General features: G+C 32.6%; 1 protein-coding gene across 3 annotated transcripts; it reads left to right on the top strand.

Moving 5' to 3' along the window:
- Positions 1–24,282: 24,282 nt before the first annotated feature.
- Positions 24,283–48,613, top strand: LOC111718193 (uncharacterized). 3 transcript variants are annotated; one of them, XM_023493721.1, is made up of 27 exons: positions 24,283–24,392; positions 26,128–26,191; positions 26,960–26,985; positions 28,467–28,554; positions 29,028–29,089; positions 29,696–29,800; positions 30,889–30,928; positions 32,053–32,131; positions 35,949–36,006; positions 36,188–36,255; positions 36,687–36,728; positions 37,021–37,069; positions 37,422–37,461; positions 37,845–37,913; positions 38,441–38,490; positions 38,673–38,737; positions 39,293–39,334; positions 39,704–39,752; positions 40,164–40,204; positions 41,028–41,090; positions 41,409–41,469; positions 41,940–41,997; positions 45,896–45,972; positions 46,729–46,806; positions 47,407–47,451; positions 47,888–47,923; positions 48,300–48,613. In XM_023493721.1, the coding sequence occupies exons 1-27, from the start codon at positions 24,324–24,326 to the stop codon at positions 48,327–48,329; spliced, it is 1,554 nt and encodes a 517-aa protein (XP_023349489.1). In that variant the 5' UTR covers positions 24,283–24,323; the 3' UTR covers positions 48,330–48,613. The 3 variants fall into 3 exon arrangements, with proteins under 3 accessions (XP_023349489.1, XP_023349490.1, XP_023349488.1); XM_023493722.1 differs by having other exon boundaries at positions 39,293–39,338; positions 39,708–39,752; positions 41,034–41,090; XM_023493720.1 differs by having other exon boundaries at positions 39,293–39,338; positions 39,708–39,752.
- Positions 48,614–56,862: the final 8,249 nt, after the last annotated feature.

Here is a 56,862-nt window from a genome sequence, read left to right as displayed (position 1 = left end):
AAAAATAGAAAGCACAAAAATGTATGGAAACTATGAAAAATAGAAAGCACAAAAATGTATGGAAACTATGAAAAATAGAAAGCACAAAAATGTATGGAAACTATGAAAAATAGAAAGCACAAAAATGTATGGAAACTATGAAAAATAGAAAGCACAAAAATGAATGGAAACTATGGAAAATAGAAAGCACAAAAATGTATGGAAATTATGGAAAATGGCTGAAATATGGCTACAATATTGCGAAATGGCTTATAGTCTGGAAGCCAGCCTCAATTTGCGTTTTAATAAAAAGAAAATATATATATATTTTTATATGTATACAAGTATCAAGATGTATATATAAAGGCATATGGCCCAATATATACATATTTTCAAGTAGGATAACTGTAAAATTAAATATTCAAAGAAAAATTTAAAGATTTAAAGAAGAAACTACAAAAAATGCATTCAGGCATAAATGCATTTGGTATGACAGTAGATCAATCTTAATCTAAAATGACCCTCCATGTCAAGGTACTAATGCAAGGAAAGTTAATTGCGGTCGCGTATACTCTGCGTACATATTGAAACCAGTTCTTTCTGGGATGAATTTGTAATATTTAATAGATTATTTTTTTGAAAATGGATTCATGTCAGGCTGTGACATCCGTCTTGTGTTTACTTTTCCGCCAAAAGACACAAAAGATGCGTACACCTCTGAAATAACTTTCCTTGCATTAGTACCTTGCTTCATGCAGAGAAGGGAATGTTCGACTTACATCGGTACCCTTTACAACTTTGACGGAGTGCCATTAACAGCAGAAAACTTTGTGTGCTATCTAAATAATGGTATTCAAATTGCAAAAAATAACAAATAATACAAACAATAATAAAGTACAGTTACTGTAATCTTTCCAGATCGCATTTGTTGCATTAAACGTGCTGGGTCAACTTTAAACTGGGTAGTCCAGACTGGACTGTAAGACTGAATGCGTATACAGTAACTGTTATGCTGGCACTGATCATGCGACTGTTAGATTGGGTGCAGTGTCAACTCGTGAAAGTCCAAATTCTGCTATTTCCAAAGCGGTTTTCAAAAATTCAAAAGTTCATAATTTTCTTTATAACCTCTCCTGACTTATCTGGAATTTTTGTTAGGCACATTTTTGTCGATCAGATGTTTTATCAAAAATAATGAATAACAAGTTTGATCAACATATAAGATGATCTTTATTTTGACTTTCAATGAATTAAAGAAAACAGCGAATACAATTTTAAAATAAATTGTGCACATAATCATTATTGAGATTTAAAAAAAATTCTAAATAATAAAAGAATACATATTATAAATAATTGAATACATATTGCATGGTGAAAAAGTGATTTACTCATGATAGATTGTTAACCTAATAGGAATTTCTAACCACAAATAGACACATTTATCTATATACCTTTATATCTATAAATTCATCTTTCTTTCTATATATCTATCAATCTGTCTGTTTATCTGTCAGTAAGTCTATTTGTCGATTTGTATGAAAACATCTATCTTTCTATTTGTCAAACATCTATTTATCTATCTATCTAAATGCCAATCTTTCTATTTATCTATCTTTCTATCTTTAAATCGATTTGTCTGAATACATCTATCATTCTTTTTGTTAAACATCTATCTATCTATCTATCTATCTATCTATCTACCAATCTATCTATCTATCTATCTATCTGCTGGTCTAATCTAAATGTTCTCGGTAAATTTCTAGAACAATCTTTCTGACACTTTAATAGAGCAAACTCAGAGGGGGATACACACACATGGACGTACAAACACACGGACACACAAATTCACGGACATACAGTCTCGCGGACATAAATCGTTATTGACATACAGTGTCATGAAAATACAAACTTACAGATATACGGTTTTACTGACATGGAGCCTGACATACATACTGTCTTTATAACATACATTTTCCCTAACATACTAATTTAAGGACATACAGTCATCCTGACATATGACATTTTAGACGTTTAGACATGCAGTCTCACGAACGTTGGACCACCAGGACACAGACATAGAAAATCACGTACATACGTACAGACATACTTCAGAATATAGTTTCTCGGACATACAGTTTAACGGACTTGGACATATTCTCAGGGACATGAAGTCTCACGTACATACAGTCACAAAGACACACAGACACAGACTAATGGACATAGGACCTGAACTGATTCAGTCCTACGGACATACAATCTTATGAGTCTCTTTGACATACAGTCTCCAGACATACAGAACCACGTGCATACATAATCTCACGAATACAGTCTCAGGGACATACAGTTTTTTTGTGACACTTAAAAATTATAGATATTAAAATTTAAGGGCAGTTTTTAAACCCTTTAGTATTCTTGTACAAACATTAATAAATATTAACGAAGCAATTTATCAACTTAATATATTTATTTAGAAACATATTTGATAAATAGACGATTAGATAGATAGATAGAAGGTTGGATAGATAGATAGATAAAACTATTAAGCTATGTATAAATATCAATTAGGTTTGATTAATATCAACACATTTATAATCATTAAACCGACGATATATACAGTTCGCTCAATATTATAAATACTCTTTTTTGTTTTGTTTTTAAATAAAGATAAATATAAATAAACAAGATCGCATCAGAGATAAACGGATATTATTTCTCCAATTGGATTTTATACGCATAAGACACAGCAGCTGTGCAGCGTAAACAGACCCATTTCACTAAATTAGTGATTTAATAAGTGACTAGTTAATATTTGCTTTGTAACAACAAAAATACACTCATTTTTAGCTTTTTATAATAAGATTACCCACAAAGGATTAGACGATCAAAAATGTATTAAAGGGAGTGACCGGCTATGTAAGGTAGTTGAACTAAGTATGTAGGGTTGTGGAAAACTTCTTTCTTTTTAAAGATCGGTAAATCCTGAGTTTGAGCGCAAGTCGACGTTTAAAACTCCTACTTTTGGGGTGGATACGTTTTCAGAATTAGTTTCTTTTTAGTATTTTACACATTAAAAAAGTCTGAAAATGTTCTGCTAAATGATTTGGCACCGAAAGTAACAAGTTTACAGCTGCATTCTGTACAGGTGTCTCCAAAGTTTCATTATTTTTGTGGTAACTCTTTATATATAGAAAAATATATGGCTAAAAAGATAGATAGATAGATAGATAGATAGATAGATAGATAGATAGATAGATAGATAGATAGATAGATAGATAGATAGATAGATAGATAGATAGATTATCTATCTATCTATCTATCTATCTATCTATCTGTCTGTCTATCTATCTATCTATCTATCTATCTATCTATGTATCTTTCTATCTATCTATCAATCTATATATCTGTATTATATTTATCAATAAATGTCTATTAGTCTGTTTTTCAATCAAATTATATCTATGAAAAGTAAATACTCGCAGTTACAATTTCCTATTTCTTTAACATTTGATTTTATGAGGTCTGTTTGTTTCTTATTCATTGTATTTGTTTGTTAACCATGGTGTTTGTTTGTTAACCATTGTGTTTGTTTGTTAATCATTGCGTTTGTTTGTCAATTATAAATGATATTTGAATTTTAGCCATAGTGTTTGTTTGTAGCAAATACCTACTCCATAACAATTTAACAATCTATCTAGGTATATCAGTTAACATGATCAAACAGGACAGGCTCTAAATGCCACACAGAGACACAAGCGTCCAATAACATAGGACTAACTCTCAGACTCTATATTCAACCAGGACAGGCTCTAAATGCCAAACAGGGACACAAGCATCCAATAACATAGGACTAACTCTCAGACTCTATATTCAACCAGGACAGGCTCTAAATGCCACACAGAGACACAAGCGTCCAATAACATAGGACTAACTCTCAGACTCTATATTCAACCAGGACAGGCTCTAAATGCCACACAGGGACACAAGCGTCTAATAACATAATACTAACTCTCAGGCTTGTACACAATCCGTAGCGGTCTATACCAATTATCTAGGTACAACCTTCGTTCGTATAATTCAACTAGGACCCAGGCTATCTTTCAAGCTACATTCGATTCAATGCCAAATTGCACAATCTCATGAGCTGCAATCGATGTCAATCAGACACTAGCTTGAATCAATGCTAAAACAGTTAGCAAGATATCCACTTGAATGTTTCAACGAGAACACAGACTACTTCGTGTTGTTGTAATCAAAGGAGAGTCTCAATCAATCTTTATTTCGTAGTTCAAATTAGAAGTGGGTTATTTAAAGGGTTATTACAAGTTATGAGCGGTTTATATATATACGTAATAGGCAATCACAATAGGGGTATAACGTAGATATCTCTATCTACAAACATGGAATGGTTTTAATCGCATTACAGGATTTGCGTAATTTATAAATAAAAGGGGTACAATGTAAATTACAATAGGCCGCAAATTTTGCAACATGTTTGTTATTCATTGTATTTGTTTGTTTATTATTAATGGTATTCGTTTGTTAGTCATGGCGTTTATTTGTTATCCATGGTCTTTTTTGTTATCTCATTGTGTTTCTTTGTTATCAATGGTATTTGTTTGTTATCAATGGTGTTTGTTTATTATCCATGGTGTTTGTTTGCTATCCATGGTGCTAGTTATCATCCATGGTGGTTGTTTGTTATCCATGGTGCTTGTTTGTTTTCATGATTTGTGTGTGTTATCCTTGGTATTTGTTTGTTTATTATAAATGGCACTTTTTTGTTATCCTTGGTGTGTGTTTGTTACTTATGTTTTTTTTTTGTTATCCATAGAGTTTGTTAGTTATTCAAGGTGTTTGTTTGTTAGCCATGATGTTTGTTTGTCTTTTTATGACATTTGTTGGTTATTCATGGCGTGTGTTTGTTAATTATAAATGGTGATTGTTTTTTATATCTTATGTTTGCTTGTTATTCATGGTGTTTGTTAATTATCAATGGTGTTCGTTTGCTATCCATGGCATGTGTGTTTGTTTTTTATCCATGGTGGGTGTTTGTTTATAATACAAGGTGTTTGTTTGTTTATTATATATGGCGTTTGTTTGTTTGTGATCCATAGAAATTGTTTGTTGTTTCTTATCTACGATGTTTGTTTGTTATACATAGAGTTTCTTTGTTATTAATTGTATTTATTTGGTATTCAGGTTGCTTGTTTATTTGTTGTTCAAGGGTTTGTTTGTTTTCAGTGAGAGAGTTTGTTTGTTAGTTATTGGTTGTGTTTGTTAGTTTTGAGTTCCAAGTATAACTATATATTAAAATATGTCAGATTCGAATTGGAATAAGAATTTATCGCCATTCCACAATTCCCCACACTAACTAGATAGATAGATAGATAGATAGATAGATAGATAGATAGATAGATAGATAGATAGATAGATAGATAGATAGATAGACTATTTATCCTCGTATATCTGGGTATAATTGCCCCCCTGTCACCGCCGCCTGTCAGAAACACGGACTCCTGCTCTACCGGCCGCACAGTTAGATTCCGGGAGATCCAAATAATTTGAGGGATCCAACAGACCAGAGGAGTTTAAGAGGGAGGGATCCAACAGATTGGAGGGATCCAACAGATTGGAGGAATCCAACAGATTGGAGGAATCCAACAGATTGGAAAGATCCCACATATTGGAGGAATCCAACAGATTGGAGGAATCCAACAGATTGGAGGGATCCAACAGATTGGAGGAATCCAACAGAACAGAGATATCCAACAAATTGGAGGAATCCAACAGATTGGAGGGATCCAAAAGAATGGAGGGATCCAACAGATTGGAGGGGTACAACAATTCAGAGGGATCCAACAGACCGCAGGGATCCAACAGATTGGAGGGATCCAATAGATCGGAGGGATCCAAAAGATCAGAGGACTCCATTAACCGATTGAATATTTTTTGTGATGGAACTTTTTAGTAAAATTTTTTACTTATAGTCCTCATATACAAAAAAAATTGTTGTTCATGAGGAACCCCATGAGGATGGTTGGGTTTAAAGGGAGTGATTTGCTTGACATGGTAGTTGAGCTGAAAGTGCAGTATTGTAGATAAATATTTCAGGATTTATTTGTTACCAATGAGACATTTTTACTGTGTACAATTTTTAAATTAGAGTGTTAAGTTAAGTTTATAATACTAGCCTTAGAGGGCGCTTCGCGCCCATCTTCTAAATTAATTGTGAACATGTTCTCTTTGTGTACATCGTAAAACAAAACAAAAATAATTCGTGGATTTTCACAAAAAAATTTCGTGGATTTTCAAAATTTTCAAAAATTTAATGAAGATCAAATTTTGATGGAGACAAATATTTGAAATTTTGATCATTCATAAACCTTCCCTGGGGTCCCTAGATGTCCCACAAAAAATTTGGGCCCGATCGGTTTAGCCGTTTTGACGTTTATTGGATACAAACAGACAAACAAACAAACAAACAAACAGACAGACAAGCCAAATTTATATATAGATTTTATTAAGGATTTTACTTGGGCGCAATTGCAAGCCCTGTAAACTCCACACAATTCTTTGCAATTCCTTCAATTCCTAAACTGTTGCGCGCAATTCCATGCAATGGAATTCCAATTGGAAATGCTATATTTTATGAGTCGGATTTAGATAAAAAGAAAAAAACGTTTTTTACAATTAGTTATTAACCCGGACCAAACATTTTCTAAAAATCTTATCTACTAATTTGCTGTTTAGGAACATATTTTTTTTTTAAATATCAATGATAATTTTCTGTAATTTTATTTGCAGATTTCTCCAAAATGTCATCTTTACAATTGAAATAAAGAAAACCTCCAACAAGCGAACCTAGCTGAATGAATTTGCATAACCCTGTGAGATTTTAAAGTGAATTTTATATACTTTTTTTTAATGATATAAGTTCATTTTTTCTCAACCTGTTTGTATACAATGGGACTAGATTGTAGAATTGTAGTTTTGTCCGTGACTTTATGCTCTTACTTAAAAATTGTAGGATGTAAAAATGTCTCATTGGTATTAAATGAATCCTAAAGTTTATCTCCACAGTACTTCTGCACTTTTAGCTCAAGTACCATGTCTGGCAAGTAACTCCCTTTAAAACCTTTGGATTATTTTGTTCTCCTTGAGAAAACTATGCGGCCAACTCTCCGTCCCTCGTTGTATGACCTGACACTTCCCGACACCGTAATTCAGGAGCAGGGCTGCAGGATTCATGACTCCACAGCTGCCTGGCCCGTCTCTCCCGCACTTATGCTTTACCGATCCGTTATCTCTCTCGCATTTATTATGTACCAGCACGGTTTTCCTCTCGCATTTATCCTGTACCGGACCGTTTTTTTCGCACAATTATTCTGGCCTGGCCGGTACATTTTTCCATTTATACTGAATAGCTAGATGGCTACTCAGGGAAAATCGGAACGGTACTAACATAAACCGGTCCCAAGAAATGCCGATTCAGGACAGAAATAAATGGAAGAAAGTCGGATATTTTCCTCATTCTTAATTAAAAATTATCTAAAAATGTCAAAATAAGTTGCCGAATATTTTTCCCCTGTATTTAAAATGTTATTTCCTAAAACCTGAGTAAACATATGATTTGTGAGACACTTAATGCTTGTAAAATTTTCTTATATTTTTATTTTTTATTTACTTTTGATTTAAGAATGATTGGGTATAATACGTACTGCAGGACCATAGACAGTAGTATGTAGGACTCTAGCTGGGGAGGACTGTGCCACGTACCGGTTACGAACAACATGTTTGGATAAATTAGATACATTTTGTTGAAGGATACTTTGTATACTAAATTTGTATGCCCTAAAATCAATAAATATTTCTGATTGTCTGTTTAACCTAAAATAAAATAACCTATTTTTTTGCTAAAAACCTTCCAAAGCTATCTTTTAATCTCGAGTTAGGAGCTAAACATATGGAGCAACGAATGAGAAATGTCTTTTAAAAAACGCCGTTCGACAATCTAAACCCTTACTGATCTATAACTTTGTTAACGAATAGCTAATTGAATATTTAATTGAGCATCCATGTCCGATCGTTAATTTCTCAAACTTTACGATAAAAGTGTCTAAGCGCGCGCTATTTGAACAATTAGCTGATAATATATGTTGATATAGCCAACTTACTAACAATTGATCCCCCCCCCCCCCCACAAACCTCATGTCATAATATTTCCTGTTTTAAAATGTTCTTAATATTTGATCTGTTGACTGTTACAACGTTAAATATTAACTCCTCCTGTGTCAGTGAAGAGGAGTTAGTTCCAAATGTCCCCGCTAGGGGTCTCACATTACTAGTTTCTCTACTTAATCTAACTGGACTTGAAACATATTTGTTGGAAATTATTAAAAGTATAATTGTAATATCATAGCTATTTAAACATTCCTTTAGCCAATACTGATAAAGGATGATTGTAGATTCATATACATTTTAGTTTTAGAAGATAAATATATAAACAAGAAAATAATTTCCAATTTATTTACGACAGAAATCCGACACCTTCCGAAATGAGATGCGACGAATAAAGTATCAAATTTCACCAATAATTATGTAAACATCGTATTCTTCGGTGTTATAGTAGTACAATAATTACAGTAATAAGTAACTTTTCAAGAGATAGGTAATTAAATACCTATTTCAATTGTAAACATGTTCTACTTATGTAAAATTTGTAAAGCAAAACAAACAAACAAATTTGCGGATTTAAAAGAAAATTAGTATACAGTATACATTGGCCAACATTTTTTTGTGGGACCTGTATACAGTATACACTATACATGTATACTGTATATAGTATACATGTATACAGTATTCTGTATAATGTATACTGTATACGATTTTTTTTTAATCCGCAAATTTGTTTGTTTGTTCTGTTTTACAATGTACACAAAGAGAACTGGTTCACAAATGAAATAGGTATTATTTACCTATCTATTTTACAGAAACAGAAAGCAATTTTTTTTTCTTCTCTACATATTTATCTTCTAAAACTAAAATATATATGAATCTACAATCATCCTTTATCACTATTGGCTAAAGGAATGTTTAAATAGCTATGATATTACAATTATACTTTTAATACATTACTGGAGATCACAATAAACCTCAGATGATCGCCAACTGGAGATCACAATAAACATCAGATGATCACCAACAACAACATATGAACAATAACATGTAAAAATTATCACCAGTAAACAATAACGTGAGAAGATCACCTGCGTTATAAAATAACATTAAAAGATAAACAGCAAGTAAACAAAGTTTATTTAAAAACATGGATATTTAGAATTTGATGCTAGAGATGAGTTTTAAAAAAACAAGAATGTAAATCTGTTAATCTTGTTTATGAACAGCATTTGGGATTAAATGGTTTAATTCTGGAAGAATTTACAAGTAAATCTTTATGGGGTCCCGGTCCTTGTTTACAATATGGTGTCGGTGTGATACAAAAGCAATAAAATTTTCTTTTTTTTGGTTTTTTTTTACAACATTATAAAAGAAAGGGGGGACTTTGTGCAAATATTTAAATAATTGCACAACTTAAAAACTTAGTTATTGTTCTTAGATTATAAAGGTTACATTTGGTTGCTAAAATATGTTTTAACATATTATAACATGTCAATTATTTCAATCTTTTCCTTTGTTTAGCGTATACTTATCTTTTTAGCAAGATCCTAGCAATCTGCACTAAGGCCTAACTTGGCACGCCTTCGATGCGTAACTTTAAAAAATTCTAAAAATACATAAAGTTAATTAATAATTAATAAATACATAGAGTTAAATACATAATCTATAAATTAGGGTAGTAAATTTTTAGAGACTCCCAGCTTAGATAGAAAAAAGGACATAGATTAAAAAGTTTAAAGCGATCCACATCCACATTTCTTTAAATTCTTTAAATTTAAAAAATAGAACATATTTTAGTTCAAAGGCCAGTTAGACTAAGTAGAGAAACTGATAATGTGAGAACCCTAGCGGGGAAATTTGGAACTAACTCCTGTTCGCTGACACAGGAAGAGTTAATATTTAACATTGTAACGGTCAACAAATCCAATATTAAGAACATTTTAAGACAGGAAATAATATGTCATGAGGTTTAGTGGGGGGGGGGGTCTATTGTTAGTAAGTTGACTAGACTCTCTTTGTATAATTATATCATTATAAATTGGTATTTAACAAAGAGTTAGATAGATTTAATGATAGATCGACTGATATAGATATATTTATTGGAGACCTGATACTTTCGTTGGAGACACTTAGAATCTCATAGGAGACCCATAATCTCATTGGAGACCCCATATTTTCATTGAATTGAAACCCCCATATTTTCATTGAAAAGTCCATATTTTCATTGGAGACCTCGTATATTCGTTAGAGACCCCAATTATTGTGTTGGAGACCCCATATATTCTCGTTGGAGACCCCCATATTTTCATTGGAGAACCCCATATTTTCATTGGAGACCCCCATATTTTCATTGGAGACCTCGTATTTTCTTTGGAGACCCCCATTGTTTTGTTGGAGACCCCATATATTCTCGTTGGAGACCCCCATATTTTCATTGGAGACCTCGTATTTTCTTTGGAGACCCCCATTGTTTTGTTGGAGACCCCATATATTCTCGTTGGAGACCCCCATATTTTCATTGGAGACCCCCATATTTTCATTGGAGAACCCCATATTTTCATTGTTTTGCTGGAGACCCCATATATTCTCGTTGGACACCCCCATATTTTCATTGGAGAACCCCATATTTTCATTGGAAACCCCATTGTTTTGTTGGAGACCCCATATATTCTCGTTGGAGACCCCCATATTTTCATTGGAGAACCCCATATTTTCATTGGAGATCCCCATTGTTTTGTTGGAGACCCCATATATTCCTCGTTGAAGACCCCCATATTTTCATTGGAGAACCCCATATTTTCATTGGAGACCCCCATTGTTTTGCTGGAGACCCCATATATTCTCGTTGTAGATCCCATATTTTCATTGGAGTCCCCCAAATTTTTGTTGGGACATCATTGGGGACCTCTTCATGAACATCTGGGGGTCTCCAACAATAATACGGTCTCCAGCCTATGAACATATGGGCCCATGGGGGTCTCCAACGAGACCTCATGGTTATGGAATTGGAAATGAGATCTCTAATAGTACTCCAATGATGATGATTTCTTTTCATACTCCGTGAAATCAGCCAAAATAATGTAGTTTTATTAAATATTTAAAAAATATAATATTGTACTATTAATAAAATATGACCCGGTGCAATAATAAATCGAGTAATAATAATGCAATTATTTTCATATCTACATGTATAAACATTGCTTGTCTGTTTGTTTGTATCCAATAAACGTTAAAATGGCTAAACAGATTAGGGCCAAATTTTGTATGTGACTTCACATGTCCCCTAGGAAGATTTAGCCATAGATGATCAACAGTTCAAAAAATTTGCCTCCAACAAAATTCGATTTTCATTAAATGTTGAAAATCCAAAAAAAATTTCAAATAAAATCCGCATCTTGTTTGTTTTGTATTACAATGTATACAAAGAGAAAATGTTCACAATTAAATAGAAGATGGGCGATGAGCGCCCTAAAAGCCTAGCTTATATATACTTATCTTTTGATAGTTGATAATGTAGAACGTACTGCAGGTTTACAGAATATTGTGTTACACGATATTTATTACATATATACATTGTAAAACAGAAACAAAAAATCTATCTATCTATCTATCTATCTATCTATCTATCTATCTATCTATCTATCTTTATCTATCTTTATCTATCTATCTATCTATATAATATATCTATCTATCTATCTATCTATCTATCATCTATCTATCTATCATCTATCTATCTTTATCTATCTAGCTATTATCTATTATCTATTATCTATCTATTTATCTGTCTATCTATCTACCTATCTACATATCTATCTATCTATCTATTTATCAATCTACAGGGTGAGTCAAAAAAAAGTGTGATTTTCGGCGCCTGGTTTTTTCTGAATTTTTGATTTTGAGAGAAAAAAAGATTCGCGAATTTTCATTGGAGTGCCAAAAAAAATTAAAAATTTTCAAAAAATATTGAAAAAACACCATACAGGAAAGTTGCACAAAAAAAGGTACAATTTTGTACCAGGCGCCGCAAATCACACTTTTTTTTGACTCACCCTGTATCTATCTAACTATATATTTCTTTCTATCTATTTTTTTATGCATCTATCTATCTATATATCTATGCATTTATCATTCGATGTGTCCGCTAAATGAAAATTAATTGCTACAAAATGTCGCCATAAATCAAAAATAATAAATCGTATGGAAAGTTTCCCCGAAATTCAAACTCACTCACTTCTTTTAATTAGTAAATAAAAAAAATAAGTTAAGAAAGTAATGAATATAATTTAATATGTAAACCAATTGAATAGATAAATGAATGTAAACCCAATTAAATGTTTATTTTTCAAATGCAAAATGAAAGGATAATTTTATAAATGAATGAATCATGGATTAATTAATTATTCAATGAATTACTCAGTTATATATACTGACTGAATCGGTTAATGAATCGATTAATGAATGAAGAAATCCATTACAAGTATATTTTTGAATTTATTAGTTTAACAGTAAATTATGCACTTGTTGACAAAATCTATAAATCTAAAACTAGTTTCTGACAAAATATCTTTTTTCAGTAAAGTATTGGTATTTATACATTTGTATGTCTTAAATGTATAAATACCATTGTTTCAAAATCTATATTTCATTTTGTTTAATTTAGAAATTGTTTCATGTGGAAAAATATCTCTGGTTAATTGGCGTTTAAATTCTTAAACGAATATATTTCTCTTCTACAGTGAATACAGGCATAATATACAGGGGGACCCATACAACTGTGGAATAGGAAGACGACTGTTAGACTAAAGTTATGATTTTAAAAAGTCCAATGAAAATAAAACAAAGCAATTACGCAGTTACAGTGTACAGACTATATGGACCTATAACACTTAATTCGTTAATTTTTATCACTGTTAAAACCATAGATTTAGAACAATACAGATAGAAAACCAGATGTCGTCTTTTCAAGATTTAGGGTGTTTTCGTTCATAATAACCCTGAGGTAGTTGCCCAAAGGATTTACGTGTATGTCCTGTTGAATTACAAGAAAGAAAGAGGCATCATCTAAGATTGCTTAAATTTCGTCTCCCTATTCCACAGCTTTATGGGTTTTACTCTCTCCCCTTCCCCCCTTCCATGTCTTTCCTTTGCTTTCTCACATAATCTCCCTGTCTCCCGACCCAATTCGTGTCGCGTCTTTCCTCATTTATTTTCCCTATTCACTACTCAATTCACTCAATCTTGACCCCCTTCCTTCCCAGCTGTCTTTCCTCTTTCCTTTCACTTTCTCTCTTTTGCCGCCGCAAAGTTTAATGTTCTCTCATATATCTTGTGGAGCTCTGCAGCAATAAACATGTTACATGTCAAAATGACCACTAAAGGATTCGTTACAAATCCCATTATTTTTCATCCTTTAGCAGACAAGATTTATGGCTGCCTTTCAACAGCTGGACAATAAATACTCAGTGAAAGGTGAAAAATCTCCCAAATTCTTGAACCTGACATCCGGGAGGAATTCATGAAAAATTTCAAGATGAAAAATGAGGGAGAAAAACTCCAGAAAATCCCCGAAAAGTTTCCTTGTGCTGAAAGTATTATTTTCCTTATACTCTCAACAACGATAGAGCCAGAGTTTGAGAATTTATGATTGTAGCGCGGCAGTCTGAGCTGTAAATCAATTTTACGATCCCCGGCTCGGCTGCTGGTAACAATTTGGCGGTAAAATTGCCCATTACCACACAAAAGAAAATAGTCATTTTGCAGTCTAAGTTTAGTGCTTAATTTGAAATATGCTCGATACCAGTGCTTTTACAACCCCCAGCCCAGCCTACTAATTGCGCGCTGGTTTTTATATTTTTTTACTACGGATGCAGTTTGCTGGGATTTTTAGCTGTACTCTTAAACAAATTGAAATTTATATCACCATTATCTTCATCTTTATAACCAGAGGAAATTAATGGCTGCACAATAACTGAGTATTAATTTACCAGTTCCTCATGAATCATGATAATTACGTAAACTTTTCACAAAAATAAATTAATAAATACTCATTTTGAATAATCTTGTTGAGTTCTGTTTTTGTTTCAACGATCCCATTGGCGAGGGAAGACGAGCCATTTATGATGCCTACATCACAATCATTCTCTCATCCAAGTCATATCTAAATGCATTGCGTTTTACATAGGGTTTCCAACGCAAGTGGATTTACTTGCACGCAATTGCGAGCCCTGTAAAATCAACGCAATTCCGCGCAACGGAATTTCGAACGGAATCCTTACTTTTACAGAATGATGGTTGGTTGTTATTATTGAAAAAATAATTCTATCATGTTCAAATACAATATTTAATTTTAATGGTTGGTTGTTCAGCAGATTTAATAGCTTTGTATTCACTTTATGTTTTCAACAGCTCAATGAATATAGTACTGGACACAATCTTGTTTTTTATTGTAGTCGTTCTTTTCATTTTCATTTACAAAATTGCCTTGTCTAGAATTTACTATTCTTACACCAACGAAAACTTGAAACAAAAACTCGCTTTCTACATCATTGAGCAAAAAAAACGATCGTTTTTTACTGAACGAAAGATATTTCGGAACAAACTTTATAAAAACTTATAATTTTGAGAACGAACAAAATCAATTTTTATTGAATAATTAAAAAACTAACGAATTGGGTAGTTACGAACAAAATGAAAAACAGCCAACGTGCCCATCGCTATCTCTGCTACAGAGGATATTAAATCTAACCTGAACAGATTTATTCCTTTATTTACCCTTGTAATACAACAGCAGTTAAAGTGGGGGAAATAAAGAGGGTCCTGGATAGGGGGGGGTCATAAATTTTACAATATGGCCACATGAAATGAGTCACTCTTGATCAAATTAAAACAACAAATAAAAAGTTACAATATATATGTCCTGTGATGAATAAGACAGTGAGATTATTATGGGGTATATATTTTAACTGCCTTTTGACCAATGGAGGGCGGTTAAGTTACTTAACCTCCCTCTAGAAAGTTATGTAACTTTGCAAAGTTCGTGAGAAAAAATCGCGCATTTTCAGCTCAAAATACGATAAACATTTTTTTGTGGAAATTATAAATTGTACCTTACCACAGATTCCCTCGACCAATTTGCCAAAATCGGTCGAGGGTACCCTTGGTAATTTAAATTCCTTTAACTTCCCTGTAAAGGAGTTCCGAAATGATTATAAAAATGTTGTTTAAAGCATTCTTAATTTCAGGAAAGAAGACTAGTTGATATCTCTACCCCTGCTGACTGACAAAAGTGTCAAAAACCACGACTGATAGAATATGCAGTACTGTCATGTAAATGGTCTCTCATGTTATTGGAGTTTGAAGAGTACTGTTGCATTAAGATAATATAATATAAATGATCCTTGGTAAAGCGTCAAATAATTTATTTTGAATTTTACACAACTACTATAAAAAAAGAAACAACTCATCAAAATGTAGACAAAAAGCAGTATGGCTGAGGGTAAAGACAAACTAACACTGATGGCACAGGTAACAGCACAAAAAGAAGAGTGAAGAGCACAAATAACCGCACAAATTAAATACTGCCGGGCACAAGAAACTGCACAAACTAAATAGTTTTGGGCAAAGGCAAAAGGTTGTAAGGACAAACTGAATATATATGGGCACAAGAAACTGCACAAACTAAATAATGATGGGCAAAGCAACCTTACAAACTGAATAGAGATGGGCACAAGAAACTGCACAAACTGAATAGTGATGGGCAAAGCAACTTTACAAACTCTAAACTTGGGAAATATTCTGGTCTTAAATTCTAAAAAAAATGTGCATAATTTCGATTTCGGTGTTTTCATATTACGAAAGAAATTGCGAGTGTGTGACAACAATTTGTTTGTTCTCACTGTAACAAACTTACTATATGTTCTCCTGAAATAAACTGAATATATGTTCTCACTGTAACAAACTGAATATATGTTCTCCTGAAATAAACTGAATATATGTTCTCACTGTAACAAACTGAATTTATGTTCTCACTGTAACAAACTGAATATATGTTCTCACTGTAACAAACTGAATTTATGTTCTCACTGTAACAAACTGAATATGTGTTCTCACTGTAACAAACTGAATATATGTTCTCACTCTAACAAACTGGATTTATGTTCTCACTTTAACAAACTGAATTAATGTTCTCACTGTAACAAACTTAATTTTATGTTCTCACTGTAACTAACTGAATTTATGTTCTCACTGTAACAAACTGAATTTATGTTCTCACTGTAACTAACTGAATTTATCTTAACTAATATTGTTGAGTTTTATTGCCGAGTGTATAAACATACAAGGATATATTTTCAAATATAAATAATGTGTTTTTCCATGCATTGGCTTGAGTTGTCTGACTTTAATGCAGTCGTAGTAGCTAGAATCTAGGCTTGAATTACAATGTTTATTGGCTTTAAACGCCAGAGCGGGAGTTTTAAACCTAAAATACAATTTTAAATAAGTGACTTTGGAAAAATTGAATAAGGAATTCAAAATAAATGCGCTTTTACACATTCAAGTGGAGGGATTGGCACCTGGCCCCTCCGAGCCGCAGGGCTCGGTCCATAAACTGGTTTGATCCGGCCTATTCCAAAATATTTATAATATAATATTCACTATCAATCATATGACCGCAGCGCTTGAGCCCTAACTGTCATAGTCACGCCTCTCAGCCAGTGTGCATGTCCAGAAATTGACGAAAATGGGTAATTTCTAAAATTTGTTCTTAATTTTATTTTATAAAACTCCCGAAAGACTTTAGTAGACAAAAGGATATTTTAAATTGTAAACATTGAGCTCATTCATCCACGAAACAAACACAAAAAGACTGAAAAATGGCTTGCGTTTCATATATGCTTAAGAAAATATTAAATACCGAAGTCCTTTATATAATGAAAGATAATAAAGATAAAATAGATAAATGGATAATTGTGTCAAATAAGAACGAGATGAATTGGTGCTAATGAGATTTGATGGAAAAAATGAATTAGTGGAAAAATGATGAATAAAATAAAATGTATGTGAAAGATGATTAGATGAATTGATGAATAGATTGATGAATAAAAAATAGATTTATTAAAGGATGAATGAATTAATTAATAAAAAGATGAATTGAAGAACGGGTGAATGAACAGATGTATGGTTAAAAAGGATGAATGGATGAATAGATGAAGGATTTAATTAAAGGATAGTTTGGTATAAGGATGAAAAGATGAAAGGATGAATGAATGAATAGATGAATGGATGAATTAATGAGTTAATGAAAGGATGACAAACATAATAAAATGAATAGTATAAAGTTAAGTAATATATTTAATGCCTAAGTTACCCTAGGTTTATAGTACCCNTGCTTAGTCGTTTTTTTTGGAGGGGAGGACCTTAGGCCGTGTTCGGCTTTCAATTCGTTTGTTCATTGTTTGTTTATTAACGACCAATAGTTTTTTCAAAGTTTGTTCGAAAAATTCGTTCATTTAGTAAAAAGAAAACAAGATTGTTTGAACAAACGAGTTTGGAATCGTTTATTAACAATCTGATTTATCCACAAAATGCAAACGATCGTGTACAATTAAAAATTTATAAAAAAAACTCCGAATGAAAATATTTGGCTGTTTAAAAAGCTCTAATTTGAAAATTAAAAGCTAGCATGTTTTTTGAAATACCCTGTAAAGTGTCTGGGTGTGTCTAGTTTAAAGAATTGACATTAATTGCCTAGTTTGGCTTGAAACTGCCTAGTTTGGCCTGAAACTGCCTAATATTGCCTGGTTCTGTGACAGTGCTTGTCTCTACCTAAACCTCCAATTGTCGGCTTTTTATTTCAAGCATTTTAAAGCCTTTTTATTCAACTTTTAGCATTTACACTTTCACAATCATATACTTCATTTATGTTACAAACTAGGTTGGGATCCTAGCTTTGCATGGAAAACTATATTTTCCCGATATAAGTCGACCATTTCAATTTGAAATTTATTAACCAAACAAAATACATTTCCCAGGTTCTATTGAGTTCCCCCCAATCAAAATTTGAGACAAATTAGCCAAGGGGTTACTGATGAATAATCAGACATTCACACATACAAACATAGATTACTACTTTATATATATATACATATAGAATATTTGTCGTAAAACATCAGTTAACTCATGTTTATTGACTGATGAGGAGAATGGGGATCGAGAGATCTGAAACAATTTGTATTAATAAATATGAAAACTGAGAAGCTGTTCTGATTATTGCTTTATAGTATACATATATATATATATATATATTAACCAGACTGATTTCACTATACCGTACGGCGTACATGCCCGACGTTGTACGTAGGATGGCCCCTTCTAGTTGTTTATGGTACTGTACAAGCCTGATAATTGTACCCCGGCCGGGACCTTCTAGCTATTTACCATGTACCGTTCTGTGTGTACGTATATTGTACAATGTACAATGTACATGCCTGCCAATTACAGGTGTCTAGTGTAATAGTAATACAAACACATTTACTTGTACCAACCCGTCTGGTGAATGGTGATCCAATTGTATATGTTTATAGGACCCAGCAGCGCACTTTATGCCAAAAATGTCAGCTATTAATCAGACCTCATTTCTAATGTTTAAGTTCATGCCCTAGAAATAATATTGCTAAAACTTTGTGACAATTAATTTCAAATAATAAATAGTAGACCCAGTATTATTGTTATTATTATTTATTATCAAAGCCATCTGTCAAATATGAAATATGATTCTGTAATATATCATTCTTTACTGCACCACCACTAGAGTTTCTACAATTAGGTAAAATACACAAAGAAACCCTAGGCCACAAATACTTACTTCTATATCAACACGAAATCTAAGAAAAATAAGGTAAAACAAAAAGAACCGGTCAAAAGGATTTTTGAACAGATATATATTATACATTAGATAGATAAAAAGATAAATATATAGAGAGATAAATATATGGATAGATTGATATATAGATGGATAGATAGATAGATAGATAGGTAGATAGATATATATATAGATAATTAGATAGATAGATAGATAGATACATAGATAGATAGATAGATAGATAGATAGATAGATAATTAGATAGATAGATAGATAGATAGATAGATAGATAGATAGATAGATATATAGATAGATAGATAGATAGATAGATAGATAGATAGATAGATAGATAGATAGATAGATTCGGATGAGAATAAGGAGAGCTAGTGGATTGCTACTGTCAAGTTTACTGACACGGGATTTGTTCAGTCTGGAGATAGATAGATAGATAGATAGATGGACATATGAAAAAAGATAGATAGATAGATTGATATAGAGAGGGTGTAGATGAAGGAGACGAGAGCTTGGATAAATTGTTGAAATTAAGATTAAGAGGAGATAAAGGTAGTTAGTTAAGTGGTTTCTAAAACATCTATCTCCATACAATGTTTAAATTCAATGTTCTATATTTTACACAAATTTTAAATACTAGAAATTCAAGGCGCTTCGCGCCCTTCTTTCTAGCCTTAGAGGGCGCTTCGCGCCCATCTTCTAAATTAATTGTAAACATGTTCTCTTTGTGTACATCGTAAAACTAAACAAAAATAATTTGCGGATTTTTACAAAAAATTTCGCGGATTTTCAAAATTTTAAAAAATTTAATGACGATCGAATTTTGATAGAGACAAATATTTGAAATTTTGATGATTCATAAACCTTCCCTGGGCTCCCTAGATGTCCCACAAAAAATTTGGGCCCGATCGGTTCAGCCGTTTTGACGTTTATTGGATACAAACAAACAAACAAACAAACAAACAGACAAGCCAAATTTATATATAGATATACAAGAGATATAAGATTAGACCACGATTTAAATGATTCTGGAATATTAGTCATAATTAGGGATGGATCGTTTTCAATTTTTTGAAAAACGATCCATCCCTAACAACGACGAATAAAAAACGAATAACAAAACAGTCGTTTTTAAAAACAGTATTTTTTGAAAAATATCGTTTTTAAAAAATCAAAAAACGAAGAAGCCATTCGTTAATTTTTGACGATCGTTAACGTTCTTTAACTACGACCCCTCGTTAACGATCTATAAGGACGACCTTCGTTAAAGATCGCTAACGACCTTTTCAGACAAAATACATTTTTGGTCGCAAAATAATACCATGTAAAACTACATAAATTAACTTATCTTCCAAAAAAAAATCAAAATTAATTTGCATAAAGCACATATTCATTACCAAAATTTAGTTTTAACGATTTAAAACCTTTATTTACCAAACTTCAGTTGAGACTAAAAAATAAGACTCTAGTCTCGAGACATGTCAGAACTACTTCTGTTTAGAGTCGGGTCTAGATTTGAATGAATTGATACTTGCAAGAATTATATACTTGAGACTGCAGTGATGTCAATGTTTTGATTTTATTGGTGATCAAATATTTTAAACAAGATTTTTATCCAACATTAATATTTTAGAGATACCACAGAGAATGGATGGGCCTGCACTTCAATATACGACACTAAGCATTTTTTGTTCTATACCATTCCTAAGGAGGAGTTTTATAACTATATTACTATTCTTTTACAGGAGATGGAAGTATCTGAAAAAATCTACATTCTCATTATGTGGAACTGTATAGGTCACTCCTTTTCATCAAAGATACCAATATTTTATATAGATACCTATGCTTTTAAATTGTAGATTTTCCTCAAAGAGCACTATAGCCTCTTCCACAAGATTTCAAGCTTTTCAAGGAACCCCTCAATTTTCATGGGAGACCCTGCAAAAAGCTTTTCATCAAACTCCCAAAATTTTTTCATCTGACACCCCAAAAACTGTTTTTGGAAGTTTGTTGGTTATACCTCCAGGTTTACAAAGAAGAATTCCAGACTTATAGATAGATATGTTCATAGATAAATATATAGATAAATAGATATATTAGATAGATTTTATAGATAGATAGATTAATAGATAGATAGATAGATAGATAGATAGATAGATAGATAGATAGATAGATAAATAAGACCGATGATCCATCAAAGTGAAGTATGTTAATAAAAAATGGCATTGTCATCAGAATAAGATCTTGCAAGATAGATATCCAAATATATGCAATCTATCATTCCCATCATAGGGGCAACAAAAGGGGATGTGACCCCCCTCACATTCCCCCCCCCCCCCCCTCCCTTCCACCGTACAGTCTTTTAAATGGCGCAAACATAAAAAAGCGCAAATAAAGTTATCAGTAGGGGTAAAGGAGGGGAGAGGGTAAAATATGAGTTTTTATAATTGAATTTAAAACCATTGATAGGATAAGTTTATATAATTGATATTGCAATATATAATTAAAAACTGCATTTTCATGTACATAACAAATCGAGAAACGGATACAATTTCTTGTCCCTAAAAAAGAAATGTGTTTGTACTTTATCTCAATTTCTGGCGGGCATAGATGTACTTTTTGTCGTATGGTGCAGGAAATACTTGGATATCTTTAATTTGAATTTGTTTGCTTTCTCATAACAAATACAGTGATAACCTGAAAACTCTGAAATGTGAAGACGACTTTCAGACAGAAGATATGACTTTAAATGGTCCAATCAGCATGGTACGAAGCAATTGTACAGTTTAAACAGACCCATTTCAATTAATTAGTGATTTAAAGTGTCAAGTAAAAATATTTGCTTTGAAACACCATCAAATTCACTTAAGTATAGCTATAAAGCCGTCTTCCTATTCCAGAGTTTTTTGGTTATCACTTATATAGGGATATTCACAAAGAATAACACTTTGAATCAAGGTCGAGGATGACATTTAATCTTCAGATTGTCATATATAAAGTTTTCCAGGTCGTCATTAAGTGGGTTACCCTGTAAGATTAATTGAAAGAAAAAAATCTACAGTGAAATTGACAAGTGTCCCTATCGGGGCCTAGAACACCGTCAAAAGCGCCTCCAGGCAGAGGATAAACAAATATTGAAAGTGAACGCGGCAGTTCTCCCAGGCGGTCTCTGTCGTCTTCGTTGTAAAAACAAACAATCCTCCTGTGTAGACACACACACTGGCTTTGTTCAAATAAACAGTGAGGGAGGGACTGGAAGACAGATAAATAGACTCTAGGAAGGGAAATAGAATTCTTTAAACATCTTTATTAAAAAAGTCGGTGATCTCACATTCCTGGACACTTAGAGGCCCATTTATCCAACTAAACCACCCAGATGGATCGTGCAGGGTCAAAAGAAATTCAGATTTTGTCTGAAACTCAAATTATCTAATCCCAATATCTTTGCAACCTGATGGTGTAAACCTTTAATATTTCAAACTTTGATAAATGGATACCTAGGGTGTCCCAATGAACATGGGAATTCAGTAACGACTTTTATATCGTCTTCGATCCATGCGGCATTTTTTCATGAACACAATCATTGCAGTATTCCAGCTTAAACATCTTGAGATTTTCAAAATGTGGTCTACCATTTTTGTATATTCAAAATTGACGGAGATATTTCAAAATGTGTACAAATTTCAATTTATTTTATAAATCAAAATTGTCATAATATCTAATATATTCGTTAATTTTAAAATACAAGAAAGGTAGACCAGTTTATGAAAAGCTCGGAAATCAAAGACGACTTTCAAGTCGTCTCTCAATTCCCATGTTTATGAGGACACTTATTACACTTATTATAAAGGACATTTATTGCTTCTAGTTGTAAATACATGATAAATAACGATTGTATAAAAGGAGAGGAAGTTGAGTTGGTCTTCTCTGGTTCCAGGATCCGAAACTACTGATTTCCAGATTTTATAATCCTTGTTCGAGGATTTTTTCCTCCACAGATGTCCGCGAACTTTTTTTCTCTAAAATTCAAAAGTTTAGGAAAGCAAAAATGTGCATACATATAATTTCTATCAAATAGGTTAACAAATTTGAAAGATATGTAAAATACAAATATGCAGAGTTAACAGGTTAAATGATTATTTAAAATGACCTCCATTGTTTTTAACACACTTTTCCGGCCTAATCCTTATGTTCCATCCTAGCTCGTAAAACCATACCATGGTCAAAAGCTATTACTTCTCTTATTATTTATTTGTTTCATTGAAAAACAACTTTTCCTAAAAAATTAGACCAGAAGGAAAATTTCGAATTTTCATTTTACAGTTTTACGTATTGTCTGTGATTGATATTGTTTTTATTTTGGGATTTAATAGAAATAATGTATTATTGCTTTTCTGAACCTTCGATTTTGAGAGAAAAAAAAATTTTTAGAGTACAAAAAAAAAATATTCCAAAAAATGTTGAAAAAATACCATCCAGGAGAGTTGCACAAAAAAAGGTACAATTTTGCACCAGACTGTAATAAGCACACTTTTTTTCTGACTCACCCTATACCTATAAACAATAAAATGCCGGTTTTAATCACAGTTTACCAAAATAGTGAATTATATTTTACGGGATGCTAATAAACAAACCTTGTAGTTTTTTTGGAAAAGGTGTGACAAATCTTAAAATCTTTAAACTTAAACATTTTTAAACAACATTTTGGCAGAGACATTTATATTAATTAACAGTGGCCGAATTTAAAGAATTTGAGCGGCGGTTTAAATTTAAACCGCGGCTTAAATATGGTTGGTTCCACTTAAAATTGTATCAAATGTTTCAAGATTTAAGCCGGCGCTAAATTTAAACCGGGTTTTGGCGGATTTTGGCGGATTTAAACCGCGGCTCAAATTCTTCGTACGCCCCTCATGCATGATTGTCTTATCCATGGAAATGGGAAATAATGGGGGGAGGGGGGTTAATGGTGGACCATTTCCTCTAAAGTATTGTAGTCATAATTGTTTATAAAAACTCCCATTCATTACCCATACCCTCCTGCTTGAATTGTGGCGCCCCTGTGATTAATCCTGAGTTTGCGGAGTTTTGTGAACATTGCGTACACTTGTACGTCAGTATACACTTTAACTATGAAATGAACTCTTGAAACCAGTCTTTGAAAGTACAGACACATTTGAATCGAATTCAATTCGAAACAGAATATTAACTAGTAAGTGATTCGAGTATTTATATTATGTTTTTACAATTGTGCAAAGTTTCAAGTGGTTTCAGATTATACTGTTGAATATTCAAAATGGGTCGCGATGAGATGGATGATAGGAAAAGAGCGCTGATTTTCGGGAAATTTAAGTTTCTATATCAGGTAGTTCGGTCTGTCCTAGTATTACCCTAAATAATACTAAATATATACTAATTTGGTCCTGTACAAAATTGATAGGAGGGGGCGGGGTCCAAAAATCGTGCACTAGGACAGACCCTAATTTCTTTAGAGAACGATTTTCATCTTTTAAATCACGAATTTTGTTTTGATTTGATAACTGTAACATAACATGTACGATTTCCTTAACTTCTCTGAAATATGGCCAATTTCTTAGACGTTCTACCATAGGTAGAACCATAGTCACGCTTTACCAGAGTAGCGTAGATAGATATATACGACCTATAGTTATATCTATGGTTAAATGAATAAGAAAATGGCTAATAATTTGACCTTTCCCGCTGGCTTTTGCGAATTGGGGTCCGTCCTAGTATACTATTTTTGGACCCCCCCCCCCCTCCTATCAAATGGACATGACCTCTTATTTTTCAGCCAAAATATTATTATTGTTTTATTTTAGGATTAGGTTTAGGTTAAGACAATATCTGGGCCGAGCGCTGCAGCTAGGACAGGCTAGGGGGGCCGGCTCTGCGGCTAGGACAGGCTATGGGCCGAGCGCTGCGGCTAGGACAGGCTACGGGCCGGGCGCTGCGGCCACATAACCATTTATATCCATGTGTTACATATGAGATCCATGTACTAAATTAATTGAAAGGATGGAGGGGGGTTCAAAATCGTATATTAGGAAATACCGCGAATTGCCCTCGATCTTGGTTTAGTATTGGAAGAACTTCGGTCTCTCCTCCTGATCAAGTAATGGGGTTGGGTCTGTTAAGATGACCGAGCTCTGCCCCGATAAATTTACTAAATAATGTATAAAAAAGATAGAATGCGGTCTTAAATCTTTACTCGGAAATTACGGGGGGGGGAGGTTAGGTCAAGAAGCAAGCCTAGAAATTAAAGAAATGCCAGAACTTATTAGTATTGTAGTTATATTCTGTAACCCCATTTTATTTTAATTTTTAATGATACCAGCCTTCGAAATAAATCTTTACCGTATCATACAGTAGTAACCAGAAAACAGTCTAGTGCCGAAATTCTTACGTAATTTGTTGAATTAAGAGAAATTGTTAACTTTTATTTATAGAGGGTTCGGTCCGATTCACAATAGTACCGTTAAAAGCTTTGCCCATCTAGTACGAATTAGAATTCCATTTTTATTTTCTTTTAAAAACCAATTTCTATTTCGATTGTGGCTTCTCTTTGTATTTGACTGACGCATTTCTTGTTTTAGAAACAATGGAGACAATAACAGAATTGAACTGATTTTATCCATAAAAAGGATACTGTTGTGAATCGGGCATTCATATCTTCGCATTGAGGGTCTCATTAAATTACACGTTGTCCTGTAATAATTGGTTTAGTTCCACTACGTTAAAACGCATTTTTTATATAAACCTATTCTAAATCACGAATCTTATCGTGACAGTGAATGATAAAAGAACAAATGATGACGACAATCATCCCTCCGCTTTCTAGATACCACTTTATTTCAATGGATTCTGGATACCACTGTATTTTAGTGTATTCTGGATACCACTTTATTCTACTGTATTCTGGATACCACTGTCTACTATTTTCTGGATACTGCTGTATTCTACTGTTTTCTGGATACCCCTGTATTCTATTGTATTTTGGATACCACTATATTCTACTATTTTCTGGATACCACTGTATTCTACTGTTTTCTTATGTATTCTGACTACTACTGTATTTTTAGGATGAAACAGAAGAGCTGGAAAGCTTGGACAAATTTCAACTCGCCATCATTCAGAACAAACTTTTATGGTTAAGTGGTATTAAACAAATGATCTTCAGAAATGACTGTTAGAAATAATAATGAGCAATACCTTGGTTTCTTGTTCTAAAGATTTTTGAACTTTTACAAGGCACCAAACAAACCCTATGAGCTTGTGCAGGTTCTAAAATTTCAAGAATGTATTTTGTATCATGGACGCCGGACCTGTTTGGGAATTTGTCCAAAGGTTGGGGGTTGGGTATAAATGTTTTTCAATGGGTGCCATTGGGGCTTTAAACCCTGGAAACCATAGATTTCACAGATCTAGTGGGGAGGGACTGAATTCTCATTGCCAATCACCCCGTCTGTTCCCGCCTCTGTTTGCTTTTGTAATGATTTGCAAAATTTGTGTTATCTTTAAAAAATTAACTCCAGTAACTTGTTAAGAAGATTAAACAAATTATTAGATTATCAGATAAAACTGTTAAGTAGGGTCATCAAGCTAGCTAATAAATATAAACTGTTAATTAGGGTCATCAAGCTAGCTAATAAATATAAACTGTTAATTAGGGTCATCAAGCTAGCTAATAAATATAAACTGTTAATTAGGGTCATCAAGTAGCTAATAAATATAAACTGTTAATTAGGGTCATCAAGCTAGCTAATAAATATAAACGGTTAATTAGGGTCATCAAGCTAGCTAATAAATATAAAAATTATCTTTTAAAGAGATAAATATTGTAATCTTAATATATATAAATAGGTAAAACTTGTTCTTTTATATTAACTGATTAGGTTTTATTTTCTCTGTTTATAGGCCCTGTACAGTATAAAAATAAGGTAGGCTTTTTTAATGTTCAACCTCATCACTATACGGGGAAAAGAATTAAATCTTAAAGGGAGCCACCTGCTATGTAAGGTAGTTGAACTGAGTATGCAGTGTTGTGGAAAACTTCTTTCGGATTCATTCGAGACATATATTATACTTCTTAAAGAACTGTAAATCCCGAGTTTGAGCGCAAATTTGATGTTCAAAACTCCAAGTTTAGGGGTGGACACGTTTTCAGAATTAGTCTTTTTTAAATTATTAAATAACGACGACATAAAATGTAAAAAGGTCTACAATAAACTACAGATGCATGTATAGGAACATGTTAAGAAAATAAAAATTTATCTTGTCATCGAAAATAAGTAGTCTTGTTTAATAATTAGTTTCTATTTTCTCATTATTCTGGTTTCTCATTATTCACAAAGATTTTCTGCAGATTTTCTAGAAATATTATTGAAAAGATGACATTTGAAGAATACTCAGTTCAACTACCTTACACAACCGGTCACTCCCTTTAAATAGAAGTGATCTATAGATTTATAAAATTTATCTGATCAATCATGTGGAGAATCTTGTTAATTAATGAAACCACATCTTAAGTCTTTAAAATGAAACCGCGTCTTAAGTCTTTAAAAGGAAACCACGTTTTAATTCCTAAAATGAAACCACGTCTCCAGTCCTTAAAATGAAACCAAGTTATAAGTCTAAAAGAAACCACGTCTCAAGTCCTATAAACGAAAACAACATCTAAGTCCTTAAAAGGAAACCACGTCTTAGGTCCTAAAAATGAAACAACGTATCAATTCCTAAAATTGAAACCACGTCTGAAGTCCTTAAAAAAAATATTTCCAAATTAGGATTTTGATATTGATTCCTGGGATTACAAAAATATGAAACGTTCTGATCTCAAAATCACAAAATTTTAATTTTCTCTTTAACAGAAATGATATTTTTGAAAATTATAAGCGACTTGCAGATTTTTGCAGGAAAGTTTAAAGAATTTTAAGTTTTAAAAAGATATCGTTTCAATGTGAGTCACTTGAAATTACTTGTTCAGCAGTCCCTTCAGTGATGAAGATCCCCTTTGGATGAAATGTATTGGGATCCAGATCCTAAACATTTCTACAAAATTTTCTGATTTTTTTTTTTGGAAAAAGTGAAAAATTGTCTAACTTTTGTAGTCCTCTTTCAATTACTTTTATGCTGAAACTTTGTGGACCATTCAGAGATTAGGAAGTTTTTGTTAGTTAACAATTGAGATTTGTGTTTTGAGATTAAAAGGATCCGGATCCTAAGGACTAATTATCTAGAATGGAAAGATTAAGGAGATACTTGAGATCTATGGACAGGAGAAGAAACCTGGAGATGGATTCCAGTATTAACCAGTATTATCTAGGATGGGTTTCCGAATTAACCAGTAATATCTAGGATGGATTCCAGTATTAACCAGTATTATCTAGAATGGATTCTAGTATTAACCAGTATTATCTAGGATGGTAAGAGTGAGGAGATACTAGAGATCTATGGACAGGAGAAGAAACCTGGAGACGGGTTCTCAGATCCTCCAATAACTATTCCAGGTAAGGCAGACTTGTGTCCGAAAAGTTTCAGCCTAAATGTTCATTTTCAGCTTAAACGCCGTTAAATTGAACCTTCGATTTAGGCTATGGACGAAATATTTATCCCGCCAAAATCGAGTTTAACACTTGCAGTCTTTTATTAATTAACAATGATTTCTGCAAATTGTTGCAGCGTTTGCGCATTAGATTATGGTTTTTTTATGTCAACCTTGGAAAATTGTGATCCCATCATTTTTGGAAATTTATTTTTCCTTCTCAAAATATATATTAATTCCCCTGCATTTTTACTGGTAAACCCTTGAATTCTGTTATTCCTTCTTTATCATCATTTAGAGAAAAACGCAATTGAAAATAAATAATTTAAAGATAGAAGAAGATGGATAACTCCATTAGTTTAGTTCAAACAAAGGTTTAAAGGGTACCATTGTGAATCGTACAATTCACTCAATAATTTAGAATTATTAATGTTTTAGGCGTCTTGGATCTGTTCACAGTTGTTTGGAGTAATCCATATGGAGATATAACTGTGGATCAGGTTATAAACATAATATTTTGTCTCCTAGTTATCCATATGGAGATATAACCGTGGATCAGGTTAAAAACATGATATTATGGATCAGAACAATTCAGAACTGCAATATCAAAATATTATACAAGATAATTTAAAATTTGACTAAGCATCAGTTAAGCTGTGTTAATCTATTCTTGGAAAGCTTAAACTGTCTTAATCTCAGCTTAATCTAAGCTTAGAAAGATTAAACTGTGTTAATCCTAGCTTAATCTAATCTTAATCAGTAAAAAATGGGCAAAAGTAGAAACAATATTTCAAGGGGGGGGGGGGGGGTTTGAAAAATATCTTAAAATAGAAATTATTTTTTTAATCTGAAAAGGAAAAAATAATTCTTTAAAAAAATGCGTGTATGATTTTTAATAATAAAAAAAACAACTGTTTGAGTTTACTGATATCCAGTATATTCAGGACATAGAACTGTTTGAGTTTACTGATATCCAGTATATTCAGGATAAACAACTGTTTGAGTTTACTGATATCCAGTATATTCAGGATATAAAACTGTTTGAATTTACTGATATCTAGTATATTCTAGATATACAACTGTTTACTGATATCCAGTATATTCAGGATATAAAACTGTTTGAGTTTACTGATATCCAGAAGTACTCGACTTACAATGATGGGCCCAAAGCTAAAGGATTCTGTCAGTTTCACTCCAGCAGTTCTAGCAAGGTGGGGTTTTTACTTTTTCATGACGTATATATTAGGTTACCCACAAAGGATGAGACTTCAGAGACGACTGTACAGAATCGGTTTATTCTTCTTGCTTGTATGCATGGTTCTCCACAGCTGTAAATTTGTTTCTTTCTTGGGCAAATCATATAATACACATTTGAAAGATGATTTTTACGACAACCTTTGAATCGTTCTTTTTTAAAAGTTTTAAGTCTTCATTAAAGTCACATCCTTTGTGGGTAACCCTGGATGTTCTTGATAATTATTTATAATCATTTTGACCAACACTACCGACCTATGATTGCCAACAGCAGGATTGTAAGTTTCCCAAATTTTCGTATTTTCATCTCAAATGACGATCAAATTAGATGGTGCCGCGGTTTTGGAATTATTTTTTCTTTCTAAAAATGTTAACGTTTTAACTATTTATAATAGAGCGAGGACTTGTGTCATATCACAGTTTTCTGCAGTGCATAGGATCGGATCTGTTGGATCCGCAAGATTTTGGCTTTCTGGATCCGGATCCTCAAAAATATGCGGATCCACGGATCCGGATCCAAGGGGTAAAATATCAACCAAAAACTGCAAAAAAAACTTTTTATTCCAAAAACTAAAATCTGAACTTCTGAAAAAAAAGATTATAAAATTCCCTTATTTCTGAATGGTCAAGTTTTAGGAAAAAAATAAAACAAAAAAATCGAAAATTATTTTTTGTTAAAAAAAATTCAGTAAATCTTATAGAAATGACCTGGATCCGGATCCATTTTTTCCAGTGCGGATCCAGAATCCGGATCCGCATCAAATTAAGTGGATCCTAAGCACTGGTTGTCTGGTTACCATTGAATGTAATCAAATACCTTCTGAAAGGGACTTTATGCGTAATTATAAATAACCTCTCCTGCAAAAATAGCAATGTCCGATTCTCAACGGTGCCTTTAAAAATAAGAATTTTATTAAAAATACCTTCTGTATCTTGATCTTGCCAGGGTTCTTCATTTGTGAGAACAGCATTTTAACCAATTAAGAGCAAAAATATCATATGAAAGATGCAATTTAAATTTCTTTCAATTATTATTTTATTTTAGGACTTGGATGGGTTTGATTCTTCGATTTTCTGGTCTGCAGGTAGCAGATTTTAATTTATTTATCTATTAATTCAATCATTCATTCACTTATTCATTCTTTTATTCATTCATTCTTCTGGTCTTTATTTTATTTTCTGTTAAAGTCTGCGATAATCTTTTTATTTATTCTTTAATTACAATCTTTTAAGTTTTTCTTTCATAGGTTCTCCTTTCATTGATCCTAATTGTTGTCCTTTCATTCATTCTTTCATTTATATTTTCATTCTTTCATTAATTCTTATATTCATCCTTTCATTCTTTCATTCATCCTTTCATTCTTGTTCCCCGGTCCCCCTTTATTTGGTGCTTTAATGAATCCTTGCAGTGATCTTTGTTTTAGTGATCCTTATTGTGTCTATTCATCAATTATTGTCTTTATCCTTTAATTCACCCTTTTATTCATTCTTTTATTCATCCTTTTATTCATCCTTTTATTCATCCTTTTATTCATCTTTTATTCGTCCTTTTATTCAACCTTTTATTCATCCTTTTATTCATTCTTTTATTCATCCTTTTATTCATCCTTTTATTCATCCTTTTATTCATTCTTTTATTCCTTTTATTCGTCCTTTTATTCAACCTTTTATTCATCCTTTTATTCATTCTTTTATTCATCCTTTTATTCATTCTTTTATTCGCCCTTTTATTCATCCTTTTATTCATCCTTTTATTCATCCTTTTATTCATCCTTATATTCATTCTTATATTCATTCTTTTATTCATCCTTATATTCATTCTTTTATTTATCCTTCTTTTCATTCTTTTATTCATTCTTTTATTTATCCTTCTTTTCATTCTTTTATTCATTCTTTTATTCATTCTTTTATTCATTCTTTCATTAATTCTTCTATGCATTCTGTTATTTATTCTTTTATTCATCCTTTTATTCATTATTTTATTCATCTAATCAGTAAATCTTAAGTTAATGTTCATGACCTTGATCCGGATACGTTTTTTAGGGTGGATATTGCAGGTCTAGTGCTAGTTTAACTTTTCATTTTTCTTCAGACCAAGAAAAACCCTTTTTTCTCTCCCTGTAAAGAATATACATCCCTGTTATTTTCATGATGATTTTTCTTTCACTCGTTCCTTTTTGGTCTTTTTAATGTTCTCTGCATTTTCAAGGTCTCCTGTACAAGCACTTTCGTACATGTGGAGTAGAGCAGTGGGATATTGAGTTTAAGGAACTGTATACACACTACAGGTACGTGGAAATTGGAAATTAATGTACAGTAAAACAGTACAATAAATACACACCACAAGTGCATGTAAACAATATGTACAATGTACAGTAGAATAGTGGAGTATTACACACAACAGGTACATATAAATGGGACTGTAAGTGTAATATCTGGTAACCATTATTACATTGTGTGAAATGCCCGATTTACAACCTTTGACTGATCATCTACGGCATTGAACTCGGTGTGTTTTGTTTATCCCTAAAATTGTGTTAAAATTGCCAGAATGGTAGCTTACAGTTTGAACTTTAGGTAGCTGATGTGACATATATTTCCAGAAAATCCTAAATATTCTGTGTCCAACCCACGCTATTTCCCAAATTTACGTTTTTTCTCGCAATTTCTGGACAGAAAATATTAATATTTGTAAGTATAAAACTGCTTGCTAATAAATGTATTAACAGTTTTAAGCGTTTCTGTAGAGAAACCAGGCTAACTCTGTCAACCTTGATCAGTCAAAGGTTTAAATGGTACTGTTGAGAATTGAACAAACCACCTTACAAATATAGGGTCAATTGAAAATTATGTTATTGGAAGGACTAGCACCATAAACACGCTCTTTTTTGACCAAATTGGAAAGAGTAGCACCTCAAAAAATTGCAACTGTGAATACTGTTTTTCCCGAAGAACTAACTGCAACAGTTGGGTTGCAAGGAAGGTTTGAAAAATTGTTTGAAATAAGGGGCGGAAAATGTAAAAATAAATTTTCTTGCTATTATCAAATATTAAGATGTATTGCACTTTTCTACATTTATTTTTCAATGGCTTTAAAAAAATGTAGTTTCTAGATCTTCAGCTCTAGGCTCAAAAAAGTTCTGGGCTAATTTTGAATTCTTTTTTACAAGGACCAGACTTTTTAAGGCCCTGCAACCCTTATTCATGCATAAAAAACTATTCCTCAAGTCAAAACATTTTAGGTCATAGTTTTTTTAAATGAGATTGCAAGGGCTTAATAACTAAAGGGAAGTGTGTCAAGAATTTAAGTAAGTGGCACTTACCACTTCTTGTTTAAAAAAAAAGAATGTACAATAAACACTGTAAATAAACTTGTTTAAAAAATGGAAATAGTGGTAACATCATAACTTTGTAAAAACTTAGGGAGGGAGGTCAGTGATAAATTTACTAATTGGCTAGTTGATTATTTGATTAATTGCCTTGTTGACTAGTTGATAAACTCCTTAATTTGGACACAAAAGTTGCAAATATTCACATAAACAATTGTATTTCAAACCTATAAAAAATACAGATTTAGTAGAAATAAAAATTTATATATAAATGTTATTGAATGTTTCATTAGACAGCTTACTTTTTAACTGTGTCGGGGTGATAAGGAGTGATTAAGGATTAGAGGGTTTGATGTAGTAGTTTTAAACATTTGTAAATACTTCTGAAAATATAGTTCTGGTTCTTTAGGTGGAATTTACTATGGACTGCAGAGTTATTTGTGGATTTGATTTTTCATTGACTAAAACGTTTAACTATTTGGTAATTTCCTTCTGTTGGAATGCAGAGAAATTGCCAGAGTATTGCTTTCGGTTGGAAACTTCTACAAGAGAGTTTTGTAGACGACATTGCTTGGGGGGGGGGGGGGGGGTTAAAAGGTAGATTTATGGTCAACAGTGGGGGGTGCTAAGGTTCGAGGATGAAGGGATTGAATGGGAGAATAATAGGTGAATTTAAAGCATTGATTGATTGAAATGTGATTGATAAATTGACAGGAATGGGAAGGAGAGGATAGGGGTATATATTATGGTACATGTATAAATTAACACTACTATTTAGGTACAAAATATAGTAATAGCATTACATTAATTTGTCATAAATAAGTTGTAGCATCAACATCGACATAACAACTCTAAACGATTGTAAGTTTAAAACCTATACCTGACATCTATCCTTTGAGTGTTGTAGTTCTATACTTGTAAAACCAGTCAAAGGCATTTAACCACTCATCTGGAATCACTGCATTGAGTCAAAACTGAAAATGCAGAAAGAATGGGTAAAACAAAATACTCATAATTTCAACACATCAATTTGATTAAAGACATGTATAAATCTTTAAATCTAAGATCACGAAAATCATTGGAGAATCAAAAACTGTCGGAAAATTTTTGTAACTGAACTCAGCAAAAAACTCCTTTCGGACCTTAAAGACCTTAAACCAACATTGCATGAAACTGAAAAGATATGGAGAGGGTTTACAAGCCTGTAGCAAGAGTTGCAATACATCAATTCTACTCAATCTCTTAACAGACTAACCCTAAAATCTCCATGGGCCAAGCCCTGCAATGAGTGTCCAATAGGAGCGCAACACATAGTTGTTGGGCCCTGGACTGACAATGTACAAAAACTGAATGAGACACTAAACATATGTCTCTGTTTCTACTGAGAAGGTCTTGAACCCTGGCAGTTGAGATTTCATGACAGTATATGGGCTCATTCTTGAAGAGGACAATGTCTCCAACCTGTGGAACCAATCCCTGTTCTTTCCAGGCGATGGTGAGTCTCCTTCTGGTGTATTCCTGTTGCCAGAGAGAGTTGATGAGGTAAAGGACAATGTTCCACCTCAAGATTTGGTGAACTGGTATGTCTGGGTTTATTTCGTCCCCATAGCAATCTCGGAACCTGAGTAGTACATGGTAGGGGTTGAAGGTGACTCCCAAGGAGGCCCCAGGATTAGGGGTCAATTGATGAGCTTGTCAATGACCAGGTGAATCTAGGTCAGGAGTTCTTCATCTTTCATCTTCAATTTGTGAGGGCTGGAGATAAATTTGGTTAAGTGTTTTTAATAGAGCCTATGATTCTCTTCACTGCTCCAATACCAGTGTGATGTTTGGTGAGGGTGACGACACGACACACTTCGCCGAGATACTATTCTTGCAGATCAATAGAACTCTGATTTGGGATCGGAAACTACAGGCTGAGACGTAATAGATGCTGTCCAAGAGTGGAATGACAAGGCACTTCTGCTTGTTGGTGGTGATAATGGTTTTTGTGGCACTCGATTGATGGAGGAGAGGATGGAGGGCTTGACATAGTTCCAGGTAGCAGTGCGTTAAGGATTCTTTCTCCAGGTTCTGCAGGATTTGTGTATTAATTTCAGAGCCTAGACCACTTTAGAGAGGCTTTGGTTTTGCTCCAGTAGGCTGATGATGAGGTCCAAGGACAGGTTGACTGGCATAGGGGTGATGATGTTGATGGTTCTGGAATGGAGGTCACAGGCTTGAAGTGGCCCACAACTTTTGGAAGGCCAAGAGTATTTAATTTGAGGTAGGAAACTGCCATGTTACCAGAAATCGGAATTAATCCAATCACAGGTGGAACCAGATCTGGTGAGCAGGTCAGCTGGCTTGAGGGGTCGGGGACACTAGAACCAGTTGTCGAGTGAGGACACTGAGGATATCTCCATGAGTCTGGTTCCATAGAACACTAGAGGCCCAGCAGGATCGTTTTTAGCAATCATCTTCAGGATGATCTCTGAGTCTCCAATGCAAATCAAGTTATTTGTGGATTTGATTACTCACTGGCTAAACATTTCACTATCTGGTGTTTTCCTTTTCTAGGAGTACATAGTAATTGCTGGAGTATTGCTTTGGCTTGGAATGTCTCCGAGAGGAGGGGTTGGTAAAGAGGACATTGCATGGGGGGGGGGGGTTAGAAGGCATATTTATGGTCAACAAACTTGTTTTTTATTAAGGAACTAAAATTAGTGGCAACAATATAACTTAGTTTGTTAAGAAACTGGAAAAAGTGGCAACATCATAATTTGTTTTTATTCAGGAACTGGAAAGAGTGGCATCATGAAGTTCACAACTTGCCGAACAAAAACAATGATAAGGTAGGAATTTAAATATTAATATTCATTGCAAAAATTAAGTTAGATGCTGTTGTAAAAATTTCTTATTTTTTATTTCTAATGAGAAAAAAAGTTTGAATCTGTTATTTAATTTTTATTTTGTTTAAAGAAAAGTGGAGGGATTACAAAAAATTACCCTGGAAATCTAATTTGAGTTTTTTAGTCTGGTAAGTTCAGCAACAACAAGTTTAGTGGACCTGAGTTCATTTCTTCGAACTACACTAGATCCAGGTCAAAAGTGTTAAAAGGGTTATATTTCAAAATCGATTACGTCAATTTATTAGGTATTGAGGGGTTTGAGCCTTGGGGAATTTTTTTTAGGAAAATTCTCAAAAAGTTTTTTTTAAGATTTGTAAAAATAGAGCAAAACTGAACATTACCTTTAACTAATCATCTAACTTATCATTTACTTTAAATATTAAACAGATATATTTATACAGCATTTAGAATAGAACTTCAGAGAGGATTAAAGGTTTGTGTCATAAGATGGATCCACTTTTACTGCTGTTAACAGTTACTTTCCAAGAATTTGTCCCAGAGCTGTCCTTGTATTTCACAATTGAATGTAAAGAAGCCCAAAACCCAATCCTGAATTTTTTAACTCTTGACTTTGATCACCGAGTTCATCCAAATTTATTAATTTTTTTTTTTTATTATTCCAGGGACAGGCCTAGGAGCAAGAAGAATAATAGTTCACCTGCCAGGAACTTTGAGAAAATGCATTTGGGGTTTTACTCTTGTTGGGATTTTTTGATCTTGTTTTATTATGAAAAACCTTCTCATCTTGGTAGCATTTAAAGTTATTAGAATTATTGCAGGTGTGTTTTCTAAAGCAATCTTTAAAATACCCCATGGAAAGAAATGGTACTACTAACTCCCTGTAACTTTGTCAATTTTAAAATTTTTTTGCTTACTTGTTACTACTTCTAACTTCACTTTTTAGAATTTGTTGCATGTTTTTTTTCCTTTCTCAAATTTTCTCTTGAGTGTTTGTAGGTCATCTCTAGTCAATGATCCCACCAAACCACAGAAACATTATCCAAAGGAACAAGACTTTTAAGTGATAAAACAATCTAAATATTCATGTCAAATAGGGTCAACCTTCAAATGTCCAAAGGGTGTTTTGGTTGTTAAGAGTCAAAAATATTTTTACCCTTTCATAAGAACTGGGACTGAATTAAATGATCTTGAGCTACAATGCCAAACTACATACGGATGGTTCAAATTCAAACCCCCATTCGAAGTTTAAGAAAGGATTTAAAATAGCAATTCACATTTGGTTCCGAGTAAAATCTTTCGTTTTTCAGACACAAAAGTTTATTATTATTTTTATTAACCCTTAAAGCTTTGTTTTTGTCTAATATTTTGGGCTTAACAATAAAGCTTTGGCTGATTAGACAAGTCCCTCTGCTCCTTTACCCACCACTCCAATGTCAGGTATGATAGGGGCATTTATTTTTAAATTGTGTAGAGGGGGGTGGGGGAGTTATTTGTTTTAATTAATAGGGGAGTCTTGTTTGTTTTAACAGTGTTTACTCCCTTTTTTCTCATTTTGCTGTTTTTCTGCCTTTTATTTGATCACTGTGGACTGGACACTTTCTGGTACAGAGCTGGTCAATAGCTGCAGGACTAAATCAGGCTGTTATTATTATTTTTTTATTTAAGAAAAATCATAGTGTCAAGATGAATAGAATAGACGACTTTCAGAAATCAATATAATTATTGTAAATTATATTGATAACATCAAATCTGTTATCAGGCCTGCTAGTATTTGATTCTACAGATCGTTTTTTTACAAGGAAATTATTTTTATTTTCTAGTTCCGCCGCCTGTTTTGCCATACACTCCTATGACTACTCCACCCCCAGTTCTAGCTATTCCACCTCCAGGTATATTTTCCTATTCTTAAGAACTTAAAGAAATTCATATATTTTTTAATTGGTCACAAGCTACCATTAAAAAAAGATTTTTAAAGTCGCTAGTAAGACGAATATGATTTTATTCTTAAGCTTCTGAACACCAACTATCTCTGTATTTCTAGATATTATTGAAATGTTTGATTTATGGCAAAATAATCAAGTTTTTTTGGGCTAAATTTTCCAAACCATTTTCTGTTTTCTGCCAATCAATAAAAATAAGTCATTTAGTGTTAAAAAATTCTTGCTTAAAAATTCTTGCTTGATAAATATTTGGACTTCAGATGTGATAAACATTTGTTTCAGTTGCTCAAGTGAGTATCAAATCATAGGTTTTTTTGGTGTTCTGATTCCATTCTGACCTGAGATGATCCTTAGATCATTTGATCTCCAAATATTTATGACCTCTGAAACGCAGCCTGTACAAAATTTGGTGTTACAAGGTGTTTAATTGTAACCCCCCCCCCCCCCTCCTTGTTTTGAAAAGTTTGTTCTTCTAGGTCAAACTCTGACATTACCGATGATGGGACCCAATGGAACAACTATACAGGTACTTACAAAGTTCTACATTTTTTGCTTTAAATTGGCGATTCTTTAACCAAAATATACATGTATAACATGAATATTAAAATCTTCTCAGGTTTTAGCTAATTAAAGATCGGTAAAATTTTCCTGTTCTTCAATTGTCGGCTTAACAAAATATATAGCTCTGCTAAATTGACATGTTTATAGGTCCAGTTGATGAGTCTCCCCAGTGTTGCACCCCCTACACCTCAGACACCAGAGCCAACACCTAGGCATCCAAACCCCAACACACCACTCCCCCTTCATCACCCATCACTTCATCACATCCCCCACTTAGACCTGTCTATGTTCCCAAATACCTTAAAAGACTCATTCTTAAATAATACTGGAGTTTTAAATTTTTTTTTTCTGCATTTATTTTGCTTTTTTAGAATTTTGAAACCACCATTTTGAGTTTAAAGATACTGTATCCCACTGATGAAATTCAAACCTGAAATGAGATCACTAGTGGTTTTTCTGTCTTGAAAAAAGATAATTCTTTGCACTGGTGCATCAATCTGGAAGTCACTTTAAGACACTCACAGAGCTTTAAGTTTTTCTGAGTGAAAGGTATAAAAAGGGTACTGTTGTGAACCAGACAGTAAAATTTAAATGTATAGTCCCTTTTAACACCACTAACAATTTTTTTGTATCTTGTTATAAGGGTGTGTGATTTAGAAAGTTAGCTTGAATAATTCCTCTTGTTTACTTCCAATTTTGAAAAATATTTAACTGCCACCCTGGAAATCCTTCTTTTTTGAACTTAGTTGAAGGAATGGCTGTTGTAGATTTAACTACATCAATCCTAACTTCTCAGCGGGTGCTCCACCTCAGGAAAACAGATCTTAAAATTAAAACCATTCGAAACCTTAAACTTGTGTGAAATGAAATTGAAACATTTTGCTCGTGTTCTCAAATTGTTTAGCCAATTGTAAAACACTGTTGAAATGTCAGATACTCTGAAAGTGTAATTCTGCACAAAATGTTTGTTAACTCTAAATGTTAGTGTAGTGCAATATTTGAATGTCAAAAAAACTAAACTTTCGTTTTTCAAATTAAAGAAATGAAACTTGTTAAAAAAAGATTCTTTTTTACAAACATACCTGATATCCGGGGTACCCACAAATTTTGGGGGAGTGTAAAACAATTATTTTTCTAGGAAATATGTACCCCTGTAAGGTGTAATAAAAGATCGTTTATCAGGATGCAAAATGGTCTTCTGCTGTTGACAATTTTCTTCATCCTAAGGCCCCAACTTTTTATACAACTTGCTCAGTTAATTTGAATGGTTTGGAAATAGAAAGGATGGTTTAGGATGTAATAATATTGAGTTCTATTTCAGTCTGGTGTTTCTGTGAAAAGAATTTTATCTTATTTCAAGATAGAGCTCTTTGAAATGTTAACCATGTTAACATAGGGCTCTTATTTTAAAACGTGCATATAATTTGGTCTAAACTTGAAAATATTTAACTTTTAATAAGAGTTAAGACTAGACTTTTAATTGCAGCCTCTGGATAAGTATACTTTCATCTATTAATATTGAGAATAACAAAACCTTTGCTTATGACATAAATTTGTCTAATGGTTCAAGCCGATGTATCAACCAGTTTGAAAGCAGAATGTAATTTGCTTTTATGTTAAAAAAAAGTTTTGTCACAGGCCTCAACTGATAGTTCTACCAGTGTTAAGAATAGGACAAGGTGAAATAGAAATAAAAAAAAATCAACTCAGATTAATCTTTATTTTGAAAACTTCATTTAAGTTCATCATATTCACTGTGCAGTAGCTCAGTTGCTTATATAAACTCACTTTCAGCACTTTTAAAAATATTAACAATTGATTATATTTATGGAGAACTGGCTTTTAAACAACTATTATTAGTTTACAATCATTTTCCTACATCACTTTAAGTGGCTCATATTTAGTCACTTAGAAGCTCATATTTAATCACTTTAAGTAGCTCATATTCATTCACTTAAGTAGCTCAATGTTCACTTGCCAGTAGTAAATTGTTTTTTCACTATTAAATAACTTTGAGCAAAATTTTAAATCCATGACATTGATTTCCACGGGGTGGCTGGCTTGTTACATGACATTGATTTCCACGGGGTGGCTGGCTTGTTACATGACATTGATTTCCACGGGGTGGCTGGCTTGTTACAGAATGACACCATGAATCTTGTTATTTTATTCTCAAGCTAGAAGCTCATAATTCATTATTCACTTGCTTATTCTCTCAGCTCACATTTACACTTACTTTATAATTAACTCTTGTTTAAAGTTTAATCACTAGTGGTACTTTTCTACTATTAGGTAGCTCATTATAACTTGTTAATTGTACCAATTTACTTTTTGAAAACACTTTTTTCACTTCTGTAGTAGTAGTACATATCCTAACAAATAGAGTATCCATATTTACTCAAAAACATAGATGCACAATACCTAATGCCAACAAATAATACTCTTTAGAAGAACATATTTTAGAAAAATTCATTTTTTATTTCAATAATTTTACCTAAATAGTTCCAGAGAGCTTGTTCCTTGCCATACTTCAAGTCCAAAGAAGAAGTCTAGGAGTGAAGAAAGGAATACTACAATGAATGCTGAAATTTTTAGCTTTTAGATCAAAAACTTTTGTTTTGACCCCTTGCTTTTCTTCCAAAAGGCAACCTCTAGTGATTATACTTTTCCATGTTAAGTTTGATAAAGATAAACAGTCATGTGATTGAGAATTATGGTTGGGGATGGTACATGAAACAATTGTAATAATAAACGAAAGTTAAAACCCACAATCAATTGATCAACGAGCTGAAGTTTCGATTTATCTTTTACCTTGAGTGTTGGGTAGTATAATACAGGCAATTTTCATCAACTTTTTTCCTCATTCAATGGTATATATTAAAGAGCGGATATGCTAGCTGATCTCAAAGCCATTCAGAAGAAAAGGAAAGCAGAAGAAACTAAGGTAGGCCATTCAAATTTCCGTTGTAACCTAAAATTTAGTAAAAGTTTGTTGAAAATGAATTTCAATTTAATTTTAAGTGAGTCTGATTACCATCAGACATTTTAATTTCTTCCAGAATCTTCCAAGAGGATAAACTAATTTCTTCCAGAAAGAACAAGATATCCTTGTTTTTCTAACTGAAAATCTATTTGCAACTTTGGTTTCTTGGATACAGTGATTAAGAGTCATCATTGTTATTCAGAAATTCTGTTGTGAATCAGTTTGTAAAATTGGGGGTAACTTAAAACTACTTTGAGAGTCCCTTTAACCAAACTAATCATTAATTATTTCATTGTTAATAATGATAATATTCAGTATTAATTTGCTAGAAAATCAAAATAGATGATAAAATTGGAATGCATTTTTGGATTTTCGACAACTTATACATCAATGCATTTCTAGCAAAAAAAAATATCTTTTCATAATTTAAGGGTCGGAACAGTAAGAAGTTTAAACCTAAGACTCAGATTATGGCACCCAGCACAGCAGGTTAGTTCATATTGTTAATCGTTTTTGGCACCTTCGACTTATTTTTTAGTTCCTTTATTGATCCTTCAGTCTGTTTTGTTAAATTTTGTTTATCATTTGAAAAAATCATTAATACAGTAAAATCTAAATAAAAAAAAACCTTTTACCAGAATAATTTTGTATTCAGAGAAAAATCTTTTATTTGAAATGAACCCAGGATTTATATATATACTTTGGTTGACTGTGTGTATGTCAGATTGTATCCAATTTACGTCGACACAGCTAAACTGATCGGGTCAAAATTTGTGAGAGACCTCACATGACCTCAGGGAACGTTTATGGATGCCAAAAATGTGTGTCCAAAACTTTTTGATTTTCGTAAATTTTGAAAATGCGCAAAAACATATTTATACGTAAATTTATTGTTAGAGTAAAGTGCGTTATTTGGTTATATTTAAAAACCCTAATATCATTGCAAGTAGAGATCTTAGCCTAACCAAAATTACTTCTTAATAAAATATTATTATCAGATTTATATTTCTCTAGTCGCGAAATTTTTTCTTCACTTAGTGTGACATTTACAGGACATTAAAAACATATGCAAAATAATGCATTTTTAAAATTTTAGAGCTAAGAAATGCAAATGAAGAGCTAAGCTTTGTATAGTTGTTGCAAGGTTGTAATGCAAGGAAAAAATTTTCAGAGGTGTACGCATCTTTTGTGCGGTAATGGTAATGTAAACACAAGACGGATGTCAAAGCCTGACATGGGATTCATCTTTCACAATAAATATCAATGAAATATTTTGGTCATAGGAAACAAGTATATGAATTATCAAAATTATCAAAATTAAATGCTTTTAACCTTCTCGGATATTAAACGTCACTAATGCATCTATTCTTGTTTACAATTTCCACCTAGAAAGAACTGGTTACAATATATAAGCAGAGTGTACGCAACTACAATAATTTTTCCTTGCATTATAACCTTGGTTTATTGATTGTTTTTTGAAATTTGATTTTCCTCCTGTAGTGGCTTCTATAGATCTTTAGTAGCTCCCAAAGTGTCGATGTTGCTATTATTGCATATTAAAAGTTATGCATACTGCAAAATTATTAAAATATTTTTGTAAGATGCGGTATTTGGTTATACATGAAATTGCGGAATTTGGTTTTAGTTTTACATTAATATGAAACAGCACAAAGGTTGAATTAGAACAAAAATGTGGGGACTAGTTTGCCCAAATATTCTGATGTGAGCAAGCTATGGGAAGCCATTGAAAAGTTCTTAGGGATGACAATAATGTGCAAATGAGAACTGGATTGTTTCCTTGGAATGAACAGGCTCCTAACAAACTCAAGCTATTGCCAGGAACTGTTTTTAAGAGGAGCTTGATGATCCTCAAGAGAAGCTTGATGATCCTCTTCTTGCTGAACTGTTTGATGATCCTCCCCTCACTGAACAGCTTGATGATCCTCCAAGTGAAAAACAATCAAAAAGTTTTTTGTCATGAATATACTCATGAAAAATAGTGTTCTTATAAACGTTTTTACTGTACCAGCTTAAACGAAAAAGTTGACTCTATAACCAAATAGCGCAATTTATAACCAACCCAAGGGAAATATTTGACCAAATACAGCTTTAAAGCAACCTTTGTATGTGCAGCAATGATGAATAATTTCCATTTTTTTCTTCGGTTTCTTACTCAAATATCTTCAAACTTTACAATATATGTTTTTTCAAACGGTTAGTGTTTATCTAAGTGATGTGTGTTATTCCTAAAAATCGGAAAAGTTGAGTTAACTATAACCAAATAACGCACTTTACTCTACTATTTTACTGTACAAAGAGAAGATAGTCACAGAAAGAACCACAATTAATTATTGAAATATAAGATGGGAGTGAAGCGCCTTAAAAGCCTAATTTATATAAACTAAGTCTGTGTCTGAATTTGATGAATTTAAGCCGCGTCTCAAATCCCCCAAAAACCGGTTTTAATTTAGCGCAGGCTTAAATCTTGAAAAATAAAATACAATTTTAAGTGGAAGCAACCATATTTGTGGCTCAAATTCTTTAAATTCGACCTCTGGTTTGGTATGAGTTTTCTGGATTTATCTTGATGTATTATTTTATTTGATTATATTCAATCTGTTTTTGAAACAAATATGAAGTTATGCTTGATAAACCAACAAGTTATTCTCCTCGGATATAGAAATGTTAAAACATTTTGTAAAAAAGTAGCAAGTTACTGATTTGTGGAGACAGTCGTGAGTTTTTCCATTCTTTATCTAATAACTGTGTATTTTGTTCCTTGTGTAACCTGATGCTAAAGTGTCGCAGGGCATTTTCCATCTTATCCTGATATATAAAGAGCTTTACGGGGAAACCTATCCCAACCTCTCCGCAACAATATATTCCAAACTTTTAAAAACAATTGTTGTCGTAATGGATACTTAGTCACACACCAGGGACTAAAAACCATACTACAATAAACAAAAAGGAAAAATAAATAAAGATTTTGAATCGTTGATAGTATCTAAATGGATCTGAGCTAAATCTGTTAAATATTTACTTAGCAGCTTGTCTGTCTGTTGTGTGTGTTTGTATCCAACTAACTGAAAACGACTGAATCGGTCAGGCCCGAATCTTTTATGGCAACTAACAAGTCAACAATTATTATTTTTAAAAATTCGCCAATATAAATACCACATCAAATTAGACCGCGTCAATGGGTCTAAATTACAATTTGGGGGATAAATCAGAAAATTTAAGAAGAATGAATCATTTCAAAAAATTTAATAAGGTTATTAAAAAAAATTTTGCAGAAAATGCTTGATTTTTTGAGTATTATGTGCGTATTTTGGCGTTAAAGATTGAAGATAATCTAATATGATATGGGACGCTCTGTAGAAAATTTCTAAAATTGGAGAGAAATTAAAAATAGCCACTTATAGAGCAACAGATTGTTAGGAAAAGAGACACTCAGGGAATAGGAATAAAGGGAAAGGAAATGGCGCTGGTCTGGCATGAGAAAGCCAGTCGCACTGCTTTGCAGAACAGTACGTTAAACTAACACACACTCTTTTGGTACAGACACACAACATGATTACAGTCAAGGAAACTGCAGAACAATGTTGTCAATTATAAATAAACTTGAATAACGACTTTATTTGGTGTAAACTTTAATCAAGTTATAATCTTTGCATGAACATTTGGCTTATAGTGTTGACTTAAATATATAAATGATATGCTACATGTATATTAAACTTATTTTTAAGTAAACAATTAACAATAAACAAATGTACTCTCCTAGACTGTACAAATACCGAGATTCGTATGTACTGTATATACCTACAGTACACACCTTCGGTACTGTAAACTTGCACACATTTTTTGGTACAGACACACACACACACATAACGTTTCCGCCCCCTGGAGACACTTAGCTTGCCATGTAAAGACTTGTTTGTTAATTTTTATTAATACTTGAATTTAAATTTATCCTTATTAACTGTGTCTACATAATACGTATATATAACATTCAATATTTTGTATGAGAAAATTAGGGATCTTTGACCAGAGGTTGAGGGGGGGCTTTGATCAAGGGATAAAGAACTGAAATGATTAGATTAAGCATTGATCCTCAATAAACAATGTCACTTGATATCAATATTCACAGTGCGCACCTTTGATTTGAGGATAATTGCATAATCACTTCATTTTATTTATTACGGCAGGGTAGAAATATACTGCAAGATATTGAATGCAAATTAAATAAATCAGATTAAGAATTGATCTAAATATCCACATTACCAGACGCGCAATTAAGGAGAGGGCAGCATGGCAAACCCCCCTCCCCCCCCCCNACGAAAAAATACCTTAAATTAGAAAAATATGTTTACTAGTTCTTATTTGTTAGGTTCTGGATCCACAGAGGAAGATGTAAATACTCTTGATCTTCTCCCAGAGGATAAACTGTATATAGGGGTAATCAAGGTATATATTCCTTTCTTGATCTTCCAGGAGTTAAACTGTATATACGAGTAATCAAGGTATATTCTCCTATCTTGATCTTCCACAGTATAAACTGTGTATAGTATTAATAAAGGTATATTCTCCTATCTTGATCTTCTCCCAGAGGATAAACTGTATATAGGAGTAATCAAGGTATATTTTCCTTTCTTGATCTTCCTCTTATAAAGGGGTTCACAAGGTATATTTTCCTTTCTTGATCTTCCAGATGATAAACTGTATATAGTAGTAATCTAGGTATAATTTCCTTTCATGATCCTCTAGGGGATAAACTGTATATAGGAGTAATCAAGGTATATTCTCCTTTCTTGATCTTCCAAGAGGATAAACTGTATATAGGAGTAATCATGTTATATTCTCCTTTCTTGATCTTCCAAGAGGATAAACTGTATATAGGAGTAATCTAGGTATATTTTCCTTTCTTAATCTTCTAGAGGGTGCACTGTATAAAGGAGTAATTAAAAGGACGGTACACATAATTTCAAGTGACCTTCAAATTAAAGGGAGATATTTCTGATTCACAACGGTACCCTTTAAACCTCTGTCCGGATATCGATGTGGTAGATACCCTCATTTTTATAGCTGAAGATTTAAATGCGGTTTATTTGCATCAAATTTTCAGCCACTCTATAAATGGAAGGTCACTTGAAATTACGCTTACAGTCCCTTTAAGTTATATTTAAATTTTTCTAGTAAACATCTATATTTTGTCTTTTTAAGGACTGGAGGGGTAAGTTTGGATTCCTGAAGTGTAGTGATATTCAGGGTAAAATATTCCTTCATAGTAAGGACATCAAGGTAAACATTTATCAACTAAAACTAATGCCATTAGAAAACCTTCGTGTGTTCGTTCGAGTACAGATATATGTGTGTTAACGTTTTTAAATCCGTGTTTATGATCAGCTGAAAATGCCAGTGTAGAAAATAGACCTTATGAGAGAATGTTTAAACTTCAAGAAGGGGGGGGGGTCTTTAAACACCTATACCCTATCAAGAAAATGCAGAAGCAGATTTCTCTTTATTTAAAAATATTTAAAAATTCTTGATATTCCTATCAAAGTTTAAATTATTACATACTAGCTTGGGAACCCCACATTGCCCAGGTTACTTTTTAGTTACTCCTACCGTTTACCTACCCTAGGTCTTAATTAACCATTTAAGGAACATTCCCGTGTTTTTCCCAATTCCCCAATCAAAGTTTGAGGCAAATTGGTCATGGGGTTCCTGAGTCAGGATCGGACATGCATACAAACAAACAAAAAGAGAGATTGCTATTTTATATATAGAGATTCTTTCCTTTCCATTCTGTTACCACTGTAAGTAAGGAACACTTGGAAGAAATTTCAATTTAACAAAAATCATATTTTATTGTTGTGTTGAACCTTGGTATGTTTTTAGTCTGGTTTGGAGTTGGTAGGAGAGGCACAGAAAGCAACCTTCCAGGTAACATTCAATAATAATGATTATCAGAGGCGTATACAGGGGGGGGGGCTATTGTTTTACCCCCTCCCCCCTCCAGGAGAAGTGAAACCTGAGTTTCTGCAATTTTCTAAAAGGTTAGGCCCGCCCCCAAGAGAAAAGGTCCCTGATGATATTCGATTAGTGCTTAGAATGATAAGATCCAATTCATTTTTGATACAGATTTTGATCGTAGAGGACACCCAAAGAGTCGGATTGGATCGGATTGGATTGGATTGGATTTTGGTTGAAATTTTGCCAATTGAATATGTCACTGTGGATCTGCATATTTTTGTAAATCAAGATCAGGATGTTATCCCCCTCATCCCCCCTGTCTATTTACAAACTGTTATGAATTCGAATGCTTTTTTCAATATTTTTCTTTTATTCAAAATGTCGAAATACATTATTATTATTTTAGGTTCTTCACTACGAGAAAAGTGCTGTAGGGGCCAAGGTAAAAATGTCAATATAAAATTCTTGAACTATACATAAACAGCTTTTTAGATTTCTTAAGAATTATATTTTAGTATTTAATTATAATCTGACGATGAATTTTTACCTATATGATAATTGCCAGTTATTTATTTGTTCGCTAGAGCTGGGCAAACGGCTGGACCAAACCGGCTGACATTTTTTTAGGGAATTTATGGGTTATACTCAACGGGTGACATAGGAAAAAATGAATTCGATGGGCAAGGCCGGGCACTTGAGCTAAAATCATAATTTGAAGACCAAGCGCGGGTAAACGGCGGGGGTAACTTTGAGTAATCTGGGCACTTGAGCAAGTATTTAATAGTCTTCTATTTTAATAGTCAATTAATGTTTTTTAGGCTGTTAATGTGATAATTCTTGGAAAATAGCTCTCTTCCACCATTTAAAAGTCGAATTGTGTTTTTTTTATTGCCCTTATATTACCATGTTGATTTCTCAAAATAGCCGATTGCTCAAAAATGCCAAATCATTCTGTATCGGCCATACTATGATTGATTAAGATTCAAATATCTCTGATGTACTTTCAATTGAAAAACATGGAAACTTCTTATAAAAGTTAATTACCTAATTCGTAAGTTGTATTCAGGCACATTCCCAGTTAAATAATCCAACCAAATGTGATAAATTACTTGTTAAATTCTACTTCTTTCCTGTCAAATTGCTTGAAAATTGTATTGATAAATCAGCAATATTGCTTTTATTATGTAAATTTTGTTCAGATTTTAAATAAATGGTGATAATTGTGTCGATAAATCAGCAATATTGCTTTTATTATGTAAATTTTGTTCGTTTTTTTTTAATAAATCTGTGTCTGTCAAGCTCGCCTTTCTTTATTAAAAATGATTTTATCGGGTGTAAAACTGATGATGTATCGAGTATTTAAGGGACCTAACATTTGAAGAGTAAAATGTCTGATTTGCCAAAATTATCTAAATCAATCTATCTAAATTCTGATTTTAGATAATTTAGAAACCGATTCGCACGCAAAACTGCGTTATTATTTTGTAAAGATTGAATTTCTCCTTACCTTCATAAAACATGTTCAGAGAAGACCAAAAATATAAATGAAAATGATTATAGATTATGATAGATGCCACTACGTCTTTAAAATTGTATATTAACGCCGCATTTCTTTATAATAAGCATTGAATAGTAAAGACATTTTGCCGGAGATAAAAGGGTGTGGCTGGGAAGCATTATGGATGAGTAAATTGCGGGATGGAGGCTATATTGGTGCTGCTTGCCTTCCCCCACCACCCCCTCGTCTTAAATACTGTGAACGGTTCTAACTCTTCCATTATATTAAAACTGCTATCGTCAAAAGTTGTTTTATCAAATTATGACAAAAAAATATCCTAAGAGAAAAATATGTTAAAGGAAATGTTGAGAATAACCAATTTTATTATTATTTTAATTGTCAAATAGTGCAGTTTTTCAACAATCTTTCCATTTATCTAACTTCAAAGTAGGACTGGGCATTTTTTTACAGTCGAACGGCATGATTATGAAAATTTACGTAAGATTCCGAAAAGTTAGTCTTACGAACGAGTTTGTCTAAGCGTTAACGAACGGTTTTAAACAAGTCTGCTCTTGCCCAGCTCGCCCAGCCGGCCCTACTCATAGGATTACGGGAAATGTGAAGAAACATATCCGCGAACTTTAAATTCTTGTAATTTTAATTTTTCACTCATGGGCTTATGGTTATCATTATTTATAGACATAATACAAAAAAACACTCAGATATTTGGAGAGGTATAAGATTTACAAACTGACGAGGGTAGAAAGGCCAGCCAGCCACAACAATTTCTCGTCCGAGCCACCTCGGAATCCTCGTCCTTTGATTATTTTGTATTAAAAAATTTCCATTTCTTAAAAATAAAACTATTTTTTAAAATCTGGCCACGTTAGGGAATAGAATATGGATGGACTAAAGTATTGCAATGATTTTATCATGTTTGAATCTTCAAATCCTTAATGGCTAACCTTCGTGATATAAAATAAATAGCAAAATATTCGGCATGCCTCTGCCTTTAATTTTCCCCATGGAACCACCCGGAAAAATTCTATGGTTTTCACGATAGTTAAGAGAGAAAAAATTGAAGTTCTATAAACTTGGACTTATTTGCGGCATTCTACACCAGGAATATCTGAAAATGCACATTAAACTTGAATTCTTTAATTCAATTGAAATTTTTTTTTCCATTTACAAAAATTTGATATTTCATTTATGCCCTAACGTGGCCCGATTCTTTAAAAATAGTGCTATCTGGAAGGATTAGATACTCAAAAAAAATATTGAAAGGACGAAGGATTTCGAGGCGGCTCGGACGAGAAAATGAGGAGAATGTGGCTCGGACGAGAAATCGTTGTGGCTGGCCTTCCTCCCTTTAACTGACAGAAGCTTGATTGTACCCGATGTTGAACGAAACATTCTTTTTTCAATATAAATTGTTTGATAAACTATCGCAAAAACAAACTATTCCTGGTTTTTTCAAAATATGTTGTACCCTGTCTGCATACCTACAAATTACTGGTGATTTTGATATTTTTTATATTAAAAAATGCACGAATCCGAAGGATATTTGAATATCTATTATTTAGTAATGTTGAAAATTAATGACAGCGATCTGATCTGTTCCAAGTTCGTGCAGTCAAATTTTGACAATCTTCAGTCAACTTTTGTTCATACTTAGATTTTATCAGTTTGATTAGAAATATTTTACGAGAAAGAATTGTTGAACTTCTTGTAGGTTTTAGGGGAAATAAAATTATTCAAATTTTAATTTAAGCTCGACGATATTACTACGGACTCGGAATCTGCAATTCTAGTTCTACACTTCGGTTTGATAAAATGTTTAAAGGGCCTCAAAAACGACGTTATCATCCACATTATTTATCAGTTAAAGGGTACCTTTGTGAATCAGGCATGGCAAACTATCAATGGAGGTTCACTTAGTTTACAGTCGTCAGTCCCTTTAAGAAACTCAATGATTTCTTTTTAAAAATACTTTAACCCTGATTTTTTCAAATATTTCTAAACTAACTTGTCTAAAAATATTTATGATATACTTTTTAAGAAAACGGATTCCTTCTGTGCCCCCCACGCCCTCACCCGACCCTTTGATGACCATGACTGAATTTTGACCTTGTATTAAATGTAATCTATAACCTTTATACAATGGCGAGACACCGTTGGAAAAATGACGCCAAGATTTTTGACAATAAAGTAGTTTATGCAGAATCATTCACGTTGTATAATTAATTACAAAATAAATTAAAAACTTCCCCCCCTCCCCCCCACTCAGGCTTCTAGTTTCAACTCGTAATTTTCCCTTAATGGGATCTAAAATTGATATCGTTATTCAATTATGACAAATTAGTGTTTAAGTATTGTTTAAAGGATTGATTAGCTGATTGATGAGTGGCGAGGGGAGTGCGGAATATATATTTCCCTCAAAAGTTTTTAGTAATTAATTTTCCCGCCAAATTATTTAAATTTTTTTTCCCGCCAAGAAATGGGCCCCATGGCAGGAAAAGGTTGCACTAATAACAATTTATATCCACCCCTTGTCACTTTTTCTTCTCATCACCAGTTACCGAAAAATGACAAGTTTTTGTTGTAATTTATATTGTTGATGAATTGTAGTGAGGCCGCTATTTATCATGGCTGGGATATGTCATAATCAATTGTCTGCAATTCACAATCTCCCAATCCCTCTTCAAACGGTCCTCCTTCACCTCAATGTATTTGGGTGCCTGGTTTCCAGTTTTATCTAAGTAAGTCTCACCAAGCTTGTTTTCCATCACTTTTACATATGGATCATAATCCAAAACACATACTCCTCCAGTTTTATCTGAGGGTTTTATGATTATCTCACACTCCCTTTGTTTACACTGCAATGATCTAATGGCAACCCATTGTTCTTTAGATAAATTAGACTGGTGAGGATTAAGCTTAGCTCCGACAGTACATGCATGTACGGCACTTAGATGTTCCTGCAGTTTTGGTGGACAAGGGTGGTTTCTGGGAAAATTAGTTTTAATAGTCTTGTCCTGAAATATACTCTGGGTTTGAATACCATCCTCATTATCTCCGTTACTATCATCTTCTTCTGCTTCCTGATTTTTGCTAAACCAAAACTCTTTCCATCTGCAAGCTCTAGAGTACCTCTGATAGGCTACTTCTACTTCAGTTCTATTCACTGTTCTGCGCATCGGACAGAAATTTAAACCTTTATTCAAAACTTCTTCCTCATGTTTACTTAAACTCACTGAGCTGTAGTTAGAGCAAAGTTTCAATTTCTTTCGGTTCATCTTTCTGTTCTCTCTTTTTCTCTTATTTCTGCTAACAAAGCTCCTAGAACTGTGTTGTGATGAAAAAGTAGATAAACTGCTGGTACCTGATGTATTGATTTCTGGAGGTACTTCTTTGTCAGCAGACTGCAGTAGGTTCACAAGCTTCTGTTTATGGTTATTATTTATCTGCTTGCATTATGACCTTCCAAAGCTTGTAATCCTGTCTATTAAATAGGTCTGCAGTTCTAGATCTCCAGGTTCAACGGCCTCAATCAAATTTTTCTCACTTACAGACAGATCCCTTCTCTGAGAAACCAATCTTAATTTCTCTTCTTGTTTCGCTATATTTAAAAGCTCTCTAGATACTCTTTGTTGTACCGCTTTCCATTTTGTTTTACCTTGGTCCGTATGGTTGTAACTGTTTTTCAATATTTGATTACATGTCCGAGGAACAACATCTAATTGTATACACTGGGTTAGGAACCATATCTTACATCCAGTCATCTTCACAGCTTTCATTTTGTCTTTTGTCTTGAAATATAACTTTCTATTACTCTTTGAATTCCAAAATTGTTCATATCTGTATATTAAAGAACCTGGAGAATGACATATTTTACCCCTAAGATGGTTCAAGGGGGGCAGCTGAGACGCGTTATTAGTCTCCTCTAGCTCCGAGTGTAGGTTGGAAAACTCTCGGACAGTCGGGGACAGAGCAGGGGTAAACTCATCTTTTTCTGGTGACACTGGTACTCCGGTCATCGTTGTTAGCTCTATCCCAAAGCTGCTGGTCTGGTTGGTTAGGGGATCCAGTTTCAGTTTCAGTATTCCACATATTTGATTATTCCCACTTGTAAAAATACTTTACTCTAATTNTTCAGCCCACGTGGATTTAACGGTTCTGTCAATATTCCAGAAAGCTGTGACTTTCGATCACAATTTGACCCATTAAACATAATTTTTAGCCTTTTGTCTTGGATACTTTTTTGTCGGCATATGCAATTTTGAATAAAAAAGTATAGAATAAACAAATCTTTAAGGTAAAAGATTGTTGAATTATAGAGAAAAACATGTTTGATTTCAAACAGAAGAAACCAAATGCTGCTCAAAGCATCCCTTTCGATTAGGGAACAATCATTTTTCATTTTTCAATTCATTTTTCTCATATTATCAAATCAAAATCAAATTAATATCAAATCAAATCAAAATCTAATCAAAATCAAATCAAAATCAAATCAAAATAAAATAAAAATAAAAATCAAATCAAAATCAAATCAAAATCAAATCAAAAATCAAATAAAAAATCAAATCAAAATCAAATCAAAATCAAATCAAAATCAAATTAAATTCAAATCAAAATCAAATTAAAATCAAATTAAAATCCAATCAAAATTAAATCAAAATCAAAATCAAACTATTATTCTTAAAGGGAATTACATTGTTCATCTAAAAGATAATGAAAAAGCAATAATTTTCCTAAGAATATTTCTTTTTCTTATGTTTTACAATTTTTTCTAAAGAAATTTAATTCTCAGGGTAAAAACTGTAAAACAAAATTAGAATTTAATGTGAGTTTAGTTTAGTCTCCGATAGATTACCCACCAACGCTGATCAATTTGGGTTCTCAGAAACCATTAAGGGAAAACTTTCTTTTCTAAACTTTATAATCTATTATATATATAACATATCTAGGGAATTTTAGGCCTTCAATGAAGTCTCATCTAAAATGGGTAACCCTGTAGGATACTGTATATAGATAAACAGACATACGGATAGATATACAGATAAATAGATAGTTAAATATCATATACAGATAAATAGATAATTAAATATCATCTACAGATAGATAGATAGTTCAATATCATATACAGGTAGATAGATAGTTAAATATCATATACAGATATATATACAGATAGATATACAGATAGATAGATAGATAGATAGATAGTTAAATATCATATACAGATAGATAGATATTTATACAAATAAAATAACAAATAAACAAAGAAAGATATATTCGTTCGTAGGTTTATTTAGGATAGATTGATAGTTAGTTGGATAGATAGAACATATGATGGATAGATAGATGAACATATAGATTAATAGATAAATAGATTAGATAGATGGATAGATAGATAGATAAATGGATAGTTAGTTGGATAGATAGATAGATAGATAGATAGTTAGATAGATGGATAGATAGATAAAGATGGATGATAATTAAAACGTCTGAACTGAATTCACGATACTAAACAATTATATTATCAATCAGTTCTCTCTCCTTAGGACTTTACATGTCTTACTCAGTTATTGTTCTGAGGCCATTTATCATTTTACTAAAGGGAGTGTTCATCTATTTATCATTTTATTAATGGGATTGTTAATCTATTAATCGTTTTATTAAAGGAATTGTTTATCAATTTATCATTTAATTAAAGGAATTGTTCATCTATTTATCATTTTACTAAAGGGAGTGTTCATCCATTTATCATTTTACTAAAGGGAGTGTTCATTTATTTATCATTTTATTAAAGGGATTGTTTATCTATTTATCATTTTATTAAAGGAATTGTTCATCTATTTATCATTTTATTAAAGGGATTGTTAATCTATTTATCATTTTATTAAAGGGATTGTTAATCTATTTATCATTTTATTAAAGGGATTGTTAATCTATTTATCATTTTATTAAAGGAATTGTTCATCTATTTCTCATTTTATTAAAGGGATTGTTCATCTATTTATCATTTTATTAAAGGGATTGTTTATCTATTTATCATTTTATTAAAGGGATTGTTAATCTATTTATTATTTAATTAAAGGGATTGTATATCTATTTATCATTTTATTAAAGGGATTGTTAATCTATTTATTATTTTATTAAAGGGATTATTAATCTATTTATCATTTTATTAAAGGTATTGTTCGTCTATTTAACATTTTATTAAAGGGAGTGTTCATCTATTTGTCATTTTATTAAAGGAATTGTTCCCCTATTTATCGTTTTTATCAAATTGCATCCCCCTCCTTTTTCTTTCTTTTGTTTATTATTCATTTTCCTTCCTTCATATCATCGACCTATAACTTATTCTTATTATAGAATTGGCAACTTGAACTAAAGGTTTATTTTTCTTCAGTTTATTTATTCAATACTTTTGTAACGAATTTAAAATATATATTTCTATCTATTTATGAATATAATGTATATATATATATATATATTTGTATATAGTATATATTGTAATGTATAAGTATATATTCTAGTTTATTAGAAAATGTGCAGAGCTATCTCGTTATCTTAAATCATGCTTCTATCTATCTATCTATCTATCTCTATACTAGCGTCTGTACGTATTGATAAATAGTATCATAAAGCCATTTTACATGATGTATCGTCTCGTTAAAGAGCTGGTTAGTTAAAAAACATGGAGATATATAAACAGATAGATAGATAGATGGATGATATAAAAGTATAGATAAACTAGACTTTTAGGGTGCTTTGTGACCATCTTCTATTTCAACTGTTAATTGTGGCTTTACCTGTGAGCATCTTCTATTAAACAAAAACAAACAAAAGTTTGCGGATTTCATAATATTTTTTCGCGCATTATTAAAATTTTACAAAAAAAAAATTTTAAATACAAATTTTGAAATTTTGATCATTCATCAACCTTCCCTGGGGTCACTTGAGGTCCCACACAAAATTTGGCGTTTTTATGTTATTCGGATACAAACAGACAGACAAACAAGCAAAGTATATAGATAGATGCATAGATAGATATATAGATAGATAGATGGGTAGACACAACAGAATAGATATATAGATATATTGAAGAACTAGCTTGTCTTTCTTTTCATTTTCTGTTTTTCATCTATCTATCTATTTAGCTATCTATCTATCTATCTATCTATATATCTATCTATCTATCTTTCTATCTATCTATCTATCTATCTATCTATCTATCCATCTATCTATCTATCTAACTATCTATTCTCCAAGTATATTGTTTAACACCCCAATTTACTATGAGCTGCTAATGTTTAAATCTCAATATTTAACTCGGAACAAAACACATAAAAAAGGGTTAGATGAGAGGGTCGGTAAATCTTTTAAATGTGCTGGTCTATCTGTCTAGCTATCTTTTTATCTATTTAATTATCTATATATCTATCTATCTGTCTTTCTATCTGTTATTCTATCTTTCTGTCTTTCTATCTATCTATCTATCTCTTTATCTATATATCTATTAATGTATCTATCCATCCAGCTATCTATGTGTCTATCTATCTAAATATCCACCTTTCTATCTATCTATTTATCTAGCATTGATATGCATCCACTGCACCCCCTTACCCCTCCCCCTCCAATCTACCCCCCTTCCCTCTGTACGTGGTGTGTACATATCTGTGATTGTCTGTTGTTGCCTGCATGTTAGCTGTCAAACCAACTGTCAGCTGTATCATTATCCTGTCTGTTATGACAGCTGGGAGATGGCTGGGCGTTACATGTCTGTTTAGTTCAGGGGGGGGCGAGGTAGTTTATAGTGGGGATTTTAGTTGTGTGAGGGGGGGATTTGAGTTTAAAGTTAAAATAAGTTGCAGTGGGAT

Source organism: Eurytemora carolleeae, unplaced genomic scaffold (assembly GCF_000591075.1).
Source record: "Eurytemora carolleeae unplaced genomic scaffold, Eaff_2.0 scaffold470, whole genome shotgun sequence".
Taxonomy (NCBI): domain Eukaryota; kingdom Metazoa; phylum Arthropoda; class Copepoda; order Calanoida; family Temoridae; genus Eurytemora; species Eurytemora carolleeae.
The sequence above is the reverse complement of the archived record's forward strand: the minus strand, read 5'-3'. Positions and strand labels throughout refer to the sequence as shown.

Bases quoted from the DNA above. Each gene is read 5' to 3' on its own strand.
- LOC111718193 (XM_023493721.1), top strand. From the start codon at position 24,324: ATGGGTCGCGATGAGATGGATGATAGGAAAAGAGCGCTGATTTTCGGG. The intron at 39,335-39,703 runs TCAGGAAAACAG...AAAGATCGTTTA, and splicing joins TTCTCAGCGGGTGCTCCACC to TCAGGATGCAAAATGGTCTT. The intron at 41,998-45,895 runs GTTAGTTCATAT...CTTATTTGTTAG, and splicing joins TATGGCACCCAGCACAGCAG to GTTCTGGATCCACAGAGGAA.